The 72,089-nt window shown below is 39.6% G+C and overlaps 1 protein-coding gene and 2 long non-coding RNA genes across 10 annotated transcripts; 1 reads left to right on the top strand and 2 right to left on the bottom strand.

Moving 5' to 3' along the window:
* Positions 1-5,926: 5,926 nt before the first annotated feature.
* LOC122218565 lies at positions 5,927-16,054 on the bottom strand. Of its 2 annotated transcripts, XR_006202004.1 has the most exons (5): positions 15,967-16,054; positions 14,758-14,836; positions 12,021-12,120; positions 7,724-7,941; positions 5,927-6,474 (listed from the first exon to the last, which is right to left on the bottom strand). It is a non-coding gene; the product is annotated as an uncharacterized LOC122218565 (long non-coding RNA). The 2 variants fall into 2 exon arrangements; XR_006202005.1 differs by lacking the exon at positions 14,758-14,836.
* A 5,810-nt stretch (positions 16,055-21,864) lies between these two features.
* LOC122218566 lies at positions 21,865-30,359 on the bottom strand. The gene is made up of 3 exons (XR_006202006.1): positions 30,052-30,359; positions 23,780-24,120; positions 21,865-21,962 (listed from the first exon to the last, which is right to left on the bottom strand). It is a non-coding gene; the product is annotated as an uncharacterized LOC122218566 (long non-coding RNA).
* A 6,920-nt stretch (positions 30,360-37,279) lies between these two features.
* PI4K2B (phosphatidylinositol 4-kinase type 2 beta) lies at positions 37,280-69,253 on the top strand. 7 transcript variants are annotated; one of them, XR_006202002.1, is made up of 11 exons: positions 37,280-37,777; positions 46,916-47,052; positions 48,685-48,885; positions 49,468-49,599; positions 51,901-52,054; positions 53,200-53,258; positions 55,134-55,233; positions 58,537-58,670; positions 59,235-59,294; positions 66,794-67,075; positions 67,356-69,253. XR_006202002.1 is itself a non-coding variant. In XM_042936773.1 (11 exons), exons 1-10 carry the CDS (start codon positions 37,471-37,473, stop codon positions 66,965-66,967), a joined length of 1,458 nt encoding a protein of 485 aa, XP_042792707.1. In that variant the 5' UTR covers positions 37,280-37,470; the 3' UTR covers positions 66,968-66,972; positions 68,072-69,253. The 7 variants fall into 7 exon arrangements, 5 of the variants coding, with proteins under 5 accessions (XP_042792707.1, XP_042792706.1, XP_042792704.1 ...); XR_006202003.1 differs by having other exon boundaries at positions 66,794-67,446; positions 68,072-69,253; XM_042936773.1 differs by having other exon boundaries at positions 66,794-66,972; positions 68,072-69,253.
* The last annotated feature ends 2,836 nt before the right edge of the window (positions 69,254-72,089 follow it).

The raw sequence follows: 72,089 nt of genomic DNA, 5'->3' as shown, positions 1-72,089 counted from the left end.
ATTATGGATTAAGGACAATTGTCCTTAGAAGAGGCGGAAAAGGAGAGACACAAGGAGAAGTGGAGAAGGCTATGTGAAGGTGGAGGCTCAGCTCCAAGCGATGCAGGCACAAGCCACGGAACACCTGGACCCACCAGAGGCTGGAAGCGGCAGGGGAGGACTCTCGCCCGAGCCCTCGGGGGGAGCACAGCTTGCCAACACATTGGTTTTGGACTTCTGGCTTCCAAAACTGTGCAAGAATAAATATCTGTAGTTTCAAGCCACCAGGTTTGTAGTGATTTGTTATGGTAGCCCTAAAAAAGCAGTATACAGTCCGGATAAATAAAATGGAGTCAAAACGAATAAAATAAAATAGAGCCAAAAGCAAGGCAGATCGTTTAATACAATCATGAAGTTTCAAATTCAACCACTTAGCCAAAATGTCCAACCTACTACACTGTGGGTCTTCTATGCACATATCACTGTGAACGTGTGTGTTCACATCATTGGTAAGACAGAATTATATTGGAGGGTTGTGTTTTGATTTCCCCAAAGACACCAAACCTGTCTCTTTTCTAAGATCTTATCTCTCCCGTACATCATTCAGGAACCATGAGGCCATTCAGTTGCCCACGACAACTTTTCCAAGTATGGTGTTAGAAACAAAGCAGGGACTTCATATAGACAAACACGCATTACGGCGTCCCCGAATAAGCCACTGTTGTCTTGGTTATTATGACCTTGCCTAAGCCCTCATTCAGATACATTCAGCAAGCATTTACTGTGCACCTAGCAGGGTGCTGAGCAGTCAAAGATCAATCACATGTAGTTCTTGTGGTTTAGTCAAAAAAACCAAAGTCGACTGAGAGATGCATGTGATGAGTGGAAAGGTACAGGAGCACAAATAGGGGCACCCCTCCCCCAGCAGGCAGGAGGAGGAGGAGGACATGACACCTGGGCTGAGGCTTGAAAGCTTGGTTAGCTGAACTGGGGGCCAAGACGTGTGGCGTAAGGGAGCAAGAGTAAAAGCGGAGAATTTTGGAAAACTGCAGAGGGTCAGCACGTCTGGATTGGGGATCTCTTTTACAGAAAGACTAGCTATGCAAACAGAGTTGCAAAAGTGAAAAGCCTTGGTGAGGGGTTCGAACTTCACCCTTTAAACAATAGAGCACCATTAAATGGTTTTTCATTGGATTTGCACCCTTTCTTGAGTGTTCCCCTATCAGATTGCTTTTCGGAAACGTTCATCGGCTGGTATGTGGACGCTGGGTCACATCGGGTAGCCAGGGAAACCAGGTAAAGGGGTCGTTGCTGCCACCGATCTGGACTTTCAGAAAACCTAGCAGCAGCAGTAAAGGTGGAGAGGAGGAGAAAGTCTAAGTGAATATGTAGGAGTCAGTCTTAAGACTAGGATGTGGAGGGCGGGGGGAGGGAAGAGTAGCATTTGAGAGTCACTCTGTGGAGGTTTTGAACTCCTGAGAGATTAAGTACTGTGTTTTTATTCATCTCTGTGCCAGCCCAGCCACTGGTCCAAAATATATCTTCAGTTTGTTAGTGGTTGAATCAAATTTCCTAGGTTTCTATTAGAAAGTGAGGTTCTAGGTACTTTGCACCGTACTCCTGGAATACCCTTCACTTTCAAGTATATAAAGCTGTTATGAGAAATAATTTACAGCTCTCAGAAGGGCCTCCTGTTTTTGTTCGTCTGCCCATTTAGCGGCTTCTTACTGGATTAATGGCCTGATGCATGAATCATAGTGACTGCCTGTGCAGAATTAAGTGCTAACAGGAGGTTTTGGGAGAACCAGCTCTGATGCTGCCTGGGCAAAGGTCAGACGGGGCTGAAGCCCCCAGCCCCTCCAACCAGCCTGCCCCCCCACCCCAGGGTCTCTCACAGGCGTCTGTAGCATACATATTTTACTCATTCAATACAAAGGCCCCTGTTCTTTTCTCTCTAGCTACAAATCCCTAAAGAAATTCCTACAGCACTGCCAATTGAAGCCTTTTTAAATCATTTTGTGACTGAGTGAGCAAGCAAAGCACCGTAGGCCCAAGTCTGGACACAACTGAATAGCAGACTGGCTTCCTGAAGCCAGAGTGGCTCCAATGGGCTTTGACAGACAGGCTTTTAGACCTTAGACCAAGAATAGAAAAACAAAAACACAACCAACCAACCAACCAAACAAACAAACAAACAAAACATAAAAAGTAGGGCTAAAAGCTATGCAGAAGAGCAGAGGTAGCAACAGCATGGAGTCATTCAAGAGGGAGAGGTGACCTGGGGCCAGATTGCCCAGAGAAAACCTTGCAGAAGTGCCTGGGTGGCTCAGTCAGTTGAGAGTCCAACTTTGGCTCAGGTCACAATCTCGCGGTTTGTGGGTTGGAGCCCCACGTCAGGCTCTTGCTGACAGCTCAGAGCCTGGAGCCTGCTTCGGATTCTGTGTCTCCCTCTCTCTCTGCCCTTCCCCTGCTCACGCTCTCTCTCTCTCTCTCTCAAAAATAAATAAATATTAAAAAAGGGAAAGAAAGAAAAGAAAGCCTTGCAGAGATGGCTTGGATTAGGTCTCTAAAGAAATTAACCAGAGTCTTGGGGAGGTGTTCTTGGCAATTTGTGCTGGATGATTCATTCATGGGCCATGCATGGCATAATGCTTAACATCCCCAACTTCTGCTCCCTAAGTACCAGTAGGTCCAAAATGCTCCCTGACATGCACAGGTTTTCAAATACCCCCTGCAGGAGTGGACTTTCCTCAGTGTGGACCACTGATGGGTAGCAAAGGGATGTGTGAGGGTGATTGAAATGGAGGAGATTCAGATGGGGAGGAGGGGCACATGAGACTCATTCTGGGACCCTTGGTAGAGCAGAGTGTTTGTGGTAGACGACACAGTAGGAAAACAACATTTAAAATGGGCTAAAAATGAAGTTTATCGTTAAATACTATTCACAACGTGTTCGAGCGGCCCCAAAAGATCATTTTAAACACTCACATCAGGTCCAATTAAGAAGTCAAAGGCATGTAGTAGATGGAAGTGAATTCTTTTTTTTTTTTTTTTTTTAACATTTATTTATTTTTGAGACAGAGACACAGCATGAACAGGGGAGGGGCAGAGAGAGAGGGAGACACAGAATCCGAAACAGGCTCCAGGCTCTGAGCCGTCAGCCCAGAGCCTGACGCGGGGCTCGAACCCACGGAGCGCGAGATCGTGACCTGAGCTGAAGCCGGACGCTCAACCGACTGAGCCACCCAGGTGCCCCGATGGAAGTGAATTCTAAACTGGGACCTAATTGAATCCCAGCCTCACCACTTACTAGCTATTTCCTTGGGCAAGTTACTCCTGTTAACTCGCCCTGCTTTATCATCTTCAAAATGAAGATCCTACTTTCTCAAAGAATTAATGGGATGTCTTCATGTTGGAGGAGGTCATCAAGAGGACGTGACCTGGTTCACCCACGGGCACAGGTGGACACAGCCGATCTGAGGCACCTCGCTCCCTCCCCTCTATATATTCGGCCCACTGTTGCCACAGCTGGAGCCACTTGAAGGAAGCAACCTAGAGAGAGTAAGGTGTTGTTGAGCCAGCCTGGACTCTACATAAGAGTAAGACCTCTAGGGACGCCTGGGTGGCTCAGTCGGTTGAGCGTCCAACTTTGGCTCAGGTCATGATCTCACAGTTTGTGAGTTCGAGCCTTGCGTTGGGCTCTGTGCTGACAGCTCAGAGCCTGGGGCCTGTTTCAGATTCTGTGTCTCCCTCTCTCTTCCCCTTCCCCACTCATGCTCTGCCTCTCTCCCTCTCTCTCTGTCAAAGATAAATAAACATTAAAAAATTTTTTTTTTTAAAAAGAGTAAGGCTTCCATATAAACTCCCAAATTCTGGCAAGCAGATGCAGAGATCAACTCATCTTACTGCTGCCCAAGACAAGTTTTGTAGGGTAAGTTGCTTTGTTTATTAAAACTGCCAGCTAACGATCAGGAACGGCCTGCCTCTTTCTTCATTCTCCTCTCAACCTTTGCAAATGGAGGCCCGTTTTTGAATTTTACCTGGGGAATACCTGAGGCTGCAAACCAGCGACTAAGTGTTCTGATACTAAATCTATCATCAAATCTGCTTGCCTGATACCAGTGTATCAAACTTTTCTTTTGTAAGCAAGTCCTCTAAATGTTGATTGTGTGTTGTTCAAAGATAACTGGAAATTTTTTCCTCTTTTTTGTTAAGGTATTATTTACACTAATTTTAAATGTCTGGTTTGATGAAGGTTTGTAATTTTGGACAATCACTTAACTGCCACCACAGTCGAGAAAGTGTAACAGCAGCGCCTGGGTGGCTCAGTCAGTTAAGTGTCCGACCCTTCACCTCAGCTCAGGTCTTGATCTCAGTGTGATGAGTTCAAACCCTGCATTGGGTCCTGCGCTGAGTGTGAAGCCTACTTAAAAAAAAAGGAAAAAAAGAAAAGAATATTCTCCACCCTAAAAAATGTCTTCAGACCCTTTGTATTCACTTATCTCCCTTACCCTGGCCCCAGGCAACCATTGATCTGCTTCTTATCATTATAGTTTTGCATATTATAGGATTTCATTTAAATAGATTCATACAGTTTGGAGTCTTTGTCTTTGACTTCATTTAGTTTAATATTTTTGAGATGTATCCATGTTGTTGTCTGTATTAATATTTTCTCTTTTTTTATTGCTGCATAGTTTTCCATGCTACAGATGTACCACTCTGTTTCTCCATTCATAGTTATGGACCATTGACTTGTTTCCAGTTGGGGGCTGTTACGAATAACGTTGCCACAACTGTTCATATACATGTTTTGTTTGGACATATGTTTTCATTTCTTTTGGGTAAATAGTCAGAAGTAGAATTTTTTTTAATGTTTATTTATTTTTGAGAGCGAAAGAGAGAGAGAGAGACAGAGAGGAAGCATCGGGGAGGGACAGAGAGAGAGGGAGACAGGGGGCCCAAAGCAGGCTCTGTGCTGACTGCAGAGAGCCCTATGTGGGTCTCTTACTCACAAACCATGAGATCATGACCTAAGCTGAAGTCAGAAGTTCAACCAGCTGAGCCACCCAGGCACCCCCCCAAGAATTTCTGCTCGTAAGGATGGTTGTATGGTAATGAATCTTTAACTTTATAAGGTGATGCCATACTGTTGGCCAAAGTGACTGTAGTCCCACCAACAGTGTATGAGTTCCAATTGCATCATATCCTTAACAACACTTGGTAGCATAAGTCTTTTTTTTTTTTTAGTCTTTTTTAAATTTTATCTATCCTGATATATATAGTGGTATCTCATTGTGATCTTAATTGGCTTTTCTCTGGTGACCAAATTGTACATCTTATCATGTGTTTATGAACATTCTTAAGCAAAGTATTTATCAAATTAAATTCTAAAATTCAGTTATGGGAAGCATCATTTTCAAACAGGGAGACTTGAAATTTACCCTTTATTAATAAGCACAGGGGGCTCTGAACCCATTCAACAATGAGCCCTCAGCTAGTATACAATATTAACATTGAAATCCTGTCATTGCGTTTTGAAATATCTCACCTTGTAAGATGAATCATTTGCTAAAGCACCTATTTTTAATTGGATAAATTTATGTTCTGAACAGGAATGAAATGAAATTCAGGAGACCTATCATTATGCAAAATCATAAATAAAGACAACTTCTTTGATGAGGTTTTTCTTATGAAATATTTGTTGAAGAAAGGTCCTCCGTGAAGGCAAAAAAAAAAAGGCAGCATTTGTGAAACTATTTGGGCTGAAATATTTACACATGGCAACATGCAGAAACTTAAAATCATGAGTATCCTTGTATTCATTTGCTGGGCTACCATAACAAAATAGCAGACAGGGCAGCTTAAACAACAGACATTTATTTTCTCCCAAGTTCTGGAAGCTAGAAGTCTAAGATCAAGGTGCCGACGAGTTTAGTTTCTTCTGAGACCTCTCTCCTTGGCTGCCTTCTGGCTGTGTCCTCACAGGGTCTCTTCTCTGTGTGTGCACATTCCTGGGGTCTCTCAGTGAGTCTTACTTCCTCTTCTTATAAGAACACCAATCAGATTGGATTAAAGCCCACCCTAATGGCCTCACCTTCATTTAATCACCCTTTAAAGACCCTATCTCATCCAGTCACATTCGGAGGTACTATGAGTTAGGGCTTCCACGTACGAATTTTAGCGTGATGTAATTCAGCCCATAACACTCTTCCTTTAGCAGACAAGTTTCTGACATCCTTTTTCCTCCCACATAACACAGAAGGAAACTTGGCCGCTAGCATCCAGAGCGGGGTATTCAGTGGACCAGAAAGTAAACGCCCTCTGCCCAGCAATCTGCAGTCACCCTTGTGTTGTGTGCTTTTCCGCGTGTCATTGTTGACCTGCCAGGCTCCAAAGTCCACGTATTCAGACCAATAATAACTAACTAACCCTTTCACATTGGCACACTTCAACAAAATAGTCTTGTTTCTTCTTTTGTAAAGTAGCGAATGCTCACTGAAAAAAAAAAAAAAAAGATCAAATATTGGTGAAGTATAAGAAAAGAAAGTATGTAATAAGAAGATAAGGATCACCTCTGAAAACATAGCCAGCAGTATCCAGTTACCACATTAGTTACATGCTCATCAGAATATTTTGTTTAGCAAATGCTTGTATGCTTTTTAATATAAAAAATAGAAATCACAACATATATACTTTTTCAGCTTTGTTTTTCCTACTTAATATATTATAGACAGTTTTCCCTTTCAGTAAATAGATGCCTTAAGACATATTAAAATTCAGGCTGGCCAACCCAGCCTCCCTTCAGAGCCAGGCTTTCCTTAGACTCATTGCAGTGAAGTGGAAATTTCAGGGCCCAAAGGGGCAAAGCCAGTCAATATGAAGCGAAGTCTAGGCATTAGCCCGTATGCGTCCAACCACCTGCCTGAAGGTGAGATGTGTAGATTGCCAAGGGTTGCTGGGCCCCGAGTCAGGGAGGCTCTCTTGTGATCTGGGAGCAGACAGCAAGCAAGCTCTGGTATCCTGCAGGCTTGTGGGGACTGCCTTTCCTAGGTGGGAGCTGCCCTCACCTCTTTTACTGACCTTCCTCCGGGCTGAAATTGTGAACCACAGAGAAACTGTGAACCACAGTTCTCTTCTCGTTTAGGACACGGAGGGGCATCTTTCTTCCCCCAGCGCTCAGATAGACACATAAAAAGCAACTCACCCTCACCCCAACACAGAGAAACGGTCAAAAAAGAATTTGCAAACATCACGCATTCTCCTCCTTTGCTTCAAATACACAGTCCGTCTTCTGGGAATTGGGCCCAGAGGTGCATAAGAAAGATGTTTGCCCTAGGCTGTTCATCCCCACCAGACAGGAAAAAAACTACAGGAAAAAAAAAGCCCAGCAACACAATATCCTCTTAAAGAGCTACTAAGTGTTGCACTGACTGATAGAAATTATGCCATAACTGATTTCCTATTGGTAGATATTTTACTTTATTTCCAAATTTACTAAATGACACTTCAGGGAATATCTTAGACACATATTTTGCACTCTTGCCTTAATATATTTCATTAGAATACATTCTTAGAAGTGAAATTTATGGGTCGAAGGATATGCACATTTAAAGTTATGACAACTATTTCTGATCTGCTCTCTGCAAATGTTATAGCAGTTTATATCATTTCCGTTATTTTAGGTATATACCTTGGAATGAAATTGAGGGTGATTTGGTAAACCTATGTTTAACTTTTAGAGTACCTGTCAGATGATTTTCCAGAACAGCTTTGCCATTTTATATCCCATCAGCAGTGTAGGAAGGCTCCAATTTTTCCAGATCCTCATGAAGGCTTGTTATTATCCCATCTTTTGCTAGCTCTGTGAGTAGGTGTGATGTGCTATCTCATTGTGGTTTGGATTTTCATTTCCCTGATGACAAATGATGTGCTCATGTGCTTATTGGCCATTTGTATATTTTCCTTAAAAAGAAAAAATAAATTCAGACCCTGTGCCCATTTCTCAAATGGGTAATTTGTCTTTTTAATGTAGAGGAATAAGAGTTCCTTATGTATTCTGAATACTAATTCCTTATCAAATATATGACTTGAAAAAAATTCTTCCATTCCACGTGTTGTCTTTTCCCTTTCTTAATAGTGTCCTGTGAAGCACAAACGTTTTAAATTTTGGTGAAACTCAATGAATCTATTTTTTCTTTGGTTGCTATGCTTCAGGCCTCACATCTAAGAAAACACTGTCCAATCCAAGGACAAGAGAGAACATTTATTCTAGGAGTTTTATAGTTTATACACTTACATTTAGGTCTTTGGTTCATCTTGAGTTGTTTTTTGTATATGGTAGGAGCTAGGGGACCAACTCCATCCTTCGCCTGTAGATATCTGGTTGTTTCAGCACTATTCGCCGAAAAGACTAATCTTTAACCCACTGAATTGTTCTTGGCATCCTTGTCAAAAAAATTAATTGACCCTAGGTTGATTTTTTCTTAATTCTCAATTCTGTTCTATTGATCTATATTCTGCTCTATGCCAGTACCACACAGTCTTATTTACAATAGTTTTGTAGTAATTTTTGAAATCAGAAAGAGTAAGTCCTTCAAGTTTGCTCTTTTTGGTTTTTAGGATTGTTCTGTATATACTGGAGCCCTTGCATTTCCAGATGTATTTTCTACCATTAATTTATAAAGTTCTTTCTATGTTAATAGTACCCCTTTATTAAACATATTATTTTTCTTATATATATTTTTTTCCACTCAGTAATTTTAACATTTAATTAATCTATTAATCTTTCACTCACTGTTTTGGGATTTGGCTATAGCTAACTTTTTGGTATGTCAGTCTTCTGCTGTACCTAATGTAGGCTAGTCCTTTAATCTCCCCATCCTTGATCACTGTGAAACTCAGACTCTACCTGAGTCATAATCTTGTTACCTTCTTCTTATGTAAATAGTCCAAAAGATTAAAAATGGCCAAAAACTATTTGCCACGCCTCCCATCAATAGATGAGGTGTATGTGCCCTCCTCTTCAATTTAGGTGCGCTCTGTAACTGTTTTCATCAATAAAATATGGCAAAAGCTTACTCTGTGCCTGGGTTTAAGCCTTAACAGACTAGAAGCATTCACCTCTTGGTCCTTAGAACATTCTTTCAAGCCCTAAGTTGCTATGTAAGAAGTCTGACCACCCTGAGACCACCATGCATGCTTTGTGTGGGAACCCCTGACAGCTGGGGGTCCCAGCCTTCCAGTCATCTTCCAAGAAACCAGACAAGTGAGTAAAGCCTTTCAAAGTGGTCACCCACAAGCTAAAGCCACCAGGTGACCCTAGTTGACCATCATGATATAGAAGAATCACCCAAATAAGCTCACTTGGATTCATAACCCACAAATTCATGAGATATAATTAAATGGTCATTGTTTTCAGTTTGGCAGTAATTTGTTACCCAGCAGTTTGTTACAGATCAATAACCAGCAATGAGCCTGGGCTAACCACCACCCATGTACTGGTAAAATAGATGGAGAGAAAGAAGATGCATATAATCCTTTAAAGAAAACATTTTCCCTTTTGAAAAGAGGAGAAAGAGTAATGGTTGCAAATCAAATATGGAAGCTCTGTCAAGCCCTTGTATCCCTTGCAGATTCTGGATGAGAGAGGAAGACTGGCCGGGAGGTGGACAGGCAAAAAAAGGCGAGGCTTTGAGGAAGTCTAATGGAGGTGGTGGCTTACTCCCTTACTTTGGTTAATCTCCCCTGAAAACTCCTCCCACCTATGTCATCTAGGAAGAAGATTCTTTTTAATCCCCTTATTTCGAGGATGGAAGAGATACTAGGAAGAGTAGACTGGGGCTAAGTTCTAAAGTGTACCTGGCTTGCCTCTGATGCAGAATCGACTTTAAAACTGCTTTGGCTATTGGCAGAAATATAAAAGTGTAGCTACTATGGAAAATAGTATGGCAGTTCCTCAAAAACTAAAGCATGGAATTGATCTATGATGTGGCAGTTCTACTTCTGGGGATATGTACAAAGGAACCAAAAGCAGGGTCTCAGAGAGGTGCGTGTATACCCACGTTCATAGCAACATCCTTCACAACAGGCAAAAGTGGAAGCAACCCAGGCGTCCACTGATGGATGAGCGGATAAACAAAATGTGTTATAAACACACGATGGGGCATTATTCAGCTTTAAAAAGGAAGGAAATTCTGACAAATGCTTCAACATGGATGAGTCTTAAGGCATTATGCTAAGCGAAATCAGCCAGTCACAAAAAGACAAAATACTACTTAATTCCATTTATAGGAGGTACCTGGAGTATCAAATTAATAGAAACAGAGAGTGAAACGGTAGTGGCTAGGGGCAAGGGTGAGGAGTATATCGAAAATCGCATGAAGAAGTTCTGGAGATGGGTGATGCAACAGTGGGTAATATGTTTAACACTACCGAACTGAGCACTTCAAAGTGGTTAAAATGGCTAATTTTATGTTATGTGTATTTTCCCACAATTAAAAAAAAATAAAGAAAACTCCAGATTTTTTTCTGGGTGGAAGCTGGGGGCTCTGGATTTTGGGAAAATGGCTGCTAGGCTGTGAATGCTAAATCCTCAGCGATTCCAAAGATCAATTGTCTTCATTGGGTAAAGGACTAGAAAGGCACTTGTTATTTATAGAACTTCATTTGGGAATTGTATTTTTTTCAGCTCCCAAGATTTAAAGAACAGACACTATTAGGAAGTTTTCTTGTAATTTAAAGATGATCTGCATAGATGTTTATATTATAAAAAGGTATTCGTGTTACAGTACTAATTTGTAGTAGCTAATATTTATTGAGTGTTTACTATGTGCCAGGCCCTTGGCCAGGCTACATCAGTTAGGATGGTTAGGTTACACTGTGACTACAAACAATCCCCAAATAAGCAGAATTTTGTTTTAAATAAATTAAAGTTTACTTCTCACTCATGTGACACAGGTGGGCTGGGGACTGTGTTCCCACATATCATCCCCTTTATCCTAAGAGCCAGACTGATAAAGCTGACAATATCAGGAACACTGCCAGGGCCCTATCAATAGAAAAAACAGAAGCGTATATTCAGCGTTAAACCAAACTGAAAATTGCCCAAACTGAAAAATTTGAGGACACAATCCCTAAGATTGTCTTCACTTCTGACACCAACTGCAAGTTCAGAAGTTTCCCCCAAATACTTTCAGATTCAGTAATTCACTAGAAGGATTCTAAGAACTAGCCGAAAGCTTTTGCGCTTACAGTTACACAGCTAAAGGAAGAGACACGTAGGGCAGAATCTGGGAAGTTTCCAGACACAAAACTATGCAGTCCTCAGGATTCATTACTCTCCCAGCATCAATCCCTGATGCTACTCACAGAATATTGCTGACCAAGGCAGCTCACCTGAGCTTCTGCATCTAGAGTTTTTATTGAGGTTAGAGAGGCATGATTAATGGCAGGATTTAATGATTGATTGAATGATTGACTGACAACACGTGACCCAAGGTCCCCACCCTAAATCACATGGTTGGTCTTCCTGGTGTGGCCAACCGCCACCCTCACCAAAGACATTCCTATCAAGTATGACGTTGAGTACCTCGTGGAAGCTGAGGGCAAAGGCCAGTCCTTTCTTTGGGCAAGGCCAAATTCTTTTTTTTTTTTTAATTTATTTTTTTAATTTACATCCAAGTTAGCTAACACACAGTGCCACAATGATTTCAGGAGAGCAAGGCCAAATTCTTTACTACACACCCTATGTCAAAACACACACTGGCCTTTAAAGCTTCCACTCAGAAGGAACACATGGCACTTCTTCTCACATTTTTTTGGCTAAGTCAAGTCGCAAGGCCAAGTTTAACTTCAAAGGGGGTGGGGAGGTACATTCTTCCCGTAGATGATTAGATATAGGTGACTAGAGATCCAGTCTACCATGTAAGTATTTTTTGTGTGTATTATTCACTTAATTCTCTCAACAATTCCTACTACTATCTCCATTTTTCAAATAAAGAAACTGAGCCATAGGGAGTATCTATGATAACTGAGTATCTTACCTCTCTACTAAGTGTCAGGCCTCAAGTCATGCGGCCGGTGAGGCCAGGGCTAGAAATGCCTGGTTTTAAGCCCAGGTACTCCAGCTCCATAGCTCATGCTCTGTAAGACAATAAGAAAAAAATTGTATTGCTTCCTCACGTTTCTTCTTCTCTGCATTCAAATACTATTTGATGAATACTCCTGCTGTGCCAGGCACTGGTCTGTGATGTGCTGGAAATACAATGGTGAATGTGACATTAGGCACTTGCCCCAATGAAGCTGAGGTTTGTCTTACTTTCTTCCTGGACAAAGGATGAAATACAGGGCCTGGAATAATCAGGTCCCATTTGCCACACGCACAGTCACCATTATGACCATCGTATCACACTTATTCTCCCCAACTGGGATAGAATCTTGCCTACCCGCCTCTTGAGACTTTGGAGGGGCAAAGAAAGAGGTAAAGGAAAAATTAAAATTTGGGTGAATGAAATGAAATAAGAGTGTAAAAAGCACAATAGGATAACTCTTTGCCACTTCCCCTTACCTCAGAATAGTCAACAGGTACAGTATAGGCACTGCCCCATCTGATGGCAATTACAAACTGTATTCCCACCTGGACTGGTGCCTTCTGGCTCAGTATCAGCCGTATCCTTACCCTTCATCCTCCAAAGTGCATACCTTTTCCTGGAACTACTGAGGAAAGAATATGTTTTCACGTACTGAGTTTGCTGAGAAGACAAAATGTTGGCAGCTATCCTGTCACCACTGGAGATCAGCCTGTCTGAGAATGGAGCCACAACAGAGGAAAGCAGGCAAGATACAAGACATGCAAACCAGTCCTTTAACATTTGAGCTCCTGGATCCAGCCATGCCTGAGGTCAGTATGTCCTAGACTTTTCAGTTACGTGAACCAATCAATTCTCTTTTTTTATTTTGTTTTTAATTTAAATCCAAGTTAGTTAATATACAGTGTAATAATGATTTCAGGAATAGAATTTAGTGATTCCTCACTTGCATATAACACCCAGTGCTCATCCCAACAATTGCCCTTCTTAATGCCCCTTGCCCATTTAGCCCATCCCCCCACCCAACAGCCCTCCAGCCACCCTCAGTTTGTCTTTTGTATTTAAGAGTCTCTTACAATCAAGTCTCTCTTTAGGGCCAAGAAGTTAAGTTGAATCTCTGATATTGCAACCAAAGAGTCTCAATACACCCATATATTTTCCCCCTTTTAAAGTTCCAGTGCCACAAAAGCCATCATACATCCTCCAGAGGAAGGGAGAAAGGTTTGTATTCAAGAAATGAAAAGAAACCTGAGGAAGGCAAATGAGGCTCACAGAGCATGATACCAGTTTCCTAGGAACCACCTGCTGAAATTTTCACTGCTTCTACCCATACAGCCTGCAATTTTTAGCAAAGTATGAAGAGCAACAGAAGGAGGAATTGACCACCAGGAGCTTGGAGGGATACCAGCACACTGAGTATCTTCTCTCTACTAAAAAGATTTAGTGCTAGAAAGCTGAAGTGAAGCCTCATATCCTTAAAATTCATTACAGCCATAAAAAGCACCGCCATATTTTCATGAGCTATTAAAACAAACAGTTAAAAATAAAGCCCATTTGGTATCCAATATCCTTCACACGATCGTATTTTTTCATGTATTTGTGAAGCAACAAACGTTGGCTAACTGCAATACATCTCCTTGTAACTGATTCCAATTTCCACATTCTCTTTTGCATCCTAAAATAATAAGCTACAATTTCTCTAGCCATACAATTTATAAATTACATAGACTTCCATCACCGCATGAAATGCGTTCTCTTTGTTTCTCCTCTTCACCTTTCTCAACTGATCTTTCATTTTAACAATTCTTGATGAAATCCCCACAACATGGAGTGACGTGAGAATGAGCATCAGAACAGTATAAAGGGAGGGGAGCCTGGGTGGCTCAGTTGGTTAAACACCTGACATCGGCTCAAGTCATGATCTCAAGGTCCGTGAATTCGAGCCCCGCATCAGGCTCTGTGCTGACAGCTCAGAGCCTGGAGCCTGCTTCGGTTTCTGCCCCTCCTTCTCTCTCTCCCCCTCCCCTGCTTGCGGTCGATATCCTTTTCTCTCTCAAAAATAAATAAACATTAAAAAACAGGAAAGAAAATGCTGAATACACTTCATTTCAGACATCTTTGCTGCTAGAGCATGAGTGTATGACATAGGGCCTGAAGGAAAATCTACTGGAAATTTGAGGGAAAGGATTAAAAAATAAAATTCACAAAAATAATAAACAAACAAACAAAATTCACACACACACACACACACACACACGAAGAAGGATGCTCTTTCTCCCTACTTCTTGTTTGTGGATGAGATCTTGTAATGATGTGATACCTGTAGCTGCAGCAGCCTTCTTGAGAGTGAGGGTATAACCTGAAGTTGAATACTCTAAAGTACTCTGAAGATGGTGAGAAGGAAGAGTGGTTTTTAGTGACATCTTTGAACCTCTCATTTAACTAACCCTGGGACCCCGCTACCTTAGGATTTAGCACAGTGCCTGATACGTACAGAGCACTTCACAAACATCTGTTGAATGAATAAATGAATGGTTTTAACTTTTCACAATTTGTCTTCAGAGGAGATAAAAGAAATGTCTACCCAAACTAAATCTTCATCCACCCATAACTCAGCAATTCCACTCCCAGGTATATATCCAAAAGAAATGTGTTAGTTGTCTACAATAGACAAGAAAAGCATTCATAACACCTTCAAACTGGAAACAACTCAACTGTCCATCAGCAGGAGAATGGATAAGTCAGTGTTGGAATATTCTTGCTTTGGGATACTATTAAACAATACAAAAGAATAAACTATTAATACAATAGCATGGATGAATCTCACAGACATAATATTGAGCAAAAGACACTGTACCCGCAAGAATACTTACTATATGATTCCACTAAATAAAGTTCAAGGGGCGCCTGGGTGGCTCAGTCACTTAAGCATCGGAGTCTTGATTTCAGCTCAGGTCTTAATCTCACGGTTTGTGAGATCAAACCCTGAGTCAGGCTCTGCAATGACAGTGCAGAGTCTGCTTGGGATTCTCTCTCCCTCTCTTTCTTTGCTCCCCCTCTGCTTGCACACGATTTCTCTCCCTCCCTCTCTCGATTAAATAAATAAATTTTTTTAAATGTGCTTAAAAAATAAAAATAAAGTTCAAGAATAGGAAAATTAATCCAAGGTGATAGAAGTCAGTGGTTACCTCTGGGAAGTGGGGATGGTTATTGAGGGGTACAGGGCATAAGAGAATCACCTACGGTGACAGAAATGTTCTTCTATATCTTGATCTGAATTGTGATTACATGGGTTTATGCACATGTAAAAAAATCATCAAACTATACATTTAACAGCTGTGTAACTTCCTGTATATGTTATACCTCAATTTTTCTTTAAAAAATTTTTTTATAACATTTATTTTTGAGAGAGAGAGAGACAGAACGTGAGAGGGAGAGGGCAGAGAGAGAGGGAGACACAGAATCAGAAGGAGGCTTCAGGTTCTGAGCTGTCAGCACAGAGCCCGACGCGGGACTCTAGTTCATGAGCCGTGAGATCACGGCCTGAGCTGAAGTCGGACGCTTAACTGACTGAGCCACCCAGGCACCCCTACCTCAATTTTTCTTAAAGCAAAAAAAGTTTTGTTTTTCTTTTAAAGGAGGTAGAGGAAACAATTTTTACTCAGTATTTATTTAGGGAAGGTATTACTTTAAGTGCCTTACAAAATAAGCTTCATAGTAACAACTATCAAGTAGGCATTGCTATCTATATACTACAGATGCAGATATGAGACTCAGAGAGATTAAGTTACTTTCCAAGGTCACACAGCTAATCAGTGGCAAAGCTGGTATTTGAATACAAATGTATCTGATCCTAAGACCCATGACGCTTTCTCTGTATTACTATAAAATGTACAGGTACCTGCATGGCCAAACTTTCCAAGGTCATGGGAAGAAGCATCACTGTGACCCACGAATACTCTTCCTGAAGGTGGATTTTTCTATAGAAGTTGCCTAGATGGGAACAGAAAAGGTTTTATGTACAAAGATAGTCATTGCAGAATTTATCATAGTGAAAAACCGAAAACAAGGCAATTATTCAACAGCGTATAATTAAGCAAATGATAATACATATACTCAATAGAATATTATACAGCCATTAGAAATTATGTTCAAGAAAGCTTCTGATGTAATGTTCAATGGGGTAAAACAGAATAGAAATTGAATTTACTTTAAGAATACGACCATGAAAAGCAAAAACTTTTTAACTTAGAAGGAAAAGCCTGAAAGTGTTTGCACGTAAAGAACATTAACAATGTCTGCCTCTGAAGAATGTGATTTGGCAAAGTGGTTGTAGGGGTTGGGGTTGGTGGGGGGTTAGGGAGAGGACAGGGACATTTTTTGCTTTATAATCTCTGTATTTGATTTTTCACAATGAATATGCATAATTTTATGATGACATTGTAACTCATTAAAAACAACTGGAAGGAAATTTGTAAAATATTAACAATAGTTGTCTTCGGATAACAGGATTTGAGAGATTTTTTTAATTCCTCCTTTCACTTTTCTAGAGTTGGTAAAATTCCTATGATGAGCATATGTTTCCTTGTATCTGCAAAAAAGAAATAAATTTATTTCAATGAGATGATGCATCTGAAAGCACGCTGTACTCTGTGAAGCAATTCAATTACAGGTGACTTTATAACTACCGTAAAACATATGAAATGCTGTCAATGCCATTGTAAGAGCAGAGGGCAGGCCCTCTATCCTGAGGCCTGAACACGCAGTTTCTCCACAGCTGCCACCTTCAGAAGGAGGAAGCAGGCTGGGCAAACCACGATCTGTCCACTCAGGACAATTGTAATGCTCAGTAGTTTTTCTGGCAAAACCACGGGCATTAGTTTAGAACATTTCTTGAGGCTGTGCTTCTCTGCCCAGGCTGCACATTAGAATCATTCAGAGGTGATTTTTAATTTTTTAAAAACGTCCTACCCCCAGGGATTGCAATTCAATCGCTTGGGGTGCAACCCAAATATGGATTTTTTTTTTTTTTTTTGAGAGAGAGGGTAAGCAGGGAAGAGGCAGAGCGAGAGAGAGAGAAAATCCCAAGCGGGCTCTGTGCCATCTGTACAGAGCCTGATGCAGGGCTCAAACCCATGAACTGTGAGATCATGCATTACCTGAACTGAAACCAAGAGGCGCTTAACCGACTGAGCCACCCAGGTGCCCCTCAAGTACGGATATTTTTAAGATGTTTCCCAGTTAATCCTGATAAGCAGACTGGAGAGTGATGCCTTCTGGAAATACCGTGGATAAATTATCCCCCTGTAATGCAGGAAAGTGTTCTAAAACTCCTCTGGGGATGCCTCACTGTCCAACCAAAAAAAAACTGGAAAAAATTTGCTTTCTTCAAACCAACCTGAGCTTTATTTTTTTTTTGTTGTTTTTTTTTGTTTTTTTTGTTTTTTTTTGTTTTTTTTTTGTTTTTTTTTTTAACATTTATTCATTTTTGAGAGTGAGAGAGACAGAGCATGAGCAGGGGAGGGTCAGAGAGAGAGGGAGACACAGAATCTGAAACAGGCTCCAGGCTCTGAGCTGTCAGCACGAGCCTGATGCGGGGCTTGAACTCACAGACCGTGAGATCATGACCCGAGCCGAAGTCGGACGCTCAACCGACTGAGCCACCCAGGCGCCCCTGAGCTTTATTTTTTAAAAAGTAAGAATTTTAATCACCACTACTACATTTACAGTTTATAAGGGGCACTCAAGGAGTTAATATCATTTGATGATCTCATTAAATTATGATAACTTGTGCAAACTGCTAACAGGTGTAAATGCCTGGACAATTCTGGGAGGTAAAAGAGGCAGAAACTATTATTTCCATGTTGCCCAGGAGGGAACTGAGAGGGAAGAGTACAGAAGTTTCCCAAGATCTAATAACAGATTTGAACCCAAGTATTCCTTCCTCCAACTACAACATTTGACTTATGTCTTTGAACTGCCACGGATATTACAATGGAACAAGAGAGTGGAAAAAAGCTCGCCTGCCTCCTTTTTCTCTGCATCACCAGAACACAGAAAGCAAAGTGAATGTATTGCGTAACTATATTGCGCATGGAATTGTGCTACCCAACAGCACTGCCAAGGACAAGGTCTGGACACATGACTAAGTGCATATTGAATGAAAGACTGAATGACTTTATCATCCAAGATAATACTACCCCCATTTGTCTTAGTCCATTCAGAATGCTATTGCAAAATACCATAGACTGAGTGGCTTATAAACAGCAAGGATTTATTTCTCACAGTTCTGGAGGCTTGGAAGTCCAAGATCAAGGCTCTGGCAGATTCAGTGTCCGATGAAGTCCCACTTCCTGATTCATAGGTGGCAGTCTTCTCCATGCAACTTTACATGGCAGAAGGGGTGAGGGAGCTCTCTGGGGTCTCATTTATGAGAGCACTAATCCCATTTATGAGGACTTTACCCCATTACCTAATCATCTCCCAGAGGCCCCATCTCTTAATACCTTCACATTCGTGGTTAGGATTTAACGTACACATTTTGGAGGCACACAAACATTCAGTCTACAGCACCATTTTTCATAGGAGGTAACAAGACTCCAAGAGGGAAAGTAACATATTGAGGTAGAAGGACTTGTAACAGAGAGACCTGGAAGAAAAGACAAGTAGGGACAGCCAACCTTGTACTCTTATCCACTATACTAAATTACCAACTGATTATAGTTTTTAAACACCAAGCCCTAAAGACCACAGCCTTAGAGATAATTTATACAGCAACTCTACTCTAGATATTATACACAGATATTACAATAGGAGGAATATTAAATAGGAGTTGGCAGCAGTGATGTGCTATTACAGTGTTTTATTGCAAACAATTCATTTTACTTAAGATTTACTTCCAGAATCCTTAGTCTGACTAATGACAACCTTCTGAAATGATTTAAAAAAAAAGATTCTGCTTCCTGAAAAATTCACATAATATAGTATGTGACAGATCTCCATAGTCATATATTTATATCCACAATTACTAGATATAAATAAAAAAGAGCTAGAGAAAAGCTAGCATATATGCTTTTAATCAGGAAAGAAAGACCTCTCTAATCAATGTCTTGAAAAACCATTAACCAAAATCCTAAACTGAAGCTCAAATAATTGGAAAATGAAATGATCCACCTACTCATGACAAGGTGATTGAAGTCTTACAAAAAAAAAGTTGATGTACATATAGATGAAAAGGACTGATGCTGCCATTTGGTAATTGGCTAAATAACAGTCATAAATAAATGGAAGAAATAACTAAGTTGGGAGCAGAAGTCAGAATTTTCCCCATCATTGTCAAGAGGCCACAACACATTTATCCAGAACATCGATGCTTAAATCATCAGTTATGTGGAACAGAACAGACAATGGTAAAGGGCATTATAATTCATCCATCCATTGTCTGTCTGTTCGACCATCCAGGCATCCATCCAATAGATTTAACCACATCAAATTGCCATTATTTGATTTTTTTTACTTACAAGAGAGACAACTTAATGTAGTTCAATACAAAATATTCAATTCATACTTGTTGAATATACTACTATGTTCAAAGTACTGTGCAAGGTTTGGGAAGTCACAATTGAGTAAGAAATACACTTCATCTCTGCAAACCCCCAGTGGGAGAAATACACACCAACTACTATATATAAGAGAGTCATGAATATACAAAGTACCATGAGATTATATTAATACATATGCATAGGAAGAACATATAGCAAATTGTCAGCAGGGACGTGGTTGGTGGAAGTTTATAAAATTATTTTTCCTTTTCCTTATTTCTATTTTAAAACTCCTTATTCGTGAACATGCATTATTTTGTAATTAAAAGTTTTTTGAAAATGTACCATGAAGGTTGCAGAATTGATGTCTATTAATAGAAATGTATAAAATAAAGGATTTAAAAGTTAAAATACGTGAAGCAATCTAAGTAAAACAAATGAATGAGAGACTGAATATACAAACGATGGCCAGACAACATGTAAAAACAGAGCTCTGACCTACAACCTGCAGCAACCAGCCTGGGAAACCAACCTATCATCTATAGTAACCAGCCCAGGAAACCAATCTTCTGTCTACAAGTCAAACCACTATCTATCAACCAGCTAGGAAGCTAAATAATGATCTCTGTAGCAACTGACCACACACAGCTGGGATTTAATTAATAAGTTAACATGCCTAATTTTTGAACTTTGGACTAACCAGAGACAGCCCAATATGTGCCCCTAACCAATCATATAGAATGCCCCCTTCTAATTAGGCCCCTTCTGATTAGCCTTCTAATTAGCTTCCCCATGCCAACAGCCTCCAATCAGGACATACCTAAAGCCTTCCCTTTGTTTCACTACAAATTTTTCCTTCCCCTCTGCCTGCCTTTCAATCTCTGCCAAAACACAAGTGATGGTGGCTGACTCCTTTGCTATAGCAAGCTCTAAATAAAGACACCTTGCCTATTCTCGTTTGGTTTGTCTTCATTCATTTCTGCAGAAAAGAGAAAGAGAAATAAATTCAGGAATGAGCTTAGCACACAGAATGCAAATAACAAAGGCATATACATTTATGAGAAATGAGCGTTATAGTAACTCTCCATACTCCACTAACCACAGGGACTAGCTGGGTTCTCATTAAGCCCCAAGAAGATAGAGTTATTTTACTTCTTTGTACTTCCTTCTTTACACCCTCTTTGTGAGCATGGTTTATACCCCTATCCCCTTAACCTGGAGAGCAAAATCCAAAGCCATGAAATACCTCTCCTTTTACTTGATCTTTGAAGGCTGAATCAGAATCAGAAAGACCTAGGTATCAAATTCAATCGCTAAAATATCAACTCCATGAGGGAAGGGGACATGTCTGTTCAGCTCAGTTGAATGATTGAAATAAACACATGAATGCATCTGGGGCATAAGCACCACACGGGACCTGCAAGAAGACAACCCAAATGACTAAATCATCTCAAAAACCTAGCTTGCTTCTCTGAAGGTCCCGAACCAAAGCATAGTCAGAGAAAATAGATGATCCAGCACACCAAGTATGGCCCAAACAGACTAGCCACACAGAAGCCAAAGATTGGGGTCATCACTGCCTAGTAATTTGTCCCATGATGCTCAGTGCTTAGTTGGATACAGCTGCATTTCTAAACTCCATCTTTCTCTCATGCTCACTGGATAGTAAACATGAATCGCTATTAATAATAATTTTCCACTGCACGTCCAGAACAATCCATCCAGAGAAAATTGGAACTTCTTCTTTGCTGAAGTCCAGTCCCATCAATTTGATGCTCATTTTCTAGAAAGGCCATTGAGCAAAATTAATGTACCCAAACAAATAGAGTTTGTCCTTGTAACTGATTCAGAGTATGACAGGAAACAAAAGGGCTGCCTTAATGGCCTCCTCTGGGAAATTTATTTTCAGAACATTGAGTTATTTTCTTCTACTCTACCAGATTAGATTAAAGTCTTTATAAAAAAAAAAAAAGAAGAAGAAGAAGAAAGGAAGAAAAATAAAACTTCGTTGTCTCTTTTCATAGAAATCACTTTGAGATCTAGCTTCATTTAAATTCACTTGTTATTGTCCAAGTCAAATAATGTTATAATCTCAGGGTTATAACATTCTTTCCACTTTCCATTTTTTCCCATTTTCTTCACACTGCCCCCCGGCATGTTTTACACCCAGCCTCTTAACCTGAAAAGGAAAATCTAAAGGCACCATATGCCAGAAATGAGGTCACCTGAGCCTCTTTAAAATACTATCATACCTTGCCATGAGATAACACCTCGGACTATTATCCAAAAACTCTGGTCATCTTTTTTTCTGCTGCATTGGACAGGTCAATGAAGGTACCCACCTCACTCTCAGCCACTGGAAAAGAAAAAAAAAAATGCCCTCTCACAGTCTCTAGAATGTTCTATGCCACATGATCTGCCTGCCCCCAGACCACTTCCATCACAGCCAATTGGATCTAAAAGCAGCCCATTCATGGGCTAACCTTTGAGGTGATGAGGCATGAAAAATTCTATCCAAATAGGAAAGATAGTAACAAAAGAAGCCTACCAGAGTGTCCGGTTGGAAACTACATTTAGAAAATACAAAGAGCAAGGCGTTTGGGTGGCAGGAAGAGACTGAACAACTGCAGAGAGAAGGCATGAGTGAGCCCACAGTACTCATAAGCAGCAGCCACAGGGTCAGGAAAGCATGATCAGACAAGGAGTGAGTGGGCAACAGGAAAAGGATAAGATCTGGCAGAGCTGAAGCAGCAGAATGACAGGGAACTGGTGACCCCTTGGTGCTAAGGAGCAGAGAGAGAAGCTAGTTCCTGGCCAGGTTTCCCTTAAAGTCCCTGGCCATTCCCTGGATGGCCATTCCTGTCACACGAGCTTCCTACCATCATATGTACACCCCAAAGCAAAACAAAACAAACAAAAACCCACGAACCCCTATTACAGGAACCCAAGTGTGCATCTCTTTTTTAAATACAAAACAGCTGGACACAGATGCCTCTAAAAACTAAACCTTGACACAACTGGTGGATCTTCACCTTCCTGCACAAAGAGGAGGTACAAAGTGCAGAGGAGGCTGAAGTCGTAGGCAAGAGCCCTGAGGTCTGATCAAGCTCTGCTACTAATTTGCAAGGTAATCGTAAGTAAGGTGGTTTTCATTTCGAAGCCTATTATTTTAACCATAACATGGAGTTGGATGGGATGCATCCCCTTGGTAACTATTTATCGAGTGCCTCTGCTATGTGGCAAGTTCTGTGCTGGCTGATGGGGCGTAACAGTGATCTGAGCATAGTTTTTGCTCTTCAGGCTTGTGTGCCAGTTAGCAAACAGGTAAACAGATTATTACAAAGTTGCATGATGTTAGTGCTAGTTAGAGAGTTCATTTGGAGCCAGTGAGGAGGGGCATCTAATCTGGTTGGGGAAGGAGGCCTGCATACAAGTCTTCCTGAGGAAGTTGAGACCTGGAAGTAGAGTGGGCATGTTCTGGCTAGACGGGAAGAAAAGAACGGTCCGTGTGATGGTTAGTTTTATGTGTCAACTTGGTTAGACCGTAGTGCCCAGTTATTTAATCAAACACTGACCTAGGTGCTGCTGTGAAGGTGTTTTGGAGAGGTGGTTCGCATCTATAATCAGTGAAATTTAAGTGAAAGAGATTACTGTCCATCATGTGGTGGGTCTCACCCAATCAGTTGCAAGGCCTGAAAGCAAAAACTGAAGTTTCCCAGAGAGTAAATTCAAGACGAGAACATCAACCCGTGGGTTGCCAGCCTGCCACCTGCCCTGCAAATTTTGAACTTGCCACCCCCCACAATCACAGGAGCCAATTCCTCTAAATAAATCTTTTATATCCTATCGGTTCAGTTTCTTTGGAGAACCCTGACTAATACAGTCCACAGACAGGGATAGGCACAAGCCCCTTGGCAGCAAAGCCAGAAGGATGGTTTACAGAAAGTGAGGAGGGCAGTGTGTAGAGCTTGCAAAAATTTGTAAACCCAAATAACGTTTTTAGATTACCTTCTAAGTATCAGGTGAAACCACCAAAACGTTAAGCAGAGGAGAAACATAATTAGAAATGCGAGTTGAGAAGATCACACTGGCAGCTCCACAGAAAAGAGATTTGGGGGTGGAAGGCCTGGCTGACACCTTTGGTGTCTTGTCCAGTATCTTTTCCTCGCTTACCTCCTGCCAGTGGAATTATAATTTGGTCTGGTGTCCATCTCTTCAAGGTGACTCCAGAAAGTGGGGTTGTATTCCCAACTCCAAGGAGAAATACTGATTGTCCCAAGTCAGTACAATGGTCCCATTCTCCTTGTCAGTCATGGGTTCCACAGTGGCATGTGAACGAGTTCTGGGCAGTGAGCTTTGATGGGAGGTCTATCATGGAAGACTTCTGGGAAAGGCATCCTCATTTGTAGAAATGCACCAGGGGGCAGTCCCTTCCTGCTTCTGGATGTGGCCATGTCTGGGTATGAAGCTGCTTACAACGGCTGCCACCACTGTTCACCCATAAGGGTAGCATCCTGAGGGTAAAGCCAACAAACTAAGCATGGATGAACTAAAATGGAAAAGAACCTGGGTCTCTGGTGACAGTAATGAGCCCCTGAGTCAACCAGCTCCCAATTTTGCCCACTTGCCGGCCTTCTCCTTTGGAAGAGAATGAATTTCTTTTAAACCGATTTGCGTTGGGATTTCTGTTTTTGCTTCCCATGATATCCTAACCAGTTTGGGGGCTAGAGTAGAAATAAGAGTCTAGTTAAGAGACTGTTGGAATGGTCAAGACAGAGATGATGAAGGTTTGGACCATGGTGGTAGTGATGAAGAGAAAGAGAAGTTGATGATTCAGGAGATATTTCAGGAGTAGAATCAATAGGGTGAAGGGTGGATGGATGGAAGGACGGATAGATTAAATCATTAGGAAAGTTCTTTCCATGTTGACAATGACTGTCTTAGTCCATCTGGGCTGCTGTAATAGAAATATCATATGCGGGTGGCTTATAAACACTATAACTTTGTTTCTACACTTCAGGAGCCTGGGAAGTCCAATTAGTGGCACCAGAAAGTTTGGGGTGTGGTGAAAGCCCACTTCCTGATTCACAGGCAGACATCTTTTTGCTGTTTTCCCACATGGTGGAAATGGGCACGGGAGCGCTCCAGGGATCTTTTCTGTAAGGATACTAAATCCCTTAGTGAGGGTTCCACCCTCATGACCTAATCACCTCTCAAAGGCCACACCTCCAAATACCATCACATTAGGGATTAGATACCAACATAATGAATTTTGGCCAAGCACATTTAGTCTCTACTAATTTCTTTCTTTTTTTTTTTAATGTTTATTTTTCAGAGACAGAGCGTGAGCGGGAGAGGGGCAGACAGAGAGAGGGAGACACAGAATCAAAAGCAGACTCCAGGCTCTGAGCTGTCAGCACAGAGCCTGACGTGGGGCTCGAACTCACAAGCTGTGAGATCATGACATGAGTGGAAGCCGGACGCTTAACCGAATGAGCTACCCAGGCATCCCTCTGCTAATTTCTTAACCGCTTTATATGTCATTTGAAAATTTCTTGCGGACCAGGAATGATTGCAGTTGTACTTCTGAGGTTCTTTTGTATCTAATTCATTAGCCAACAATACTAACTCTGAGACACAAGTTAGAAATAATATCAGCAGGTGCTTGGGTGGCTCAGCCTTTAAGCATCTGACTTCGGCTCAAGTCATAATCTCATGGTTGGTGAGTTTGAGTCCCATATCAGGTGAGCTCAAGCCCCACTTTGGGTGAGCCCCACTTCTCTCTCTCTCTCTCTCTCTCTCTGCCCCTCTTGGGGTTTTCTCTCTCTCTCTCTCTCTCTCTCTCTCTCTGCCCCTGACTCACTTGTATGCTCTCTCTCTCAAAAAACAAAAAAAATAGTATCAGCATGTTAAGTTTGTTTGTTAATCTATATCAGCATCCAAAAGTCTAACTGGGAGCAGAAATTAACGCACAGCCACTCTCAAGGGTTTCCTCAAAGCCAAGAATGACCATTTCCAACCGCCAGAACTTTCTTGAACAAACCAACTTTTCCTTTATTCTGAGACCAGCTTAATGAGAAAGCCTAGCGGAGGAGCAACCTCTAGAAGGGGGTGGCTGGAGGTCATTTAGTATAGCTGGGGCATCTTCGTGGATGGCTCGGACCAGTGTGGATATGTTTTCAAGCATGTGCATCCTGTCCCCTCCTTAGCCTTTGATTGCACCTGGATCCTGGCAGGTGGGCCTATCACACACTCAGTGTGGAGGGGACTGTGCGAGGAAGCTCAGAGCACGTTCGAGATGTCCCGAAAAATTAATGGAACCCCATTCGGCTGTGGTTGTTTCATAGGCAGATTTTCTGGCAGGTTTCCTTCATAAAGACCTTTCATTGTGAAGTTTGCAATCATGGCCTTTTCATCCAAGGAAAAGCATAAATCTGGTCACGTACAGGATGCGGTTCTGCTTTTTCTCACTCTGTCTCTTCTGTGACTACTTGCTAGGTTTGGTCAGTGGTTTCCTTTTTTGTAACACCGTGCTAATACACATACCAAGGCTTTGATGGGGGGGATCTTCCATCTGATAATAACAGGTGCAAATTACTGTGATGGGGTTTTGTAGTGAGTTGAATAGCTCCCCTTGACACTCTACCCCCCAAAAAATTCATGTCCACTCAAAATCTCAGAATGTGACCTCATTTGGAAATAGAGTCTTTGCAGATATAATTACTTAAGATGAGGTCATACTGAATTAGGCTCGGCCTTAAATCTAATGACCGGTGTTCTTAAAAGAAGAGGCAAAGAAACACAGAGATGCACAGAGAGAAGGCTAGGTGGCTTTGGAGCAGAGATTGGAGTAATGGGTCTACAAGGCAAGAATGCTGGGAGCTCCTGGAAGCGGGAAGAGGCAAAGAAGAGCCTTTGGAGGGAGCGTGGCCCTGCTGACACCTTGATTTCCAATCTCTGGACCCCAGAACTATTGGAGAATAAGTTTCCATTGTTTAAACCAGCCAGTTTGGGTTAATGTGTTAGGGCAGCCCCAGGAAATGAACACAGGCTTCAAAGGCTCAGCCCCAGGCTCTCTGCGGGCTGCATCTGTCCCCATTTCTTTCTCTCCGCTCAGGCCTTAAGGATTTGTCACTTTTCCTTTTCTTCCAGCACCTGTGGTCACTCACTCACCTGCTCTCCACCAAGCCCAGCAGAAAGGGTACCCCGTTTCCCCAGCTTGCCATTTTCCTGCGGACAAGCCCAGAGCCCTCTCCTTATTGTCTTTGTTTTGTTTTGTTTTGTTTTTTATTCTTTACTGCAGACAAACAGGCAACCACACAAATAAGAATCCTGGGGAAATTACAAAGTTTATAAAACTTGTTAAACCACAGTCCTGCTCCCGAGGTTCCTGGATTTAACTAGCCTCTGCAATTAAGTCGGCACTTAGGGAATTTAGCTATCTCTTAAAATGAAAAACAAAATTTGAATTGTGTACGTCTATACAGTTCTAAAATGTTTGGGGCGCCTGGGTGGCTCAGTCGGTTAGGCGGCCAACTTCGGCTCAGGTCATGATCTCGCGGTCCGTGAGTTCAAGCCCCGCGTCGGGCTCTGTGCTGACAGCCCAGAGCCTGGAGCCTGTTTCAGATTCTGTGTCTCCCTCTCTCTGACCCTCCCCCATTCATGCTCTGTCTCTCTCTGTCTCAAAAATAAAATAAATGTTAAAAAAAAAATTAAAAAGAAATGTTTTACATTTTTTCCTAAAGTAAGCTGCACAAACTGGAAGTACCAATCAATGCATTTTATTTAAGTACATACATTTCTCACCACCACCTCAGCCGTGCATCCCGTGAACCCATCCCCATCTGTATCCCAAACCAGGATTCTGGAAGAGAAAATCTGACAACTCTTTTCTTAACTCCCTTCTGAGATAGTCCCTGAGGAACTAGGCTTCTGTCCGTTTTGTTCATTCTAGAGCACAGAGCTGACCAACCTTCTCCTTCTCTTGCTGAGATGTATCCTTCCCTTCAGAAGCACCTCCTCTCATTTGGCAGCTGTGATCATCACTGAAAAGGCCATAATGGCCCTTGCCTGACATCTGGGAACTTGGATTTGGGGAGAGTTCCCACCGTCCCTGGTAAGAGCGATTCACTGGGCCTAAACTGCTTGTGCAAACAATATGATGTATGCTGGATACCTGCCTTGCTTCTATGGCGATCTGGAACTTTGGTAGATGCAAGGCAGAGGGTGCCCACATGACTGGCCCCAATAAAAACCCTGGGCACTGAGTCTCTAATGAGGTTCCCTTGTAGACAGTCTTTCAGTGTTGTCATGGCTTCTAGTTTGGACGAGGTGTGAGTTTCCTATGTGATTCCACTGGGAGAGAGCTCTTGGAGGTGAGTGCCTGGTTTCCTCTGTACTTCGTCCCATGGGCCTTTTCCCTTTGCTGATTCTGCTTTGTATCCTTTCATGATAATCTGTCATAGACACGAATATGGCCATATACTGAGCCCTGTGAGTCGTCAAAATGAATCTAGCGAATCTAGTGAATCGTCGCCCTAGTGAATCTTCAAAACTAGGGACCCCCAACACAGATTGTCTTGATGATATTTGGAGAGCAAATATCAATGCTACCAAAGAGAACTTAGGGGTTGATGGCTTCTACTACAAAATTCATTTACATAATTCTTTTAAATATAATTTTACTCATTCATTCATTGGTTCATGAACTATAAAACTTCTGTCAAGCACACACTATGTTCTAGTCACTCTTCTACCCGAAGAGGGAGAGAGAGAGAATGACAGAGAAGGGAACAATGTATCTCTCCTTGCAAGGGGCTCACATTTTAATGGCACCTTCGAATAGGGAAAAAAAATTAAACTTCAGTGGGAGAGGGCTTCATCAGAGGTCAGAGCAAGGATTTGTGGAAGACACAAGGCAGAGACATTATGATCTCTGCTTAGGAAACTGGGGACAGTATTCCAAAGGAATTGATATTAAACTGGTGAAGAAGAGAGTAAGGATATCCTGACAGCAAGGATAGACATGGAGACATGAAATAACTGATTCTAGAAATAGGGAGAAGTTCAGGATGGCTGTAGCTGAAATGAGGCAAAACATAAGGCTTATGTTAGAGGTTAGAACCTACTCTTCGGGAGAAATTACATGCCACAGTAAATTTTTAGGTTTGTTTTTGTTTTTGTGTTTTGGTGACCAATGGGATAACATTAGAAGTTAGTGACAGTGATCAGAATTGTGATTCTGAAAGAACTTTCCACTGGTTTCCTACGTGAAGAGAAGTTAGAATAGGAGTGGCTTAAGAAGATGAACTCAGACCACCAGTATTCAATGCTCACTCTGCCACTTTTTTCTGGGTAATCTGAGACAGATTACTTAATCTTTATATGCCTTAGTTTTCCCATGAGTAAAGGGATAATAAGAACTCCTGTCTCAATAAGTTGCTGTGGAGGTGAATATGCTAATAAACTCAAAGTACATACAACAGCAGTCTGGCTTTCAGTAGCCTGTAGCCTTGATTAACACTGCATTAAAGCAGCATTTGTATTTTGGGAATGATAGGAAACTGGGAGTTATTTTTTAAAACATATCTGTATTCAAATCACAGCCTATACAAGTAAATATTGAAGTGGAGTAGAATACAGATTGAAGGGGTCATCTAGAGGATCTCTGTGTTTTCTCAAGGTAATAATAGATTCCCTATGAAGCAAAAGTCCACTGGAGCTAGGCTAACAAAGCCAAAACAGATTATCAGCCTAGTGGCAGTTATCAGATTTACTCAAAGACAAGTGTTCTCTGTTTTCTGTGTTTACTGATTGCATAGCAGTTGAACCACAACCTTTAAAATCACATCTAATTAAAACTTTCACCTTAGTCAAGTAGTTCTTGGTTGTTTTTTTTCCCATTGCTATAAGGGCCTGATGATACACTAAATCATTTTTGAATGTAATGTTTTGGTTAAAAAAAATCAGTGTGAAAAGGTATACAGCAGTAGAAGTTCCAACATTTCCATATAGAAAGAATTCAGCGGCAAGCATGTATTTGGAACATTCTCCAAGCTAGCCTCATAGCTATCGCTATCATCCTCAATTCCATTAAGACTCTCCTTGAGTCTTTGTTGTGCTTGTTTTTTGTGGCTGTTGGCATTCCTCGACTTCCTTTGCTTGTGGCCACATCCCTCCAATCTGTGCGTCTTCACATCTGCCCCCGTGTGTCTTCTCTTCTCTCTCAAACCTCCCTCTGCCTTTCTTTTATAATACACTTGTCATTGGATTTAGAGCCAACCAAGATAATCTGGGATGATCTCATCCCAACATTCTTAACTTAATAACATTTGCAAAGACCCCTTTTCCCAAGTAAAACAATATTCGCAGGTTCTAGGAATTTGACATGGACTTATCTTTTGTGCAACCATTCAACCCACTACCTAACGTAAAATAGCACCTACCCGTTCACACCACCATCATTCTGTATTTCCCATCCTGCAGTGTCCTTTTTCATAGCATTTGTTATCATTTTACATGCTAAGATCCTCTTCCTTACTTATCGTGTGTCTCCCCCATGAGAGTGGGAGCTTCTTGAGAACAGACACGTGTTCACTCCTCTGTCTCCAGCAAGAGGATAGCACCTGTCACCAAACTGGCTCCCCTGCCAGGGTTGCTCTTTTCCCCATTCTTCTCACAAACAGCACTGGCGGTGCGGAGCAGGCTTGGCATTCTGTCTTTCCTTCTCTCTGCCCCTCCCCTGCTCTCTCTCTCTCTCTGAAAAATAAATAAATAAACATAAATAAATAAATAAATAAATACATGTCATCCGCCCTGAGGGCCTCCTCTGTCATCTATCAGCCCAACAAAAGGCCACAGCTGGATTGCTGAAAGAAATGTCAGAAATTTCAGATGAGATTTTACTCCAGCCAAGTCTCTTCCCTACTCCTGTATTCTCTTTCTTAACCCCCTTTCCTGATCTCTGCCCCTCTTACATGCCCTCATAGCAGCCTGTTCTTCCTCCACACAGCATTTAGCATACTGTTTTTGTAAATTGCCTATTTGTCTGTAAGTTCCATCTGATCATAATCTCCACGAGGGTAAGAACCTTGAGCTCTTTGCAGAGTTTTGTGCATTGTTCTACCAAATTAGAGAACCCAAGGGAGTCATGAGACCCCCTCGAATTTGTAGACAGTTGGTCATAAATGCAGGTAGTCTGGGGATCCCCGAAATATGGCTGGCATCTGAAGTGAGGGCAGTTTTATGGAGGACTGACCCCTTAACTTGTGGAATCTGTGCTAACTCTAGATGGTTAGTGCCAGAATTGAACTGTACTATACCAGTTGGTGTAGGAATATCTGTCCTGAATCATCCAAACGCTCCTTGCTTCCGGGTGCATAAAACTTCAGGCTCCCAACAAAGACTGGATTTCAAATACAGGTTTTGGAAAACTCTCCGTATACAAAGGCCCCATAAAATAGCAGCAGTGCATTCTCTATTTTCTTATTAAAGGAGCATTATTTTCAAAGCGATGACAACATTAGGCATGGTGCACTTAGGCATGCGTTAGGATGTTCTAAATACATAGGTATATTGTAGAATGAGATTGTGGGAGTGGTGACAAGTTTCATTTAAAGATCTTGCCTCTTCTAAACCCTGACTACTATAAAAAAAAAAAAAAATGCACTCCTAAGAGAATAGTCCATGGGAACAACGTGAAAAGTGAGATGTTGAGGGGTGCTTGGCTGACTCGGTTGGTGGAGCATGTGACTTTACCTCGGGTTTGTGAATTTAATACCTGTGGTGGGCATGGAGTTTACTTGAAATTAAAAAAAAAAAAATTAAAAAAAAATTTTAGAGAAAGTGAGATGTTGACACAGGGCATACTTTGTCATGTTTGTGTAAATGTTTAAGTCTGCTTTGACTGACTGATTTGATAACGAAGACTGTCTTTACCAAGTACCTTTTAAGTTAGATGTTTTATGTACATGGAATGAGTCAAACCTATAGTTCCAAGGTTTTGATGAGATACAAGAGTTTTAGCAAATAATATCAAATTGGGAAAGCTCTATAGAAATGTTAATATTTTTACTTTCTCATTTCTGAGTTAAAAATAAGGTGCTTTGAAATGAAAGAGTTACAGTACCATTATTAATAATTGGAAAAGTCTTTTTTAATTTTATATTATTTTGGAGAGAGTGAGAGAGAGTGCATGAGCAGGGGAGGGGGCAGAGGGAGAGAGAACCTTAAGCAGGCTCCATGCTCCCTGGGGGCTTGGGGCTTGATCCCACGACCCTAGGATTATCACCTGAGCTGAAATCAAGAGTCGGATGCTCAGCCAACTGAGCCACCCAGGCGCCCCTGGATAAGTCTTTTAAAAGCCTTTTTGATATACTTCCCAGAAACTGAGAAAGTGAAAAACTCAAAGGAGGACCTGAATGAGGTAACTGATGATTGATCATAAAAATAATTTGGGGTAATGAAATAAAAAACTCTGTGATGTTTAGCATATATTTTGAAAGAAGATCAAAGATTTGAGTGACATTGCTATTATAAAATGTTTCCCATGTTCATCTATTTATTTGAACAGATTTTCTCAATGTTTATGCCTATAAAAACTAAAACTACTAATAGAACTGATGCGGAACCCTGCCTTATCTAACAATAAGTAATATTCCTATGCTAACATGTAAACTACTGACAAAAATATTCATTTTTGAATACATTTTGAATACACTAAAGGATACATTTCCAAAAAAAATAGGTCAGAGGAAGTTATATCAGACTAATCCTTTATAGATAAAAATGATAAACTTTGGGGAAAATATAAAAACAATTACTGGGGCGCCTGGGTAGCTCAGTAGGTTGAGTGTCCAACTTTGGCTCAGGTCATGATCTTGTGGTTCGTAAGTTTGAGCCCTGCATCAGGCTCTGTGCTGACAGCTCAGAGCCTGGAGCCTGCTTCATTCAGATTCTGTGTCTCCCTCTCTCTCTGCCTCTCCCCTACTCACGCTCTGTCTGTCTGTCTCTCTCTCTCAAAAATAAATAAACGTTTAAAAAAATTTTAATAAAAAAATTTTTTTTGAGGATACTGGAAAGCAACCAAAAGCAGTCAGGCAGTGATTGAAGGGATGGCCACTCTTCAAAGAATTGAAATATAACAAGTGTGATTTATGCTTATACATCTTTTCATGTGAAATCACTGCTTAGTCTGTTCTGTGAAAGTACAGTACAGTACAGTGGGAACTCAATCAGAAAGCCACAGTCTTAATAGCTTAAGAATGGAGTCTGGGGCTCCCAAGACAGCTGAAAATTGAGGAGAGAAATCCTGAAAAGGAAGGAATAACAGAGGGAGAAAGCTCCAAAATCTACACATATACCCCACCTGAAAAATTGGTTGATTCTTAAACTCTGAGTGCATAAGGGAGACTCCATGGAGCCCAGCAAAAAGCAGCATCAGGATTGTTGAAAGAAATGATCAGAATTTTCAGGTGGAATTTGACCCTAGTTTAGTTAACTACATACCATAACATATCAACACTCATCAGAGGAAGATAATTGAATCTACAATATACAATGTGATGATACAATATATCATCCACAATATACAACATCCATAAAAAGGTAACATATATGTAAGAAATGGGAAATGGGAAAGAAATGGGAAAGTTTGACTCATAGTCAAGAAAAAAAGTAATCAATAGAAACTGACTCTAAGATAACTCAGATACAAAAATTAGCAAAGACTTAACACCTATACATATATTCAAGGACTTAAAAATATATATGCCGTAATGAATTAACAGATGAAAAATGTTAGCAGATATATAGAAACTCTTAAAAAAAAAAAAGAACCAAATGGAAATTCTAGAACTGAAAAGTACAAAATTTGAAATATGCCCACTGAGTAGGTTTAATTGCTAATTAGAATGGCTGAAGGGTTGGTGAATTTAAAAACAGGTAATGAGAAATTATACTATCTGAAAAACAGAGCTAAAAACTGTTGGGCACCTGGGAGGCTCACTGGGTTAAGCATCCAACTCCTGATTTCAGCTCAGGTCATGATCTCACATTTCGTGGCTTTGAGCCCTGCATCAGACTCCATGCTGACAGTATAGAGCCTTCTTGGGATTCTCTGTCTCTCCCTCTCTGTCCCTCCTTTGCTCATGCTTTTTCTCTCTGTCTCAAAACAAAAACAAGAAAAAATTTTTTAAAAACTATTGAAAAAAATTAACAGAGCCTTAATGTTAGGACAATATCAAAGAGTCTAACATATCTATATATATAATAGGTATCCCAGAATGGCATAGAAAAAAAGCTTGAACAAATAATGGCTGAGATTTTTCCAATTTTTCTGGAATACATAAATTTACAGGTCTGAGCAACCTAAGCAAAACTCAAGCAGGATATAGATAAAGAAATTCATATCAAGAGCATCGTGGTCAAGCTATTGAAAAGCAAGGATTAAGAAAAAATCTTAAAGGCAGCTAGAAAAAAATAACCTAGTGCAAGCTGGCTGGGTGTGTGGAAGGACATAATTCAGATAAAATGAAGGGTAGAGGACAATGAAATTACTCTTGATTTTGGCTCAGGTCATGATCCCAGGGTTGTAGGATAGAGCCCTGCCTGGGGCTGCACACTGGGCATGGACCTACTTGGGATTCTCTCTCTCTCTCTCTCTCTCTCTCTCTCTCTGAAATAAAACTTAAAAATGAAGGAGGAATAAAGATAACTTCAGATCAATGAAAATTTAGAATTTATCACCAATGGATTTACTTTACCAGAAGTCCTTTAAAAAATTCGTCAGAGGGAAGGTAAATTATACTCGTTGGAAACTCAGATCTTCAGGAAGGAAGGAAGAACACTGGAAATGGTAAATATGTGGGCAAATATAAAAGATAATACATTCTTTTCTTAATTTCTTTATAAGACACGTAATTGTTTAAGACAAAACTTATTCACTATATTTAAATATATGTGGGTCTAATATATGTGACAACAATAACATAAAGGATGGGGGATAAATAGAATGACCCTTTTGCAAGGTTCTTATATTTTACATCAAGTGCTACAATATAAGCTTTATGTGCACTGAGATAATTTAAGGGTGCATACAGTAAGTGCTAGAATAAACACTCAAAATTAATGTAAAGAGGTTTAGCAGGTCAATAGAGGAACTAAGATGAAATATGAAGAAATATGATTAACTCAAAAGGAAGCAAGAAAAGAAGAACAGAGGAACAAAAATTATGAAAAAAATAAAATACAAATTGCAAACGACAGTAAACGAAATCCAAACACATTAATATTACATTAAATGTAAGTAAACTAAAAACACCAATTGAAAGGCAGAAATTATCAGACTAAATGTAAATAAGAAAACCAAGAACCAACTATAAGTTATTTACAGGAGATATATACTTATTTACAAACATGCATACGTAAAGACACAAATATATTGAAAAGAAAAGGATGGAAAAAGATTTACCAGGCAAACAGTAAGCCTAAGAAAAGTGGAGTGATTTTATTACTGTCAGACAATATAGACTTCAAGGTAGGAGTATTACAAGGGATGGAAAGGGCCAAATCATCAGGAAGAAATAAAAACCTAACTGAAGACATAAAAAAAACCTGTGTCTACACCTAATACCACAATTTCAAAACTATATAAAGCAGGGGTGCCTGGGTGGCTCAGTCAGTTAAGCATTTGACTTCGGCTTGGGTCATGGTCTCATGGTTCATGAGTTTAAGCCCCGCTTTAGGCTCTGTGCTCTCAGCACAGAGCCCACTTTGGATCTTCTATCCCTTCACTCTCTCTTCCCCTCCCCTGTTTATGCTCTCTCTCTCTCAAAAATAAATACACATTAAATATATATATATGTATGTGTATATATATGTATGTACATATATATATATATATATATATATATATATATATATATATGTATGAAGCAAAACCTCACCAAACTAAAAGAAGAAATAGACAAATCTACAATCATAGTTAGATTGTAACCCTCATCTCAGTGAGTGATAGAGTAACTATATTTAAAATCCATAAGGATATAGTTGATGCAAATAACACTATAAATACTGAATTGATATTTATAGAAACAATTGATAGTTATAGAACCACTCAACTGCAGAATATACAGTCTTTTTATTGATTGATTGATCTCTGTACTATTTTATTTTATTTTATTTTATTTTATTTTATTTACATCCAAATTAGTTAGCATATAGTGCAACAATGATTTCAGGAGTAGATTCCTTAATGCCCCTCACCCATTTAGCCCATCCCCCTTCCCACAACCCCTCCAGTAACCCTCAGTTTGTTTTCCATATTTATGAGTCTCTTCTGTTTTGTCCCCCTCCCTGTTTTTATATATTTTTTTGTTTCCTGTCCCTTATGTTCATCTGTTTTGTCTCTTAAAGTCCTCATATGAGTGAAGTCCTATGATTTTTGTCTTTCTCTGACTGACTAATTTCACTTAGCATAATACCCTCCAGTTCCATCCACGCAAATGGCAAGATTTCATTCTTTTTGATTGCCAAGTAATACTCCATTGTATATATATACCACATCATCTTTATCCATTCATCCATCGATGGACATTTGGGCTCTTTCCATACTCTGGCTATTGTTGATGGTGCTGCTATAAACATAGGGGTGCATGTGTCCCTTCAAAATAGTACACCTGCATCCCGTGGATAAATGCCTAGTAGTACAATTGCTGGGTCTAGGGTAGTTCTATTTTTAGTTTTTTGAGGAAACTCCATACTGTTTTCCAGAGTGGCTGCCCCAGCTTGCATTCCCAAGAATACACATTCTTTTTAAAGAGCACATAGAATGTTCACTAAGGTAGATAATATGCTGAGCTATGAAATAAGTCTCAATAAACTTCAAAAAAGGTTGAAATCTTAGTGTGTCTTCTCTGACCACAGCACAATTAAATTAGAAATCAATTAATGATTTCTAGGAAAACCCCTAAATATTTGGAAATTACACACACACTTCAAAGCAGTCAAAAAGAAACCATACAGGAAATAAAATGAATTTTGAAATGAATGAAAATGAAAGCACAACATAGCAAAAATTGTGGATGCAGATAAAGCAGTGCATAGAGGGAAAGGCATAGCTTTAAACACTTATATTTTAAAAAATTAGAGAGGTCCAAAATCAACAATACACTCTTCTACTCTACCCAACTTGAAAAAGAAGAGGAAATCAAATCCCAATTACGTAGCAAGAAGAAAATAATAATCACAAATATCAGTGAACTAGAAAACAGAAAATCAGTGGAACCAAAAAATGGCTTTTTGAAAAGATTCTTAAAAATGATAAGCTTCTAGCTAAATTAGTCATAATAAAAAGAGACAAAATACAACCAATATCCAAAATGTCTGAACAAAGAACAAGGTCCTTGCTCTCATGGGCTTGTAGTGGGAGTAACAAAAATTAGTCACAGAAATAATGACGGTGGTAAACTCTTTGAGAAAATTCTGCGGTGGAGGAGAGGCTGATTGGGGTTCCGGGGGTGGCGGGGGGGTGGGGGCTCCTAGGCGGAGGTAAATGAACGCCAACCGCCCCAAGGCACCCACCCCACTTCACATCTTCCGGCGCTAACAGCGGCAGGTGGCGGCCCCGCCCCGCGCCCCGCCTACCTCCGCCCCCGCCCTTCTGCGCAGGCGCAGGGTTGGCCCGAGGTGGGGCGCGGCTGGCGGCCGCGCGGGGACAACCGCCGGGCCCGCGCGGAGCGGGGCCGCGAGTTTGTGAGGTGACCTCGCCCCGACCCAGCGGCTCCGGTCCCCCGCGATGTCGAGACCAGAGCCGGGCAGCTCGCCTCTCTGAGCTGGTCCCAGCGCGGACGGCACGGAGGGAGGCCATGGCGGAGTCCTCCGAGCCCGGGCTGCGGGCGTCAGCCGGCGGCGGGAGCTTGGAGGAGGAGGACGACGAGGAGCGGGAGCCGCTGCTGCCGCGGTTCGCCTGGGCCCAGCCGCCTAAGGGCGCCCCCGGGAGCGCCGTCAGGCTCGTGGAGGCTGCCGGCGAGGAGGGCGCGGCCTCCCCTCGCGAGGCTGGAGACGAGGAACTGCTGCTCCCGTCCCGGGACGCGCCCAGCCGCTCCTCCTGGGGCGTGGGGGTCCTCCGGGGCTCGCCCACCCACCCGAACCGGAAACCGCCCCTGGGTGCAGGTGCGACTCGGCCCCAATCTCCACCCCGCGGTCGTCCCTGCGCGCGCGTCGCCGCCCAGCCCCTCCCGGGGTCCCACCTCTGTCCCACACCAGCCCTTGCCTGGTAGGAGAGGCAGTTAGCCGGGCATCCCTCCCATGCGGAGCACAGACCCGGGGCCGGTCGAAGCTTGGACACCTTCCCTTTCTCTCTGCTCCCCCGTTTCCTTGCACCTTTTCCAGGGGCCTTAGGCCAGCTCACTTAAGGCCCGAGGTTGTCGTTAAACTCTGACCCTTGAGGCCTCGCCTAAGAGTAAGCCTCAACTTTTGCAATCAGACACGGAAAAAAAAACAACAACCCAAACTTAGCATGGTAACATGACGTAAGTCGTTTTCTCAAGTTTGGACTTGAGTTTTGGAATAAGAAGCCTGAACTATCAGGAAAGTTCCCGGAGTTGTGAATTTGCCAGGCAGATGGGATGACGGCAGAGAGCCGGAGAGCAAGAATATCTAGTTGCCCCTGGGACACGTTTCAAAACTTCTTGCAGTTAATGTTATTGTGACGTTAGCCAGAGGGGGCAGAGGCAGTTGAATTTCTCCAGCTGCTATCTCGTGCGCAAAGTTTTCTTTCTGGAACCATTTCTATTCTTGTACTTTAAGAAGGGGGCGGGGACTTTTTCACTGTCGAATGGACTGGCAGCCTCAGGTGGAAAAGAGGATAATTGATAGGATGTTGAAAATTAATAAAGGGTCAGCATGCTATTGGAGGCATGGGTATTTGTCGATGAAGGATTTTTTTGGCAGGTCGAGTCGAGTTAGCCTAATCTGATAGTAAAACAGAGTGGGCTTGTATGAATCATAGCTGGAGATGAGACGGGCTAGTTTGTAAAATTCGGATAACACCTATTTGTTGGTGGTTAGGATGGTTTAACTGAGATGGTGTGTGCACTGTGCCTGTGGAACTCCCTGGGTGACGGCTTGAAGAAAAGCCACAGAAATTGTACTTGTCATTACTCCTGCTTAGTCTTTCTGGAGTCTTTAGATTTTACATGGCCTGCTGTCAGTAGACTAATGGGCCTCCCACAATTTAAGGAAGTTTGGATGGAATAGGTGATTCAAGTCTTAGTTGAACTGAACATTCAGACACTCTCAAGCAGATACATCGGAGAGGCCTGGGAGAAGCAGACGATTTCCTGTTCAGGTGTTTCATGAATAAAGCTTTAGCAGACTGGTCTGACATGCAGGTCTGTTGCCACTGTGTTAGCTAACAGGTGCATTGACAGGACAACGTTGAACAGAACAAATGTGATGATCACAGATGGACCCACATTCCCCCAGCTGTGTGATGTGTTTCTGTATTACCTAGAATCCCTTCTGTGAAGTAACTAAGATCTGTGTGGCTAGCTTCCTTTTTGCTGCCTTAAATTTACCTGTGTAGCTAGAGTTTAAAAGAGCCTGAAACCCTGAGTGAGAGGGAGAGAGAGGGAATCACAAGCAGGCTCTGTACTGCCAGCACAGAGCCCTGTGTGGGGTCCAGTCTCAGGACCATGAGATCATGACCTGAGTCAGATGCTTACCTGACTGAGCCACCCAGGTGCCCCTGAAAGTGAGATTTTGTAAACAAATAGTATTAAGGCTAGAAAAAGTAACTGGATAGAATATAGTACTCATAATACAAATGGATTACTAAAGAGAATTCCTGCGTTCCAAAATGGTAATAATTTATTTATATCACCGTTTACAGTTTGCAGAGATCTCTCTTTGTGTAGTTCATTAATTCTTCCAGCAGCACGGCAAGTTAGTTGTTACTTCTTGTTGTGGGAATTGAAAATGAATAAAACTGTAGTGACTAGTACATAGAAGTTCAGAGGTAAGCCACAGGCAAGTATACAGGAAGTGGTAAAGCCAGACTGAGCCTAGTCCTTCTCTTTGTGTCCTGCACTTTTTCCATTTTGCTGTAGATCCCAAGTATTGTAAAATAGTTGTTACTTTTGGTGATTTATTAATGGAGGTCTTGTTTTTAATGGATTTAAAAATCGTTTTGAATTTCAATAAGTATTTAAACATTTCAAACCAGTCTCCTAAAAACTTTATGATTGAGTAATGTAACTAGATTTTTAAGTTATTTATTTTGAGAGAGAGAGACAGAGACAGAGAAGTGGGGCTCACCCAGGGCTCATGTTTTAGCCAAAGCAGGGCTTGAGCTCACCCAGTGTGGGACTCGAACTCAAACTTCGAGATAATGACCTGAGCCAAAGTCAGAAGCTTAACGACTGAGCCGCCCAGGCGAGTTCCATTAACTCCCTTTGTCCTTTAGCATCCAATTTCCATGAAGCCACCTCACTAGTTCTAAGAAATTCTTGCATTTAGATTAATATTAACATCATTTATCTTACGCTCAATGCATGAGCCTTTATGCTTAACTATTTTGTCTATGTAAATAGGAACTTTACGTGGAAGAGTATCTGTTATCTTTACTTGAGCAAGACATTGACAGTCTGGAACCAGCATAAACATAGTATTGTTGGGTCAGTGTCAAAGTAGAAAGATTAGTGGCATTCATTCCTTAGTTGTCATTTTAATCAGTGAGTTGGAGACTCATAAAGATGATAATACCTAGGTAACAGTATATGAAGGGCATAGTTCTGTGCCCTTCACTTATATTAATATATAACTAACCCCACGAAGTGAGTTTTATTTTTTATTCTCATTTTAAGGAAGCACAGAGAGGTGAAGTGACTTTTCCAGGATCCCAGTTAACACAAACCAGGAGCACTTAGCAGTTTCGTTGGAGAGCCTACAAGTAGAGAATGGTGTTAGAATATACTAGGAACTGCCAAAGTCAACGGAAGTGTGTATTTAAAAGCCTTTTAATGATTCATGGTGGCTTATAAATGTATGAACAAAATAGCATCATTTAAAAACAAGGAGGAAAGACGAGGGTGGGAACTGAGGTAATGAAATAAATAAGGTGGAGGCCATCATAGTACACAGCATGCACAGGAGATGCTTGCTGCAGGCAGCCCACAAATCTGATGTTTAAGGTTACAGAAAGAAGCACAATGTGCCCATAAAGTTAAAGTAGCTATTGGAATCTAAACTGACCTGACAAAGGATAGCCTGTCGTGTATCTTTTGGAGAAGAGACTATGTACTGAATAGTATCTTTGTAATAAAAGTGATGAATTTCATAGGAGTATTTCTCATAACCTCCTTGAAGCCCATTTTAATAAAGGAATTCTAATGGATGGTGCTCTCAGTATTGCCAGATCCAGATCCTAGACACTGATAATCTGGCTGAATTTAGAGGACAATATTAGAAGGGTAGATGTCCTATGCGTCTTGACAGTTATCCATAACTGAGCTATTGAAAGATGGTGAGCAGCTACCTCTCACTGTCAAGCGGTTATTGCTCAACCAGTAATTAGAAGACGCTTATTCTTTGTTTTCCGTCTATTGCTGAGATGCGTCATTCTCAAATGCTTGAGTGCCTGCTGTGTGCCAGTGGAAGTGGAGGCCTCGGGACACAGTGGTGACCGGATAGCAAATGGATGTCCAGTCACCAGCCTTGTCCCACAGAGCTTTATAGTAATGGAGGGAATGGTCAGTTAAAACAGTTCCCACAGCTGATCTATTTGGGTGGGGAGAACTGAGGATTCCATTGAGGTATGCACCGGATTTAGGGGCCTGGGAACACTTAGCAGAGGAAGGAGCATCCAACTCGAGGCCTGAAGGATGACCGGCACTTGAACCTCCGAGGCAGTGTTCAGATCACCAGACTGGTGAGCTAACGACTTTTCTCTTTAGAAAATTCTGGTCAGTGGGTAAGATACAACCCAACCCTCAAGTGAGGAGGGGCTTGTTTTGATACGTTGCCACATGTCCTTATATGAAAGGTTTATAAACTGGATTCTCTTAATTCCATTTTCAATTCTGCTTCCTAAAGGACCAGTGATAAGGCTTCCATGTGGTTACGGGCAGAGTTTGTTGATAAATAATTTTCAGGCTTATTGAGGGCCTACTATGTACCAGGCACTGTTTTAAGCACTTGGAATGTATCAGCAAAACAAAAATGTCTGCCCTTCTTGGATTTGGATCATTTTGTTACAGTGTTGCAAGTGATCAGATGGAGTTGAAGGATCAATAAGAATTAGCCTGGGAAGGAAGCTTGGAACATACTGGGGAACAGCACTGGCAAATGTTGAGAGTGTGTGCTGGATATCTGGTGAAAGTGAGGAGCTCAGACGGGACCAGAGCTGGACTAGAAGGTCACCGCTTCTTAGAGGAGACCCGAAGGGAATGCACAGAGGTGGAATTGAGATTTTCCTCAGAAAATCCTTTGATACAGAGACAAATCAAAACCCTAATAGTTTATTCCTTAAAAGGAGCAACAGTAATTTTGCCGGAAAAAAAGGTTTTCTTCATTAAAATGTAACTAACCATGCCCCTCAACTATTAAAAATCAAAACTAGCAATGATGACAGGCTTTCAGCCCAAATCTCCAGAGCACTCACAGCATGAAGCGCCATAAGTTTTGGAGAGGTCCTCCAACTTAAACTAATTGCCACATGTACAGTTAAGTAAATGAAGAAAGCTTTAGAATGTACTTGTGAGTTATGAGTTCAAGAAAAATTATCTCCTAAAAAACAGTTTCTTTGATTTTAGAACAGTTGGTAGGTAGTCGTTTTTTCCAGCAGCAATTTGGATAGCAGGACCAGTTGTCTTTTAAGCGTCATTCCAGATAGTGATGGTAATTCCAGGACATCTTCAAAGAACGCCCATTTTCATGTGGGGAGATTATCTCATTTATTTAAAAGAGTTGCTCAATAAGGGACAAATTAAAGAGAAAGGGATTAAGAACATCCTGGCTGATTTTATAGGAATGGTTCTGCTTGATCTGATTTTGGTTGAAACTGAATTAGTATGCGGTTATTATAATAATAATTATTATATTGCTTATTAATTATTAATATAATAATTATAAAATTATTATTACAACTGAAAATGATTATTATTATTATTCAGAGTATAAGCATGGGCTCCATGAGAGCAACAAAGGCAGGTTGTTACATGATGAACTCATAAAGCTTAGCCCGTGAAACAGTTTGGTAACATTTAATAGTAATACTGGCCAAGTCTACACGTAGTTTCCACAAGAACTGCTCAAGTACAGCATGGGAGAGACCAAGAGTGGTCCAAGTTCAGTATGCATTAGTAGTATGACCAGATTTCTAAACAACTAATGTGACACCAGAGTGCTTCTCATTTTGGTATACTGTCAGTGCTGAGAGATGTGTCTATTCCCTGCAATGGGTTGCTTGATTCTGGAGACCATATTTCATAAGGGGGCACATTGGAAACCTGAGGCGTGAAATAAGAGGGCAACTCGTGTGCTGAAAAGCCTGAAAACACTTCCATATGGGAGGAGGCAAGAGTAGAGGAGACTTAGGGGAACATGAAATGATCGTCAGCTTTTTGAAGGGCTCTTCCTGGAGAGAAAGGAGTAAGTACGCTTTTGTTTTGCTCCAGATCGCAGGTCTAGGACATGGTGTGAAACTACAGGAGACTTAATTTCTGGAAAAGGAAGAAGCTTATACATTGTTTCGCTTCCAAATAAAAGGATCACAAAAAAAGTAGTGATGTCTTGTTGAAAGTGTTTAAACATTTCCCCGAAGACCACCTCCTAGTGACGTATTGTAAAAAGTACACTAGTGCTAGGGGCAGGGTTGAAATAAAAAACTTTGCAACTTCTTTCTTATTAAGAGGCTTCGCCTAGGGGCACCTGGGTGGCTCAGTCGGTTAAGTGTTCGACTTCAGCTCAGGTCATGATCTCATGGTTCCTTTGTTCAAGCCCAGTGTCGGGCTCTGCACTGACAGTGCCTGGGATTCTCTCTCTTCCTCTTTCTGCCCCTCCCCGACTCACTCTCTCAAAATGAACAAACTTAAAAGAAAAAAAAAAAAAAAAAAGACCGTTCGCCCAGAAGAATCTCATTTGACTAATGATCATTATTACTGGCATATTCTAGTACATAAATAATACTTCATTTATTCAATTAAATATTAAGTACCCACTAAATGCTGACTCCTCATCCAGGTGCTCAGGATATACAGTGAATAAAGAAAGACTAAGTTTCTCCATTCTTAATTATTTTCACGGGATAGATAAGAAGGATTAGGAATTAGCACATCAATTGTAGTGATGTAACTAAAATACTTGGATTATTTATTCATTTAAGTAGGTTAAATATGCCCAATAGTACTTTTTGTAGCATTTTTCTTAGCACATACTTTTAAAAATTAGTAAAAAAAAAAATGTATTTCTGTCTAAATGAAGGCAAATTTTAAAATAAGTAAGTTTATGTTTTGAATTTTCATAATGTTGAATGCATGTAATAGCATTTAAATACCTTCCAAAGTAAAATATGAATAATTTTTGCCTTGTGTACCACTTTAAATGATTAATTGTTCATTCATTTTGCAAGTGTTTATTGATTACCTGTTATGTTCCAAGAACTATAAAAGTTCTGGGTTGGGGCACCTGACTCTTGGTTTCGGCTCAGGTCATGATCTCATGGTTAGTGGGATTGAGCTCCATGTCAGGCTCTGTGCTGACAGTGAGGAGCCTGCTTGGGATTCTCTCTCTCCCTTTCTCTCTGCTCCTCCCCTGCTCATGTGTACATGTGCACGCTTGCTCTCTCTCTCTCTCTTAAATAAACTTAAAAAAAATGATTACTCTAGCTTCTCTGTCAAGTATAGAGAAGGCATGGGTGAAAGAGGGAAAGCAGTTAAGAGAGTCTTACAATAATCTAGGTGAGAGTTGATAGTCCCTTGAATCACATGGAAGGAATGGAGATGGTGAGAGGTGATTGGATTCTGGATGTTCGTGTGAGGTAGAACCATGCAAACTACTGATGGATTAGATGTTGGAGGTGAGAGTATAAGATCATGGGTGATTCCAAGGATTTCCATGAGCAACTGGAAGATTTGGAGTTGCCACTAACTGAAATAGGGAAACCTGAGAGGGAAGCAGTCAGGTGGAGTTACAAAGAGAAGAATTGAGTTTTGGGTGGTAAAATTTGAGCTGTCCATTAAACATCCAAGTAGAGATGTTGAATATCGTAGTCTGGAGTTGAAGGTAGAAGTCCAGGCTTGACAAATAAATTTGGGAGTCATCAGTGTTGATAACGAAGAGGAGAGGACCATGAACTGAATCTGGGGCATCCTAAAGGTAAACTGTCACGAGGTAAAAGTGAGCCAACAAAGAGACTGAAAAAGAGGAGCCAATGAAATGGAAAAACCTGGAGAAGGGGCATCCTGGAAGCCATGTGAAGGAGGAAGGAGTGATTAACAGGGTCAAATGGTGGCACTGGCCAAGGAAGATAAGTTCTGAGGTTAGATTTAGCAATACGGATGTCACTGTGTACCTCAACAAAAGTTTTATCAATGGAGTGGTTGGGACAGAAACCTAATTGAAATGGGTTCAAGAGAGAATCGAGGAAGAAATGTTGGAGATATTAAATGTAAATAACTATAGAGACCTTCTGCTATACAGGGGATCAAAGAAATGAGGGAATATCTAGGAGTAACTTGGGAGTAAGTAGATTTAGGCTGAGAAAAATTACAGCATGCCTAGTATGGTGACAGAAGTGGTCCAATAAAGAGGGAAATATTGATGCAGGGAAGGATTGCTGAAGAAATGTCCTGGAATCATCAGGAAGAGATAGGGTCTAGGACACAAAGTGGATGAGTTGATCTTCAAGCTTAGTTCGTCTGTAGTAACAGGTGGAAGACAGGATGTTGTGGGCAGATGTGGTGTGGAGTGCTGATGATACTGATTTCTGATTGCATCTGTTAAGGATCGTCTGAGAAAGAGGGAGTGTTGGAAATGTGAAGAGGGGGGAGGTTATGAGAGAGTTGCCCAGAACAGTGGGAGAAACGGTACCAGGAGTTGTCCTAGTTCAGGTTACTAGAACAACATACCATAGACTGAGTGGTTTAAACAACAGACATTTATTTCTCCCAGTCTTGGAGGCTGGAAAGTCTAAGATGAAGTTTCACGATCAGGGCTGGGAAGTCCAAGATGAGTCCAAGATCAAGGCTTTCCTGCTGGCTGGCAGATGACCACCTTCTCATTGTGTCCTCACATGGCAGAGGGCGAGAGAGAGCATGCTCTTGGCACTGATCCTGTTGTGGGGGCCCTACCCTCATGACCTCACCTAAACCTGATTACCTCCCACAGACTCCATCTCCCAGTACAATTCCATGGGGAGTTAGGGCTTGAACATATCTTGGGAGGACACAAAGATTCAGTCCGAAACAGGAACGTAGTGTGCTTCCCAGGTGGCATGAAGGACCCACCTGAGGTTTGTGGGGATGAATTTACATTAAAGTGAGCTCTCAGGCCTTGTGTTTGTGTATGTTTGTATCGTCAAGTTCAGCTATCCAGGCCTAGGTGTACTCTGCAGACAGTTGAGTTTAACCAGTTGAGTTTAATGGGATTTTTCCAGGCGACCATGATAAGGGGAGGGAGGAAAAGAAGAGTGATTATATGATGCCTGCCCGTAATTTAATTAAGCTGGCCAGCGAGGGATGTGAGGACGCAGAGATCAGTAGCAACATGGGAGGTCAGTGCCTTGTGGGTCCTAGTGGGATGGAATAATTTTTGAACTCAGGGTACTAGAGGGAACGAACGAGGAAGATGAAAGGTGCTTGAAATGGAAAGGTGTGGGGAGGTTGCAGGTATTGGTGATGACAGATCTGAGGTGTGACCACAGCTGGAAGGGGAGGTGGAATGGAGAACAGAATCACTGGAAGAGAGGAGGAATTCAGAGCAATCGGAGGTATTAGTATGATTATTTCAACAAATAGGGATTTTGTTTTTCATGCGTCAGTACTTGAACTTTAAAGAGAAGTGGGGTTGGGGGAAAAAAGCGAGGATCCAAGCAGCCCATATGATACTTGACTACATTTTTTCTTAAACCTAGAGAAGGAGCATCCTGGAAGCCATGTGATGGCTTTTGTTCTTCTGCACCTTAATGTCCTAATGCTAATCACCTAACCCAGTATCACAGGTCCCTATCACAAGCATTCTCATAGCTGGCCTTTCTTCGTCACGTTCTATATCAACATTGATTTTTTAATGCAATAATTGTTGGTTCTTCAGCATTGAATACATTCCTGGATGATCCTGAATTTGCTGATGTTATATTGAAAGCAGAGCAAGCAATAGAATTTGGAGTTTTTCCAGAAAGAATCTCTCAAGGTTCAAGTGGAAGTTACTTTGTGAAGGATCCTAAGAGGGTGAGAATTTCACAGATCTACTGTATATAACAGAAATTTTGGAAAACACGAATTTAAATGTGGAGTCATTATGAGGTTCTGAGGCTGTTTTCCTAATAAATCTGATTGCACCCTCTTTTCAAAAATAAAGGTGGGGGGTTGTTTTGTGTTTAACTAGAGCATTCTGCTATTTAGAAATAGCGCTATTCATTTTAAGTCACAGTTTGCTTTCCTACTATTTTAGTACTTGGTTTCAAGCAATTACGGAATGTTCACATTCAGCTATAGATTTGTTGAGTTTAAATTCGTAAGTCCTTACTTTACAGTATCTATATTAGCCAAGCAAAGTAGAAATTTAAACTTTCAAAGGCTTGCCCTAGGAATATTTTTGCCAGCATTATGCCAGAGGAACCTGGGCAGCCTGAAGCTTGAAGGCATTGGAATGTGACATCGTGAAATGAACCAAAGTAGAATTCTAGGGCAGAAAAGAGAAGTTGATATGGGACTTTGTTCCAATTAGTCTAGATTTTCAGAAATCTGTATTATTATCTTTAAAAGCTTCCTGAATGATACATAACCAGCAGTTCTTTCTTCAGGAGTAAAAAAGGTTATGATTTCATCCTAATATTCTTTGCAAAGATCCAAGTTACATTTTAAAACAGTCTTTTTTGGGATTTAAATATATATATATATATATATATACATACATATATATATATATATATATATATAGTAATGTCAGTCTCTCAGTCTTTCCTCCAAGTTTGATTTAGTAATTTTTTCTTCTTAACTTTTTACTAGTGACTCAGATTTTATTGCATTATAAAGCAATTATATACTTAAAATTATAGTAAGATTTTTATTTCTTGTCTAAGGATAATTCACCCTCTAAATTTAATATGAATATATTTTATCAGACCAGTAATAAAGATTATAGACTTTAGACATCCATGGGCAAATTTTTTTTTAAGAGGAGAAAATTTATTTAAAATTGATTCACAAAAAAATATAACTGGAAAAAGATTAGGGTAGGAGAATCTGACAACATAGATATTCACTATATCCTATCATTACCTTTATATTTTAGAGATGACTTTTTGTCATTGGCTTTATTAGTTCATTTAACAAATGCTTGAATGCCTACCGTGTACCAGGCACTGTTCTGAGTACTTGGGATACAGCCCTAACAAAGTCCTTGCCCTTTAGAATGTACATCTAGTAAGAAAGTAGCTGATAAATAAACACATAATATGGATATTTAATAGATACTATCTGACCTAGAGCAGTAGTTTTCAAACATTATGAAATCAGCAGAACCCTTTCTTAAGTTGGAAGTCCAGTAATAAAACAAGGGAAGTCAACGTTAATCTAGTTAAGTGGTAGGGGGTCTTAGAGCCCTACTCTCATTTCCCCTCTCACCTTTCCTAGTGTTGCTGAGAGCACAGTTTGAAAACTACTAGCCCAAAGGATTACTGATTTTACATTGTTAAATGAGAATGGATATAAAAACACATTGAGAAATAAACCTCTTAATATTTAAGGGTTATGTCCAAATCTGGTGGGAAGAAATAGAAAAAGATTACCAAAATGCATTTTATGGGTTATCATCTCTCTATATTAAAAGTCTCAGAAAATGTCTCCTATTTTATATAGAAAATTATTGGTGTATTTAAACCCAAATCAGAAGAGCCTTATGGCCAACTGAATCCAAAATGGACCAAATATGTTCATAAGGTCTGCTGCCCTTGCTGCTTCGGTAGAGGCTGCCTGCTTCCTAATCAGGGATACCTTTCTGAAGCTGGTGCCTCCCTTGTGGATGAAAAGCTGCATCTGAATATTGTACCTAAAACAAAGGTAAAGGAGAAAATTGGTTTTCATTATGTGCCTCTAATTTATAGTCTACTTGTCTGCGAACACTTTAGTAATATTTCTGATGACAGAACCTGAAGTTGAGCCCTTGTTTTGGTAATTCAGAGACATGAGTAACCGATAAATTGATTCTAGGGGAGATGCTCAAAGTGTCCAAGCAAGTCTCCCTGGCTGCTGATGCCTGGATGATGCTGACGACAAGACAAGAAGAGAAAGAACTAACATTTAGAAGGCAGAAGAATATCGGTGTTCTAGAAATTCTTTCTATTTAGCCTTTATGAATTTTTACTTGAAGACTTCCTCAGAATATCCATTCCTAATTCTACATCTCAGAATGATTACTTCTTTCTTCCACTGGCCAGTTTTAAGCTGCCTCTCTCAAAAATATGTGCCATTTAACTGACTTTGCAAAATCCCTAGACCTTTCTAGTTTAGATTCTCTGCACCATTTAGGATTGGGTTGAACTTCGCTGATTTATAGCTTTAGAGTGTGTTTCATGGTGTATATGAGTAGAAACACTATAATGCAAATTCTCATAACCATTTTTCTAAACTGTGTGTTTCTAGGTGGTTTGGCTTGTCAGTGAGACATTTAACTACAGTGCAATTGACCGTGCAAAATCTAGAGGCAAAAAGTATGCTTTAGAGAAAGTGCCAAAAGTAGGTAGAAAATTCCATCGGATAGGACTCCCCCCTAAGGTAAGTTACTGTGAGAAACTTTATTTGGGGGGACAATTCAGCATGTATTACCTGAGTATTGTGTGCTGTAGGCTGTGGATATGATAATAAAGAAAATAGTTTTTTCATTCTCAAAGAGCTTTCAGTGAACAAGCAATCTCAGTGTGATATGAGAAAGCTGTTAGGATGGTTAAATTCTCAGAGAGGATAGAGGAGAGATGTCTAACCCAGCTTGGAGGACTGGGGATACTGTTTCCAGGAGGAGTTTGCATCTAAGGCTTTATAAAGTAATGGCTAAAAGCACAGACTTAAGTTTCTCTCGCAGCCCCTCTACCAGTTAGCTCTGAGCCCTTGGGCAAGTTGCTTGCTCCTTAAGCCCCAGTTTCTATAAACTGGGATGGGAAAAACTACCTCTTGAGGTTGTGAGATAAAATGAAGAAATTCATGTCAAGTACTTGGTATAGTGCCTGGCACATAGTATAAAGTAAGTGGTAGTAATTCTTGTTTACGGACTACATAATGAATTTTGTTTTTTCTTATCACTTTTAGATAAACCTAAGGATTGGTTAGCAGCTGGCTAAGCAGGAGTGGGAAGGGTTAATGGGAAGGCATTCTAGAAAAACTTCAGGCTTTTATATATATGTGTGTGTGTGTGTGTGTGTGTGTGTATATGTATATACAATTTATATATATTTTTTATTTTTTTATATTTTACATTTTTACATTATATATATGTATGTGTATGTGTATACATATATGTATACATATATATATGTAATATGTATGTGTATGTAATATGTATATGTAATATATGCATGTATATATGTATGTGTGTATATATATAAGTATATGTATATATATGTAATTTGTATATATATATATTTGTATAATATATATAATTTGTATATTATATATTATAATTATATATAAATATATATAAATAATATAAATAATATAATATATATTATATATTAAATATAAATATATATAAATTATATATAATTATAATTATATAATTATTATTATTATATTATTAAATTATTATTATAATTTGTGTATATATATATATATATATATGTATATATATATGTAATGTGACCTGTGATTTTGTTTTGTGGTTGCTATACCTAGCATATATCTAGATAAAAGAATTTGAGTAGAAATTCATGGTTAACTTAAATTGTTTTTAAAATTATACTCCAAGTAAGGAGGAAGTTTGAAAATTTTTACAAGGCCTGTTATTCCTTGGATATGATAAAATTAAGTGTGACTAAAGAAAGATATTATTTCCATATTTATGACTACTTATTAAGTGCTTTAAAGAAAACCTTTTAGATATATAGTTAAAATTTCAGGCCAACAATAAGAACATAGTGTTAGGATAAGAAATAGATTTTCTTTGTGGTTATTTGTATTTATGAGACCAACCAGGTAACCCATGTGTCCTGTGCCATAAATACATTTAGTAATGTTAATGACAGAAATGCCTTTTAAAACAGACATATCTTCAAGGAAAGGATTTTCTTAAAAACCACTTAAAACCATGTTATGATTGATTGATTAATTCTTTAAAATTTGTGACCGGATCTTTAATCTGCAAAGTTGAAGAATTCATTTAAAAAAATAAGGATAGGGGGCGCCTGGGTGGCGCAGTCGGTTAAGCGTCCGACTTCAGCCAGGTCACGATCTCACGGTCCGTGAGTTCGAGCCCCGCGTCAGGCTCTGGGCTGATGGCTCAGAGCCTGGATCCTGTTTCCGATTCTGTGTCTCCCTCTCTCTCTGTCCCTCCCCCGTTCATGCTCTGTCTCTCTCTGTCCCAAAAATAAATAAACGTTGAAAAAAAAATTAAAAAAAAAAAAATAAGGATATATTCCATATTTTATGTTGTAAAAAAAATCCCAAAGTATTTCTTCAATAAGATAAAAGTATGCATGGTTATTAAATGACCAGGACAGGTGTAATATTTGGCCACTATAATTAAGTTCATTTTAATGAATATTTTTAGAAAACATCAATCTGAGTTGAGATTTTCACCTTGAGGGCACATGTGCATTTTCTTTTTTAGTTATCCTAAAATAGCTTCCATGCTCCTTAAAAGCCTAGGGTTGAGCATTTTTACTTTGCTATGTATTCTTTATGTGGCTGTTTAAAGTTAGTGTATAAAAATAGTTTGATAAATATGGCTTATCCAAATTAGTGTTAACCCTTCTATTTTTCTTATAATGTTTATATAACATTTTATGATGATACTGGTGAGAAATTAAAGAAGTAATTTCTTTGTTCTTGTACTTTCTTTTCTAACTCTAGTTCTTAAAATTATAGATTGGTTCCTTTCAGTTATTTGTTGAAGGTTACAAGGAGGCTGAATATTGGCTTAGGAAATTTGAAGCTGACCCTTTGCCTGAGAATATTAGAAAACAATTTCAGTCACAGTTTGAAAGATTAGTTATTTTGGATTACATCATCAGAAATACAGGTATTGAAGTTCTCTTACTTGTTTACTCAAATCTTGTTAGTTTGCAGATTGTATTCAACTCTTGTTATCCAAATCAAAGACATAAAATTTTGATACAGAAGTCTGGAGGCACTTTTTCTCTACCTGCCTTGGAAAACAGATGTAGTACTGACTCCCTTGGGCAGAGTTAATCTTGTACTGGAGATTCTAACTCATAGCAGTCTCCTGCCTGGGTGGTAGAGGTCAGTTCTTGTCCCTCCTGGGGAATTTCTTAGCAACAGGACAAAGCCAGAAATATTATCTGCATAATAGGAATAATTAAAACTTGATTGTGTAAATTATTTTAGATGCTTATTTTGACTTTAGGTAACTGTTAGCATAGTCTATAAATACATTAAACTTTATTTTCTTCTGTGCTAGAATGGAGCAGTGGTGTAGATCATCTGAAACAGTGGTTCCCAAATGTGGTTCCCTGGACTGGCTGGGTCAGTTTCATGTGGGGACTTGTTACACATGCATCTTTTCAGAAGAGTGCACCCCAGTCCTGCTAAAACAGAAACTCTGCATAGGGGGCCACCAGTCTGTTTTAACATGTCTTCTCGGTAATTCTGAAGCATGATGAAATTTGAGAACCACTGATTCAAAATATTTGCTCATTTATACTAGTTGCTGAAAAAGCATTACATACTTTTCCAGAGTTGCCTTCTTAATTAATGTGGTCTTAGATTAACGTTAAATTTGATGTAGAGTCATAGAGTACTTCTATACAGACATTAGGTGAGAACCTACCCAGAAATTTGCTTGGTAATAGAGATACGTGCTTTTTCTTCCTGGGGGGAAGAGAAGTTATCCTTGATCTTAATAACCTTGATTTAATAGTTCTTGATAATACATACCTCACAGAATGGTTATAAGGATTAAATGAATTAGTGCCTGTTAAGTACTTACAACAATGTCTGACACAGCGTAAACCCTCAAAAAGTGTTAGTTAACATTTGTAAGTATTTTTTGGCTTGTATGTGTTAGGTTGGAGCCTTTAATATGTACACATGTGCCACAGATAACCAGTTAAGGTCTTGAAAATCAAAAGGTGACTAGAATATTTCCTTTGATATTAAGCTATGATATCCATAAAAAATGAAGTAACATTTGTTTTGTTTTGAAAGACAGGGGAAATGACAATTGGTTAATCAAATACGAAAAGCAACAGGGAAAGGAAGTTAAGGTAAGGAAATTTCAAAATTATACACAGAGACACACACAATTTCTATAAAAGATTCCTTAAATTTATGTTTTTCTTCATTTCTTCATTTCCTTCACTTAGATCCTTGGTTTTATCTCCTTTTGCTGTTTTTCTCATCTTTTTTCTTTCCTTCCATGTTTACACTGCATTTTTTAAATTTCTAAATCTCTGTGCAGCTTTATTTTTTATGTTGTATTAGAGTAGAAGGATGATACCAGCTTGGTACTTTTTTTTAGAACTTGGGAAATTCGTTGTAGAACCACGACCACCAGATTTATTTTGCTTTTATGTAAAAAAGGTTCTGGTATTTTTGGTCGACGTGTTTATATTTTAGTAATTCACTTCTTTCTGAGTCTTATGACTCCATAATGTGGATGAGTCTCAAAATCCTGCTGAGTGAAAGGAGCTACTCACAAAGGGAACACACTGTCTGATTCCATTTATGTGAAAACCTACAAAGTGCAAACTAATCCCTGGTGACAGAAAGCAGACCCTGGTTGCCTGCGGGTGGGGTAGAGGGAGGGAGCGAGAGAGGGAGCCACCACAAAGGACACCAGAAAACTTTCGGTGAAGGTTTCACATCCGCGGATGCTTATCAAATTGTACACTAATATGTGAAGTTTATTGTGTGTAAATTATACCTCAATAAAATTGTAAATAGAAGAAAAGAAATAAAAATAAATGGCAGTTACAGCAGAAATAGGTTTAAAATACACACATAAATATATATTTTCGTAATCGTTGCTAAATATATTTTATTGGTGTATCTTGAGCAATTAGATTTTACTGAAAATTTTATTCTTTGCTCTTAAGTATTTTGTGCATTTTCAGTGACGTAAGATATTTGATATAAACTAAAAGAAACAAACCAGACATATATGACATGGACCTTCATGCTAATACTTCTCATTTTAAAATTGTCTTTTTTACCTTTTGTTTTTATCTAGGCCACTTGCTAATGGCAACCGTCTTATCTTTACATAATAAATACTCTTTTTTAAAAATTTTTTAAAGTTTGTTTATTATTGAGAGACAAAGAGAGACAGACCGTGAGCAGGAGAGGGGCAGAGAGAGAGGGAGACACAGAATCCGAAGCAGGCTCCAGGCTCTGAGCTGTCAGCACAGAGCCCGACACGGGGCTCGAACCCATGAACCGCGAGATCATGACCTGAGCCGAAGTCGGACGCTTAACCGACTAAGCCACCCAGGCACCCCCATAATAAACACTCTTTAACATGAAATCCCTCTTGCTGTCAAGAATGTAGAAGTTAGGAATGGCCTACTTTCTGTAATTAATGGTATCTTGAGATTCCTTCTACTGGACCTTTTTATAATTGTTCTTTGAAGAGTTTTATTTAGAAACATTTTGTGTTTGGACTAAATATTTCTGGGGTACCCCAGGAAAGACTAAATTTTTAATGAGGTAGCTTTGTTAAGTTCTCTTAAAAATACCAATATTTTGCAAATGTCATACTTTTAAGCAGTATATCTAGCAGTAAATTATCTGAAACAACATATTTTTAAGTTTTAATAATTCCAAGTCCTCTTCCCCAAAAGGAAAGAAATGAAACCAGTACTATCTGAATTTATAATAGCAAATAAAAAATAGTGATTATGAAATTCTTACTGATTTATACGATGGTTTCTTCCCTTCAAGTGTGGAAATTTGTACTTTCTGACAACTTATTTTTTATTTATAGTAAGACCTTTAATAAAAGGCAACTTATTTTTTATTTTTTAGTTTCTTCAAATAAAAGATATTTAAACTTCAATAATTTTAAAAAAATTATTTAATACTTGATCTTTTAGAAATATTCATATACTTTTTTTATCAGCAGCCATTTTTTTCTTCTTTAGGAAACGAAATGGATTGATGATAAAGAATCACTTATTAAAATAGCTGCAATTGATAATGGTCTGGCATTTCCTTTTAAGCATCCTGATGAGTGGAGAGCATGTAAGTGTTTAGAACCATCTATACATTCTATAATCACCCTTTTCCAGAATGGGAAGGGAACAAAACTTATGGATATCAAAAAAAGGAAAAGAAAAACTGGGTGAAGAATAATCATTCACTAAGGCTCTGTTCTAGATGTTGGGGATGCAAAGATACATTCTATACGGGCCTTGCCATGTTTGTTTGCTTATTTTTGAGGGACTGTGTCTGGTTTTGGTTTTTTGGCTTGTGTTAGTCTTGTAGAATAAGTTTTTAAATGTATGTAACATGAGAATCATCTATTTTAATATATGGATAGAACTTAACTTTAATGTTTCGGGTAGTATTCACTTACAAAACAGTTTAGGCCTACCTCTCCCCTTTTCAGTGAGTAGTGCTTTAACTGCCTTACCAGTCTCCTCTGTGGTTGAGGGTCTGGTTTGCTACATCTTCTTGAGCTAGTTTTATTTTGTTTAAAATTGTTCGTGACATCTTGAGATCTGGATTAATGGGTACAAAGTTTTTTTATAGAATTATAATTGGGGCACCTGGGTGGCTCAGTCAGTTGAGCATCTGACTTCAGCTCAGGTCATGATCTCACGGTTCGTGAATTCAAACCCCACATTGGGCTCACTGCTTTCAGCACAGAGCCCACTTTGGATCCTCTGTCCCCGCCTCTCTTTCTGCCCCTTATCTGCTCATGTGCTCTCTGTCTCGAAAATAAAAAATAAACATTAAAAAAAAAATAAAAAAAAAAAACTTCCTGAGTTACAAACTCACAAACCATGAGATCATGACCTGAACTGAAGTTGGACACTTAAATGACTGAGGCACCCAGACGCCCCTAAAAAAACCTTTTTTTAATAAAAATTAATGAATAAGTAAATAAAATTTCTGTGTCAGTTGATTAAAAAAAAACCTGCCCATTTTTATTTTCAAGTTTTATTGCTTTGTGACCTATGACTGGCTGCATAAATTCTGCTGATTGAAATTTGTTAGTAATTCCTTTGTAATCTGGTTGATGGCCAGTTAAAAGGTACTTGAAAAGAACGTGTCTGGACACAAAGTTCTGCATCTGTCTATTAATTAAAGCTTGTAGTTGTTAGTCAAATCATATTATTTTTTTGACCACTTGATCTGTTAATTTTTGAGAGTTGAAGTTGACCAAGATTGTGATTTTGGCAATTTCTTCTTGCATTTCTGTACATTTTTTGCTGTGTATTTGACATACATAAAGGCCCAGCATTTTATATTGTTGGTGGTTTGTTCTTTTATTAGTGTGAAATACATCTCACTTTATCCCTCTCAATGTTTTTTTTTTTACTTTTCTTATTTTATCTGTTGTAACATTGCTACACCTCATTTCTTTTTATTAACATTTACCTGGTGTTATTCTATACTTTTATTTTTTACTTCCATCATTTTGTTGTAAGCATAAGACTTATGCCCAACACTTAACTGGATATTTTTTTACCCAATCTGAGATTCTTTTAAAAGGTACATTTAACTCTAGTTCAAGTCTCAATAAATAATGTGTTTGAACTTTTCCTGCCATCTTACTTTTTTCTATTGACCATGAATTCCAATTTATTTTTCCTTTCCTATCTTTTGTTAAATTAGCTTGAGATGTCTTTGTTTCATTGTTTTTTCCCTCTAATAGTTTGGAATTTATATGCAAATTGTATTTCAAAAGTGTTAAGTTAAGGGCTCCTACAATACATCTGGGAAATTTTACCAAATATGCAGTTGAGGATTAGAGATCTGGAACTTGAAAGAGGAGTTGATATTGAAGATACAGTTTTTAAACTGTCACCGTGGTAGCGGAAGCCATGGTGGTGTTTATTACCTCAGGGAATTCAAGGAGAACAAATACCACCACTAGGACAATGTGAGGTACACAAATACTCAGTGAATGTCTCATGAATGTTTAGCAAATAAATGAAGGAGAGAAAGGGGGCAATGGTGGCATTGAAGGCAAGAGGAAAAGCCAGCAAACAAAAGAAGTGGCTTAAAGGATAGAAAGTACACTCGGGGAGAGTAGTATCTCCAAAGCCACACAGGAGAGAATTTCACAAAGGGAGATGATAGAAGACTGCTACTTTCTACAGAGACATTAAGTAGCATGAGGACTGCAAGTGTGCCTTTGGAGAGACTCTTACGAGATGGCTGGTGGTCTTAGGGGAGAGCGTTTGAATGCTGATAATAGAAGTTGAGGGATAGGGATCAGAAGTAAAGGCAGGCATGGAATAAGAGCTTTTATGTGATTGGTCAGGGAAAAGTAAAAAGGAAATTAGATATAGCTGCAGGGAGATGTGGGCCAGAGGAAGGGCTTTCTTTGGAATGGACTGTGTACTTCCCACAGTGGACAGGAAGATAATAAAAGAGAAGTCAGAAGGAATGACTCTAGCTGTAGGAGGTTCTCATTGGATGTGCCCACAGTAGCTCCGTGGGTGATCATCTTGTCAGAAGCCTTACATATACTTTCTTGCAGGAATTGGAATATGCACCCTCTCCAGAAGATTCTACGACTTTACGAATCTTTCTCATCCTAGTACTGTGTAGATTTAACAGTCTTCTTAGGAGAGAACTAGAATTAGCCTGAAGTCATGGATCTTTGATCCCTTAGAGACATTTGCCTATTCACCTACTAATGATTTAAAAGTTTGGAACATTCACAGGTGGCTCAGTCGGTTAAGTCTCCAACTCTTGATTTCGGCTCAGATCGTGATCTTACAGTTCATGAGTTCAAGCCCTGCATCAGGCTCTGCGATGACAGCATGGATCCTGGTTGGGATTCTTCTCTCTCTCTGCCCCTCCCCTGCTTGCAATCTCTCTCTCTCTCTCTCTCTCAAAATAAATAAGTAAATAACACTTAAAAAATTTTTTTAGATAAGACTTTGAAACATCATATATTTCCACGCATGTGCATGTGTGCACATACACATGTGTGCGCGCGCGCGCACACACACACACACACACACACACACACTCATGAGTGGTCAATTCCTGATAATTTGTAACTGGGAGGAGGGCAGGGAAATCTTAGCCATGGTATTTGATCTGGTGTATGTGAACAAATTATAGGTGTCCCTTAATTTCCAAGTTTAGAGACCAGGGATTCAGATGTATTTTTTGATATAGGGCTGTCTGAGACAGACCGATTATCAAAATTCTTACCTTTTACTATTTAAAACTCAGGAACCTGACTAGTTCTAAATAATAGTTTACTGTGCTTTACCATCTGAATTCACCATCCAAACTTGGAATCAGGATGATTATTCTCTGATAACTTCTTCCTCTCTCTCTCTCTCCTTTTTCTTTCAGATCCATTTCACTGGGCTTGGCTTCCTCAAGCAAAAGTTCCTTTTTCTGAAGAAATAAGAAACTTGATTCTACCATATATTTCTGACATGAACTTTGTGCAAGATTTATGTGAAGATCTTCATGAACTTTTTAAGGTAAATAAATTTTTCGTTTTAATTCTTGCGGAAAACGAAATAAATCTCAAACGAGATTTTCTTAATAGAGCTAATTTGCAGTTTACTGCTTCTGGTGTAGAGCCTGACTTAAAAAGGAATTAACAGCTTTACTTTACAGGAGCATAAATTTGTGAAGTTACACTGGTTATGAGTGTTCTTTGAAGTAAGACTCTATTAAAATCTGACAAGTTGTTTTCTTCAAAAGTTGAATTTTTACAAAAGTACTCCATAAATTGTAATACATATTTGGTGAGCTGCTGTAGTTTAGTTCTCTCAAAAACACCTAAACCCATTGGCTGGAAGGTCATTTTAAATCCTTTTGGGACCAGGTGGATTATAAATAAACTATTCTTGTCATTCTAGAGACATACAAAAATACTTCAAGTAAAAATACTCTTTACATGTTATTTTATCTATTAGGAAAGCTCTGGAATGGCCTTATGTGCTAAGTTGAAGAGTTCCTTTGTTTTTAAATATTTGTTTCAAATTTCTTGATTTTTGGAATTATAATAATGTAGGTTTTTTTCCTCCTTTCCCATAAAGACTGACAGAAGATTTAACAAAGCTACTTTTGAAAGTCAGATGTCTGTTATGAGGGGTCAGGTAAGTTACCTTTTTATGACCTTGTTCATTAAGAAGACAGGTTCTCTTTGAAACAGTAGTAGTTAACCCTTCTCTCCATTGTGACCCAAAGATGCAATTCTTTTATGCTGAACCAAAATAGCTCGTATGATTAAAAATGAAGTTGATTTCAATAGCATCTTTCCTGTCTTGCTCTAAATTAGGCATTTTTGACCTTGTTGTATATTGTTTAGTTAACCAGTTTCACTCTCCTGTGAATTCTTTGTCTTCATTTTGATAACTATTTTCCTGAGTGTTATTGTATTTTTCCTCCTCAAGTCCACTTGCTTGGATGTTTCAGTGCCGAGTTCTGTTGCCTTTTGATTATTTCTCTCACAGAATGTGTTTGGCCTTTGCTGGCGCAGTCAGTAAATCGCCATATCACCAAAGTTGAACACTGAATGAGGCAAAAAAGTACTAATAGTAACTCAGTCTTGTCACTCCGTCTTTCTTTAATTAGAGGTACAAGGCGTTAGGTCTGCTGGTGTGGGTGTGCAGGCTGGCTGGTCTACGGATAATGTCTAGTTCTTCCACTCTATTGATAGTACTTAGATTCCGGAAGGAAAACTTGAAATGAAACTAAATTATTGTGAATAATTTTATAGTGTTAAGTATAATGAACAGATAAGTTACTGTAAACATTGTCTTTTAGTGACTTACTAATTAACTTTTTCTTCCTAAAATACACGTTTAATTTCAGGTAACTATTTGCTGCATACCTGTGGCAAAAAAGACCAGTCTAGTTTTTGTACTGAGGATTACATTATATAACTTTAACAAATAGATATGATTAAGTTAAATAACCATTCATACACCAAATATTTATTGACAGAACTAGTACCAGAAAGTGATTGAAATAGAACTGTGAGCAAGACCCAGTTCCTCCTGTCATGGAACATTTGCTGTGATGAGGAGGCCAGGGTCAGGGAAAAGGATGGATTATTCGCTCGTACACCTCTCTGTGCTCTCTGTTATCTGCATTTATGCAGTGCTTTGCTGGAGTCATAAGTTTTAAATAGTAAGTAAAGTGGCTGGAGAAGAAGGCTAGAGCCAGATCTTGGAAGCCTTAAGTGCCAGAATATAGATTCCACGTGGAAGGGATCAGAGCAGTGAGAGATTACCATTCGAAAGGGTTGTGATAAAACTAATTTCTGGGGGAAAAAAATACACAAAAAAACTAATTTCCAGAGAGGAGACCTTCTTTTGTGAATACCTGAATTAGGCTAAATTCTGTTTGTATGTGCATTTTGGGGTGGAATTTATACCTCAACCAGAAGTGTCTCTAACCCAGCAAAGATTAAGAACCACTAGGGAAGGTGAGGCTGGACAGTCAGGTGTAGATTTGCTCAGCAGGTGAGGAGGCCAGAGCCAGGGGGCCTTGCAGGGAGCCGAGTTAGGTGACTCAGGCAGGCATGAAGGGCTTAGGTAGGTGGCCCATGATTATAATTATGTTGAAGAGTGTCACCATCCCAAACTATAGTTGAGCTACATTTTCTGGCATAGATAATTATGCCCTAAGATGACCATTTTGCTTAAAACAAAGTGATGTATAAATATTCTCCATCTTCTGGAATTCTCTTATCCGTAAAGATTTATCTTGGGAATTTTTTTTAATTTATTTATTTTGAGAGAGAGCAAGCAGGAGCGGGAAGGAGCAGAGAGATGGGAGGGGGGGGGAGGGTAGAGAGAGAATTCCAAGCAGGTGCTATGCTCCTTGATGAGCTGGATGTGGGGCTTGATCGTGAGATCATGACTTGAGCCAAAATCAAGAGTCAGACGCTTAACCAACCGAGCCACTCAGGCACCCCTCTCAGGAATTTTGTTTTTCAGGGAAAAGCTCTAAATAATTGTATAAGCTTTTGTTGTAAATTAAAGTTAGTACATGAGGAATTTAAATACAAATTTTATTTTATTTATTTATTTTTTTTTTAATTTTTTTTAACGTTTATTTATTTTTGAGACAGAGAGAGACAGAGCATGAACGGGGGAGGGTCAGAGAGAGGGAGACACAGAATCTGAAACAGGCTCCAGGCTCTGAGCTGTCAGCACAGAGCCCAACGTGGGGCTCAAACTCACAGACCGCGAGATCATGACCTGAGCCGAAGTCGGCCGCTCAACCGACTGAGCCACCCAGGCGCCCCTTAAATACAAATTTTAAAATGCTTGTCTGAAAAGATAGGGGACATTCCAGTTCTGAGATCTGTCACAAAGATATACCAGAGGCTGTCTGCTCTTTTAGGTTTATTTGTTCATACCCTATCTCATTCACAAAGGAGTTAAGGTATTCTACAAATGCATGTAATAAAATTTAAAAATGACAAGATCAAGTTCTGGAGAAAAAAAATAAAATGATGCCTTGGTTATATGTTTTAATTTGATTTTTTTAAATTGTTTTTAAGTTTATTTATTTTAGAGAGAGCGAGAGTGAGCAGGGGAGAGGCAGAGGTGGGGACGGATAGAGGATCTGAAGCGGGCTCTGTGCTGACAGTAGAGAGCCCTATGTGGGGCTCAAACTCATAAACCGTGAGATCATGACCTGACCTGAAATCAGATGCTTAACCAGCTGAGCCACCCAGGTTCCCCATTTTTGTTTAGTTTGGTTTTGGTTGGTTTTTGTCTTTCTGATAGCCAGAAAGAATAAGGTACCCTGACCATGCATGATTGTGTAGCTTTCTGGTTTTAACTGTTTTTTTAAAAAAGCTGATCTGAAAAATCAGGTTTTATTTTATGTTCTAAAGTAAATCAGTGCTTTGAAACAGAAGTTTAACAAACAAAAACAAATAACAGTAACCTATATTCTGAGCAACAAAATCATTTTTCAGCCAGTTCCTTAACTAAGTCAAAATACTTGTTATTTCTACTGTTTATAATTTTCCTTAAATCCCTCTGCCCTCCAGTTTTGCCAGTTAACTCCAGACTTGTGCTTTGGTACAGCCAAGTCTTTTGCCCTAGTTTACAGTAAGTTTTTAGTCTTACACACATTATCAGTGATGTATTCTAATTCTTCTCAGAAAGATTTGGACTGGAACTAAGAGCTAGTATGAAGTCATTTTTTTAAAAACAGTCTGGAACTAGTAATGTTTATTAAAGTTAAAGATTTCGAATGTTACGTTAAATAGCAGTAGGTCATGATCAGGTTCAATAAGATTGTTCATTTTATTTTATTTTTTATGTTTCAAGTTTTTGTCTAAATTCTAACTAGTTAACATACAGTGTAATATTAGTTTCAAGAGTAGAATTTAGCGATTCATCACTTACGTATGATACCCGGTGCTCATCACAAGTGCCCTCCTTGATGCCCATCACCCATCTAGCCCATCCCCTCACCCACTTCCCCTCCAGCAACCCTTGGTTTGTTCTATAGTTAAGAGTCTAAGGCCGTTCATTTTGTGTTCTGCCTATGCCTGTTGGGAACACTGGACCTCAGAAAATACTTACTTACGTGAAATAATTTTACACGTGGTCTGAGAAAGTGGCAGAAATAATAAATAAAGCCGTCTTATGAATACACAGTGAACTTCTATTCAGTGACTTATAAACCGGAAGCTCATTTGCAGATTCAGTAACAATTGATGTTAAAGACAATGAAAGTAACACTTCAGTACCCCCTGAGTACTTTACCCTTTACTAGATACTTTGATGTTTGGTGTCATTTATTCTTATAGCAGCTCTACATAGTTATCTGCATTTTACGTGGAGGAACCTTGGCTCAAGAGGGTTAAGATGTTGAATCTATGAAATAAGGGGGTCTCAGTCTGCATTTAGGCATTGCCTCTGCCTGAGACCCTTATCATCACTTCTCTGCATTTAATGATCTTCTAAATGGTATCCTGGCCTCTTTTCCTGTCTTTCACATTCAACCGGAACCATGTCTCTGAAAGCAAATCTGACCATGTCTCCTGTGACTTACAGCTTCCATGATTTGTCACTGTGTACAGGCTCCAGTGCCAGTCAACAAGACCTTTGGTAGTCTGCCTCTGTCCTGTACACCTGCCCTGGCACTTGTCACTCATGGCTTCCTCTAAGCCTGGTCACTCTTAACTCTTACTCCCTCCCATTTCTCGTCTCCCAGTGGTGCCCTTATGTGTGTTGTTGCCACTCCTCAGGTGCCTTTTCCTGTTCATCTGGAGGACAGTTTTCCTTCAAGCTCCAGTTCTGTCTTTCTAGACTCTTCCTGCCACTCAGAGTTCCGTTTTCTGCAGCACTCCCTGGAAATACACATACTGATGTCCATTTTACTCAAAAATTTGATGTGAAAACAATATATTGGGAATATTACTATTAGAAAATAGCTTAAAATCAACCATAAAGCGATTATGGGTGGTTTTAGATAGTACAGTAATTCTTATACCCACTAACATTTGAGGACCAGTGAAATAGGCTAAAGGAGAGCAAAGTCTATATGCAGAAGTCTGAGAGTTTATACCATCCGCCCTCGGCCTAACCGTCACATCACTACCGAGTTCTCAAACGCGGCATAGATGGAGACTTCTGAAGTGTTTCTTCTTTGCCTACAATGCTTAACCTCTTTCTAAAAATAGTCTTCTCTAATTTAAACATACAATAATTGGGGCACCTGGGTGGCTCAGTCAGTTAAGCATCTGACTTCGGCTCAGGTCATGATCTCATGGTCCGTGGGTTCGAGCCCCGCGTCGGACTCTGTTCTGACAGCTCAGAGCCTGGAGTCTGCTACAGATTCTGCCCCTCCTTCTCTCTCTGCCCCTCCTCCACTCGTGCGCGCGCGCGTGCTCTCTCTCTCTCTCTCTCTCAAAAGTAAATAAACATTAAAAAATTTTTAAACATACAATAATAGATTTGTTTATCCCTTGAGAAATGAAAAAATGGGTGATATGTAGTGGAGGGGTTCAGATTTTAAGTCAGGGTCTAGGTCCACTGTTGTTAAAGTGTTTATCAATTTTTATTCCAGTTATTTGTTCATATGGCTTTTTGTTTCTAGAAAGTGTGTAATTTAGAGGGCTCTCATGAGTTTTTTCCTCCTATTCAGTCTTCTCTCCTCCCCAACATAGTGCATGCTCAGTAGATGTTTCTTTAGTAAATAAATGCAAGATTATCAAGTGTCTTAACAATTTTCAAAGAAACATTAATATTTAGGATAGTTCTTAGGCTTGAATAATATTTGCTATTATATATTTGAAAATTGTTAATCTTGTAGAATGACTCTCATTTTGTTTATACCATTCTGTTTTCTAGATTCTCTACAACAATCATGTCTTTATTTTTTAACTGTTTTTTAATGTTTATTTATTTTTGAGAGAGAGAGACAGAGACAGAGACAGAGCATGAGGGGGGAGGAGCAGAGAGAGAGGGAGACACAGAATCCGAAGCAGGCTCCAGGCTCTGAGCTGTCAGCACCAAGCCTGACGCAGGGCTCGAACTCAAACCGTGAGATCATGACGTGAGCGGAAGTTGGATGCTTAACCAACTGAGTCACCCAGGCGCCCCAACAACCATGTCTTTAGAGTCAGGAAAATATTAGGTGTTACTTAAATTTGTGTTTAGACTAACAATTTTAGAATAGAATTTTTAAAACCAGAAGAGGAAACTAACCAGAACGTTTCATTCCTTAGCCATGCTGGTGCCCACATTTATTTTTGTGATAAGAACAATGTTTATAAATGTGAATTTCATAAATTCTTTGTGTCTTGTTATCCAGCCTGGAAATTTTAAGGGAAGAACTTAAAAGGGAATCTAAAACATAAATACATTGAGTAGCTACTATAGCTAGTAAAGATTTATTTCCCTGAGGTATTAAATACTTCAGATTTTCCAGGATCTAAAGCATCCAGTTTATACTGTTCAAAGTAATGTGAATTTTATTTATTAGTATGGCTTTATGTTGAAACCTTTATGCTTATCACTATTAAATAATCTTTATAAGAACCACTAAAATGCACACTATCTGTATATTATTAGATATTTTCAAATACTTGAAGAAGACATCTTTATTTCTAAAGTACATAACAAAGGGTTTTTTTTTTTTTTTTTACCTGATATGCAGGGGGAAAAAAGAAACTGAATTATTATCTGAACAGAGTAGAATAGGCTGTAAGCTATGTGTTGAGTTTCACACCCTTATTTATGTGCTCAAGTAGCAATTCTAAGAGTATGTTTAAACATGTAATGTAATATATTTTACTCTTTCCAGTTTTATTTTTTCTATTTAAGAGTGAACTCTTAAATGAAACTTTATTTTAAATGGGTACCTTCCCAAATTCTCTAACCCAGTGCCTGTGTCATGCTTTCCCATGGCACTTGTACCCTGTGATACATGTTGTAATTTACTTATTCATGCTTATTGACTCCTCCCCCTGCTAAAATGTGAGTTCTGTGAAAATGGGGGTTTTGTTTTGTTTTTTTCTACTGTTATAGCCCCAGCACTTAGAACAGAGCCTAGCACGTAGTAGGCATGCAACAAATTTTTTTGTTGAATAAGTGGATAATGGTTTTTTTTTTTAATTTTTATTTAAATTCCAGTAAGCATATAGTGTAATGTTAGTGTCAGGTGTACAATTTAGTGACTCAACACTTAGGTACAACACCCAGTGCTCATCACAATAAATGCATCCTTAATCCCCATCTCCTATTTCAACCATCCCTCTGCCCGCCTCCCTTCTGGTAACCATCAGTTTGTTCTCTGTGGTTAAGAGCCTGTTGCTTGGTTTGCCTCTCTCTTTTTCCCCTGTGATCGTTTGTTTTGTTTCTTAAATTCCACATATGAGTGCAATCGTACGGTATTTGTCTTTCTCTGACTGACTTATTTTGCTTAGCATAACACTCTTTAGTCCATCCACCTCGCTGCAAATGGCTAGATTTCATTCTTTCTTATGGCCGAGTGACATTCCATTGTATATATGTGCTACATCTTCCTCATCCATTCATCAGTCGATGGACACTTGAGCTCCTTCCAAACACTGTTGGTGGGAATGCAAACTGGTGCGGCCACTCTGGAGAACAGGATGGAGGTGCTGCAGAAAGTTAAAAATAGAACTACCGTACGATTCGGCCATTGCACTGCAATCAGCAAATGCAAAAATACTGATTCAAAGGGGGATACACGTATCCTGATGTTTACAGCAGCATTGTCTCCAATAGCCAAATTATGGAAAAAGCAGACTCTTTAGACCAGAATCTGTCTAGCTTCTAAGTCAAATGGAGTATGTGGAACCATTCACTTTATTCAGTCTTCTGATTGCTTCTGGACATCAGTGCATTCTAGAATATTTTAAAGTTACTAATTGGCAAAAGTTATTTAATGCTAATTTTGTACACTCGTGTGTGTCCATTTTTGTGTCTGTATAGTATGTATTTATAGCAGTTACTCCTTGTCATCTCTGTTGGGCAGAAGTGGATGACATAAAGATTGTAGTTATGAATAAATGGTTAAAATAGCCATTATTCAGTGAACCGAATGAAGGTTTTTATCTTATTTGAACTGGTGAAAATCTCTCTTTTTTCCACAGATCTTAAATCTTACTCAGGCATTGAAAGATGGGAAGAGTCCTGTCCAGTTGGTACAAATGCCTTGTGTGATTGTGGAACGCAGTCAAGGTAGAAATCAGGGCCGCATTGTCCACCTCAGCAGTTCATTCACCCAGACCGTCCACTGCAGGAAGCCCTTTTTCTCTTCCTGGTAGCAGATGTAAGCGTAAGAGAAAAAAACATGTGGCATTATTATGTTGTTAGAACATTACTGCAGGGCGAATCTGCTGTTAAGATCTCCAGTTGCCAAAACCTCAAATAATGTAAGTCTTTAAAAGGTTATCTTTTGAATGTAATCAGAAGTTTACAGTTTTTTTGTCCAAATATTAAATTTCTGTTTCAGGGAAGAAGTGGTATATCTCCTAAATTGTATTTTTGTAGAAAAATTGTATTTTATGTTGTTTTGTTAGTTTAAAAGGTAATTTCATGGTTTACACATTCTGAAATGACTGTAATTACTTTAGAATTCCAAGTAGAAACATAAGGTATTTGTTGACTTTGAATAACTTTTTATATTCTATGTTCTTTATAAACACTGAGAAGGACGTTGTCTTCACTCTACTTACATTATAAAAGGCCTTCAAGGGTGAAACTGCTCTTGTGAACTTCAGTAGAGTGGTTAATAGAAAATCTGGTAAGAATAATGTTGCCTTAATTTAAAAAGCCGCTATTTTAGAACTTGAGTAATTGCCCCTAAAGTGACCATTGTTAGGGAATGGAAAATTATATCTTGGTTAAGTAACAGGTGACCATTTTATTTTCTGTGCTTCAGAATATTTTTGGTCAATTATTTTGTTAAAGTAAGGGGAAGAATCTAAAGATACTCTCCCTTTTTAGAAAATGGAGGCACTCAGCTGAGACTGGAGAGGAATAATATGAAATTAAAGTAGATCGCCAATATTTTGAAATTCCACCATAGCACTAAAAGTCCCTTTTGTTTCTGCCATGGAATCAATTATGTAGTCAATTAGTACTTTAGATTACTGATCTTAGTCTGTGTAGTGCTTCAGTTAGTATTAACTTCACTGAAAAGTAAACCATACCTCAAAGTGCATATTGGATTGCATTTTGGGGTCCTAAGGCATAAGTCCTTAAAAATAACAGTAGTTATTATAGTATTGTAGGGTATTGAGGTTACCGATGCTGATATAATTACAGTCAACTGTAGAATATCAGCCCTTGCTAAAGGGGAACATGACAGAGATAACCATAAAGTCATTTAGATTTGATTTTGAAAATCAGTATGTCTGACATGCTAGGATTTTGTAGCACCGTGAACTCCCGGATGATGTAACTTGAGACGAGCCCAGTATGAAGATGTGATTCTGAAGAACCAGAAGCTTCATCCTCTTCTTCGGGCCCCAAACAAGGAACACCACCACTCAAACTAAACTGGCAGTTTGTGCTCTGGGCCTTTTTTTTTTTTTTTTTTTTTAGCTTTCTGTCTTGTGATTTTCTTTTTTTTTTACTTAAGTATTTTCGTGTAAAAGGTGTTTCCTGAGGGTTCGATTAGGACGGAAGACAGATGTGCAGACCCCCCCTTCCCTCACCTCCCTGTCTTGGGCTCCATGGGTGTGGCAAGTGAGAACACCGCTGCCTTAACGAAAGTTCACTGGACACCTGTGTTCTCCTACCTCCAACCCCGGCCTTCCGTGATCGTAACGCTGAGATCATGGGAAATTGACTGGAAATTCAAAACTCAACTACTATCTTGAGATAAATACTAGTAATTCAAATGTGCCTTTTGAAGATGTGTTCTTAAATAAGTTGTTATGATGTGGGTACTGCTTTCATAAAACGGTTTTTTCAGTATTTTGAGAATTGCTATATTAATTTTTATAATGGGAAAACTTAGTAAATTCCTACTGTTTTATATCCTGAATTTGTTAAAATAGTGTGCAAATATTTTTAAATGGCCTGACCAGGCTAGAAGAGTAAAGCTGAAATATTTAAGATGTGATCATAAGTCAGAATACATTGGTTATATTTTGTAAATTTTCATGAACTTGACTCTTATTTAAATATTGTGTTAATTTTTTGAATGAGTATATTTATAGTGTCAAGCTTGGTAGACTAAAGGTAATAAAAATCATTGTCTTAAGGTCACTGTTCTTCTGAAGTATGTATATTGGATATTTAGAATGTTTGTGAACACATTTATGTTTATAAGTGATGCTAAACCACCATTCCCCTTGTGTATTAGTGGTATAGTTTAATTCTTTAAAATTCCAAAAGCCATGTGTAACTGGAACCTTTATAATTGGAGACGATTTCATTTTGTTTAATTATATACTTTCTTATTCTCCCCCAAATTTGCCAGCAATTGGAGGCTGTGGAAAACCAGCGGAAGGTTTTTTGCAGACGTAAAAACAATCAGAATCACAAAGTTTTTTTTTTATTTAAAGTTTTGTACTGATGGAATTAAAACCTTATTAAAAACAGATGGTGAGTGTTCTTTGATCACATGACATCTGAAATTCTTTTACAGATGCATAAAGAGATAGGCAGGGTCTTAATGTTTTATAGTCTGTCTTTTCTCCCAGGGTTACTTGGCCAACGGTGCAGAGTTGTGACAAAGATTCTTATGTTGTTCTACCTTTCCAAGCCTCTGTTGTGGTTAGTTTGGGGCCGTGTGGCTGAGTGCTGAGATGTTGGGATAAGTGATAATATGCGACTTCTGAAAATGGCAATAAAACTCCCTGTCTTCACACGCAGTGGTCATGATTGACCACTCTCTTCTCTTCCCGTTTGGATATAAACAAGGAATTTGCCAATTGGAAGCGGCCAGGGCATGTCCGTCACCACTCGGAAAACTACCAGGAGAGCCCATCCACTGAGCTGGGCTGTTACATGAGCAGGAAAGAAGTGCTTGTAAAGTTTGGAATTTATGTGTTATTGTAGCATAGTCTGCCCTATCCTGGGCATTGAAATATAAATAGAAAAATGCAAATCATTTTAAATTAAAAAATCAGTTTTAAGAAGCACAATGGTAGCGACAGCAGATGGTTTTTTAATCTCCCCGAACCCCCAGGAGCTATCCTATAGCAAAAGAAAAACACAGTGACATCATCTTCCCTAAATTAGGTGGTAGAGTAACCCTGTGAATCCCAGAATCTGAGCAGTTGGAGCTAACACCATCAGTAGCTGTGCGATCACGTGGGAGCAACAGCTTTGGAGGAACAAGCAGAAGCAACCTAAGGGGGACTCGCGATGTGGCCATCCCCACTGGTGGCTCCAAAACCACAATGGAAGCAGAGAGGGCCGTTCAGCATTCGGTGGTTGGCAGCTAGTAGAAGGAGCCTGCAGAGAAAAGTATGAGGGTGCTGGGGCCACGTGGGCTTCGAGTCATCAGAAGTAGCTCTTACCCCTTAGTGAGCCTGTCCTGGGGGAGGTGGTTGGTGTAGAGCATTGACAAGGGAAGGATGGATGGAAGAGGGGACCAAACAGGACCGAATTCAGAGAGCACTAACAGCACACACAAAGCCACTGCCTAGTAACTGCAGCGGACAGAACCCTAGGACCCCAAAACTAGGAAACTGTCCTGGCGCAACTCACCTCCTACACAGAAATCGAAAAATATAGGGAAATCCATCTCAATTTACACACAACCACATCCTATCCTCTAAGAAAACAGGATAACAACCTGTATAATACACCCACAGAAAACGAAGATGCCCAATCATGTTTACAAAGCAGCAAAAAACCGTGATCTCATATTCTTTAAAAAGTAACGGAAGAAAGAAATTCAAGAAATGATAGAAGCTAAGGAAGAACAATCAAACATCAACATTGGAAAAGCTCAGATTCGATAGGCAAGCAACAGGAGGAAAGAAAATGAGAGCCGACAGCTCAGAGCAAATACTAGAGTTAAAAATACACTTCAGAAATAAACTGGAAGGAATACAAAACAAAGAGACAACATATCCGTAAAAACCCTACAGCAAACATCATGCTGTTGGAAAGTCTCAAATATCTGCATTAGTGTTCTATTGCCACTGTAATAAATTACCACAAACTTTAGTGACTCAAAAACAACACAGATCGGTTATCCTACAGTTGTGCAGGTTAGGAGGCTGATACAGGTTTCACTGTGCTAAAATCACCGTGTTGTGATACTGACTCCTCCTTCTCCCTCTTGCATTTTTAAGGAATCTTGTGATTAGACTGGGTCCATCCAGGTAATCTAGGTTTTCTCCCTACTTTAAGGCCCGTTGATACACAACGTTAATTCCATCTGCAACGTTAACCCCCCTTGGCCGTGTAACACGTCTGCAAGTTTTGGAGAGCCAAGACATGGGCATCTTTGGGGGCTATTATCCTGCCTTCTATACCTTCCCTCTGAGATCGGTTATGTGACAAGGATGCCTGCTTTCACTATTCTCGCTCCATATTGCACTGGTAAGCCTAGGAAAGAGGCAAAAGGTATGAGGATGAGAAAGTAAATAAGACTGTCATTATTTACTCAGTGACATTATGCATTAGAAAATTCAATAGCATGTACAGAGAACTATTAGAACCAGTATTGCAAGGCTTATGCACCAGCAACATAGTTTAAAAAAGAAAATGTAAAAAAGATACCATTTACAACAGCAGCAAAATTTCAGATTCCTAGGCATAAGTCCAACCAAAGATGTGCCAGATCTCTACACCAAACTGTAGGGGAGTATTGAGAAAAATGAAAGAGTTAAGTAAATGGTGGTCTACACCATGGTGAGGTATTGATAATATTAAGATGTCAGTGCTCCCAAATTTACCTATGGATTCAACACAATCACAATCCAGATCCCATCTGAAATTTTTGTAAAACTCAACAAGCTAATTCTAAAATGTATATAGAAATGTATTGGCCAAAACTTCTGGACAAATAGAACAAAGTTGGAAGACTTACACTACCTGATCTCCAAACTATAAAGGTACAGCACTCAAGACAGTGATAACTGGTGTAAAGATAGACATATAGATCAATGTAACAGAACAGAGAATCCAGAAATAAACCTTATACATATGGTAAGCTGATTTTTAACCAAAGTGCCAAGGCATTTCAAAGAAACAGATAGTCTTTTCAACAAATGGTGCCAGAAACTAGACACACGTGCACACGCACACACACACACACACACACACACACACACACAAAGTGAATCTTCACCTTCACCCCATATGTAGACCTAAAGAAAAGAGCTAAAACCTGTGGAATAAAACTGGAGAAAACCTTAGTGAACCCCGCATTTGTAAAGATTTCTTAAAGCAGAAACGGCACAACACACACACACACAC

The sequence above is a fragment of the Panthera leo genome, chromosome B1 (assembly GCF_018350215.1).
Source record: "Panthera leo isolate Ple1 chromosome B1, P.leo_Ple1_pat1.1, whole genome shotgun sequence".
Classification (NCBI taxonomy): domain Eukaryota; kingdom Metazoa; phylum Chordata; class Mammalia; order Carnivora; family Felidae; genus Panthera; species Panthera leo.
This window is presented reverse-complemented; position numbering and strand designations above follow the sequence as displayed.

What these genes read in the sequence shown, in the direction of transcription:
- PI4K2B (XM_042936773.1), top strand. Translation starts at nt 37,471, where the DNA reads ATGGCGGAGTCCTCCGAGCCCGGGCTGCGGGCGTCAGCCGGCGGCGGG. An exon ending in TTACATCATCAGAAATACAG is followed by an intron (nt 52,055 to 53,199) that starts GTATTGAAGTTC and finishes TTGTTTTGAAAG; the next exon opens with ACAGGGGAAATGACAATTGG. An exon ending in AACAGGGAAAGGAAGTTAAG is followed by an intron (nt 53,259 to 55,133) that starts GTAAGGAAATTT and finishes TTTCTTCTTTAG; the next exon opens with GAAACGAAATGGATTGATGA.